Consider the following 72089-nt stretch of genomic DNA (forward strand, 5'->3'; position numbering starts at 1 on the left):
TAATACAGCAGAATTCTGTGCTGCTTTCCAGTTCAAGTCTTAACCTGCTACATGGCAAACAGCGGTAGTGACCAGTGCCTGTAAGTTATCAGTTGTTGCCACCTCTATACCCCTTAGTAGTAAACAAGTTCTTTGCTTCCTCATATGAACGTCTTTACAAGAAATACATAGAGCAGCAGAGGAAAGGAGACAGCAGGTAAGCATATGCAACACAGAATCATTCAATGAGAACAGGTAACAAAGACAGTCAGACTACCAACTATTTTGGTGCTTTGAGAAGCAGAGCCCTAATAGTAGGAAAAAAATGAATGAAAACAGGTGATCTTGCACAGATATCAGCTGCAGCCATTGTGAAAATCCAAGTGAACTGTCATAGGCCATTCTCTATGAACAAGACTGTGCACAAGTTAGTGTGTGTTACTTCAGATATATCACTTTGGAGTGAGAAAAAGAAATGAGATTGCTCCACACAGAAGCTGCCTGGAATACCAAATGCACAGCAAGGTTAGTAAAAGGTGGTGAGTGCTTCTATAGGGCTAGGAAAAAAAAAAAATCAGTAAATGGAGTAAAATGAGAAAGTGCCCTGTCTGAAATTTGCAAACAAGCAAGAGCACAGAAGTGCACAAGACAGAAATCACAGGAAGAGAGCTTGAGGGAGACAAGCACGCAAGGGAGAAAAGCCCGCGAGAGTGCTCAAGATACAAGTTGCATATGCCGAGAGACAGACACAAACACGACCAACCAAGAGAGCAAATGCACTCAAGAGGCAGCACAAGAGAGCATGCAGGTGCACAGGGGAGACCAGGAGAGCGCACACAGGGGATACAGAGGGAGTGAGAGACAGAGAGAACACAAGAATGAGAGTGCCAGAGAGAACTGGGAGGAGGGATTAAAGGAAGATGGGGAGATTGAAGAGAGACGGAAACATCCAGTGTCTTAAAATCATCTCTGGGTCTTGAAATACAACTTTCCAAAACCTCAGTCCTTGAAAAATGATTTAAATTGCTGACTTAGAGAAGGCAACAAATTATTCACAGCTAGAAAGTGTATTATGATTATTTGGAGTAAGTAAGTTTTCACACACAGACATGCATGTACTCTCTACCTATGTAAGTATGTCTACACTATGAGAACATAATTTCATGAGAGCTTGGGAAAAATTATTAATGAAGGACTAAAAGGGTAAATCAACTTGCATTATTCTTATCTCTGAAAGGGAAGAAATTATTTTTTCAGAGAAGAATCTCAGAGAAACAAGCAGCTACTACAATAGTCAAATGGTGTGCATTATTTTCAGTTGGATCAGGCAGTCATATGTTTGGGGCAGTCTGCTAATGTCCCAGAATTAGTTTGTACATAAATTCTGGCAAAATAAAAAAAAAAAATAAAAATGCAACAATCAAGACTGGTTTTGTGCTAAGACCCAAGTATTAGTTGGAAAAAGGTCATTTGCTTAAATCAGACTTTTAATATGCAAAGCAAAACTGTCAACACAAATCAGAAAACTTAATCTTCTTCCTCTTACTGAATGTAATTCTGCCCAGTTTCACTGCTAAATAATGTATTTCAGCTCTCAGAGAGATATGACTTTATAAAGGACATATAGACTGGAAATCCTTACTGAATTACTAGGAATAAACAAAGAACTGAGTTAAAGCACTGACTGAAACTCCAATTTTAACAAATCCTGGAATAAATGTCCCATGGAACACAAATATGGATGTGCAGTCTGACTTGCAGATGGGCCTCTCTCTGGACTTCAGCATTTGCAGAATCTTTCTCTTTGCACTGAAACATTACTATACACAATTTCCACAAAATCACTGCAGGTGCAGAATGAGGGAACAAGGCACTGCAGAAGCATCTCAAAGTGCTCAGTGACAGCACATTAAAATTCCACATGTAAGTGTATTTCACAACTTAAATGGAAGGCCCCTAGTACAGTAAAGATCATGCTGTACTTGCAGTCATTGTGGGGAGCTGCAAGGAAAAAAAGCCTCTCTCAAACACAATAAACTTTGTGGCACTGAGTTTTTTCCAGTTTTGTTTGCTGGCTATTGAGAATGAGGTAACATATGAAGGCACTCACGAGTAATGGATAAATTTCTCAATTCTTGTTTTTGAGAAAGAACCTGCTGTTGTAGGCTGGCTTTTAATGGAACAGAGCTGCATGAAGCAACCCAAAGCTTTTCATATACAGTTCAACAACAGACAGGTTAACTAGCACTTCAATTCTGAAGAGTATCCTAAAGCAACCAACATGTAGAGGTTTTCGGCTGCATAAACCTGGAATCCAGTATTTAAGCTTTGATCCTTCCAGAATACTGAGGAAACTGGGCATGAATACTTGTGCTCCACAAATTCCTACATAGATACAAAACCTAGTGAAAATTGAAAGCCAAAATAACTGCCTTCTGCTCATGCTCTGTACATATGAAAGTCTGTTTACATAAATTTATTTGTCAGAAACTATGACTTTGTCACTCCCCCCCACCCCCACCCCCCCGAGTCCCACAACCTTGTGAGATTTGTTACACTATTCCAAACTCAAGCTTCACTTCCAGCAGTCTCAGACTGCTCGCATGCCTAATTTCCAATTAGCTGAACCAATCATTTCATATCAGATGAATCTGCAAAGTGTTGCAAATCTTTAATTGGGCTCGGGACTTAAAAATATGTATATAATTGATTTCTTCAGGATACCATGGAGGGAGAAGTGAAGCAGAAAATGGATTGTTAACACTAGAATATCACCTGCTTAAGACACAACAGGAGGTAGGATTCAAACATAACTGGTGGTCCCAGAGCAAAACACAGATCATGTTCAGTAACTTGATGGCTTGTCCATGCAAGTACATTTGTGACAGGATTTTTAAGAATGTATATAAGCTGTAAAACTGAAATGCTGAGATTAAAAAAAGAAGCAGGATGTCAGTCATTTCTACTACTTCCTAAAAACAGTGTATTTCGAATTCAGCATTTACCGTAAGTCCTACAATATGTAAAAGCAGATGCAAAACTTGAAATCAAGAACAGCTAATTGTATTATGCCATTACTTATTCATTAAATGTCTTTTCAGACAGTTACAATAGAGTAACATTAACATTACAAAGTTCTGTCTTTCCTCATGCACAAATATTTCAGTCTTACATATCTACTCTACAACAGAATTAAAACTGAAATTTTAAGATACTTAAATGTGTGTAAAAATTAGAACAAAACATGGTGAACATTTAGCATAATTACTATGATGGGGGCTTTTTTCCTTCAAAAACATCCTTTTACTTACCATATCATACAGGTAGCAAATTCGGAATAGAATTATTTAGTTTCAGAGTACCTTACCTCTCTCAAGGTTTTTGTTAAATGTTTTCCCTACATATACACAGACACCTCTCTGCACATTCTAACAGAAAAAAAAAGGGAAGTTATAAATCAAAGTTATAAAACAAACGAGATAATAATGAACAAAGAACTGCTAATAATCACAAATAAGAATACTGACTTTATTCATTATTTTCAGATTTTTCCAAACATTGAGTTTTCAGTATATTTCAAAATATGTATTTTTCTTTATCTTTACTCATTTCCAGATTTTTCTGAACATCAAGAGGTTTATTTCAGCATATTTGTAAAAATGTGGGGTTTATCTTCGGCGCAGAAGTATTGATGATACTGAACTCTGATAAGCTAAAGCATTTGCCTTAGCTTGAGGGGTTTAGTGGTGGTGGTTTTGTGTTTAATAGTTAAATACTTTCCCATCCCTGCAGAATAAACTGATCTACGGTTTTTCAGTGAATAAACAGGACATTACCTAGCTATTACACATTTTTCCCTACCCTGCATTTTTTGGATAAGATTTCATCAAGACAGCTGATTTTAACTTTGTGCACGTCTGATTCAGGAGATTAAAAAAAAATGTAACGTGCATTACAAGTTGCCTGTATGCAGAACAAAAGTAATTCTACCTACTAATACATGATCAGTATCTGACTTGTAAGTACATTTCCCTTCAAAAGGTTAATTTCCCTTCAAAAGGAGATAAACAGCTTAAACCTAGAAAGAATAACTCCCATTTTACTCTTCTTCAGTGTGTTTAAAAGCCTTACAGTATTCAACTTTATTATACTTCTACAACTGTAATAGCATTAATACAAAGTAGTATTACTCCTTTTTCCACAAATACTTCAGAAGAGGCACAGCATGAGAAAGGCTCCTAAACGGTTTAAAATTTGAACTAAGAACAGAATAAGCAATGCTTTGACATTCAGTACACTAAATCTTTCCTCACCACACAAAACTCACTAGTTACCCTTGTTGCCACTGCTTCCCATTCTGATTTATAGTGGAAGGATGAGACAGGAAACAGTGACAGGATTTAACTTTTTATATTAATGTCCTTCCAAGCCACTACAAACAGAAATTGAAACCCATCAACTACTTATTTTAATTTCTCAAAACACTGTTTTATCTGTACAGTTTCTAATGCACTTACATTTACACTGAGATTCAGTTATCACACCTTAGCAAGTAAGTGCATGTAGTAGTATGCCAGATAGGCAGAAGAACAAATGCTTTTACCTAAACTTCCTTCCAACTGTTTGAATGTGTTGGAACACCTCGTAAATACAAGTTTTTGTTTTATTTAAACAAAAAAAAGGTTATTTTGTTTAAATAAAAACAAACATTTTTTGTTGCTAGACAGTCACTCACTAAGATATACAACTTGATCACTTGTCTAGATTCTTAATCTGAAACAGTATTAATCCATTTCAGCTCACTGTATCCTTATTACTATACATATATCGTTCTCAAGTACTCAATCACAAGCATCAGTTAGACATATAGCTGGGGGGGTGGGGAAGCCATCCTATTCTCAAGAAGCAAGTATATGACAATGAGAACAGTTTCAATGAAATAAAGACCATACCTAAATATCTAATGGATGAATGCAAATCAAAACATGACCGCTAAATAGGGAGAGAGGCACCAGGCAGGGGAAAAATAAAATAAAATTTTGATGAGGCTATCCATCACACAACTGCATTCTGTATTCAGTCACGTGTCAAAAGCACAATGGAACAGAAGTGCTTTAGGAAAGCAGAACTGGTTCTTTAATAGCAATTACAAGAAAATGGGAAGAAAAGCCAAAACAACTAAAAGGCCAGTTTGAAAAAAAACAACCAACTGTGATTACTAGCTTACACCACAAAGACTTCAGAAATGCATAGCTGCTATTAGTTTCCCACTGAAGTAAGCCAACCGCAGTAAAGAGGAATGATTCCAGAGTAGCAGTGTTAAAGACAATTGTTCAGATTATAAACACAGAAGCTTGTATCAATGGAAGATTACATTAAGTGCCCAACAATATTAATGAGTTGTTCATTGAAGACATTTTCCATTTACAAGTACCTCTTACAAAAAAAAAAAAAAAATCAGTAACAGACTAGGGAAGCATTCAGGAACACAGCAAACATCTGTTAAAATGATGACAAACGACAAGATTAAATTTAGATGTAGTTCCATTAAAAAGATGATTCCTCTGCTGTTGCAATAATCTTATAAAAACCCTTTCATTAAATCACTTTCATGCTGATTCCTTTTTAATGCAATTTAAACTCATTAAGTTAAATGAGCACTCTTATTTGCAATAAGATAAACATAAATAGTGTTTTTATGCTTGCCTACCAGGTTAATCACCCTTTCAAAAATATTGGAGTTCTATCTGTTACAGAGTACTTACACATTTAGAAGTTAAGAGTTGGTTACTCTCTTTACTTGGATAAGTCGGTCCCTGAAGCACACACAAATAAAAGTACAATGTTTAACTTCTGTATTTTTTTCCACTTATAAATGCTAATACTCTCTCTCAGATACATTTTCCTACTGCTTGGATAAATGATGCAATTACAAAAAAGACATTGTCCTGTCTTCAGTATGGAACACTAACAAAATCATTAAAAGCAGCTGTAAGAAATCCTAAGGCACTAAAAGAAAAATGTGTTGTAAGGCTTAGTGTCACAACTAGCTGTGTATTTTGGTTGTCAGATTTCAGCTGGTGCCTCCATTTTTCCTGTTTGTTTTCACAATTGTCTTCTATAGAGCAAGAATTTTTTATCACAGATTGGGACATGCAACTCATCCTACCACCTTTTGCACCAGGTACATGAAAAGGGATTAGCTGAAGATTCTATCAAAGCACATAGTTTTTTGGAACAAATGACATTTTCTTTCATGAAAAGGGCCAGTGCAGGTACCTATTATCAGCCTTTTTCTTTGTGGAGTTTCAGTGTATATCCTCACTTATACAAAGAAAAGAAGATGGGAGTTGAAGAAATGGAAGTTCCGAGTGAAGCCACATAGAACTTTCCAGGATTGATCACAGAAGTGGTAACTACTGAATTTGCTTCTGCTGTGCAAGTTAAAAGCAACTGTAAACTGAAATTAAAGCAGTGTACACATGGCATAATACTACAGCAAGTTTAGGCCTATCTAAAGAGGTAAAAATTAATCCTTAGTCTTTTTATCTTCAGAAAGGACAAGACTATGGTCCTGTTACTTCAGCAAAGATGTGCGAGAACAGCTCTACAACAGTTACGACCCTTCTGAAGATCTCGGAACCACTGTGTGTTTGGGTCTGCTGCATTTACACATTCCTGTTTCATGAACAGCAGAAATAAGTTAGCAACAACGTGAGGAAACTGTATCACTTCTTAGGTTGACAGTGCTGCTAAAGACTTACCTTCTCCCTCATTGAGTTAGTAAACTTCCAGGCTACTAGATTGGTGTACTGGGGGTAGGGACAACATGTTCTCTTGTTTCATTTCTAATGGCGACACCAGAACTTTCTATAAAACATTCAATTGTATAAAACAGTCAAATGCTTTAGAAATTGAAATTTCTTTTTAAAGAAAAGGAAGTACAACCAACCAACATTGGAAATGCAGCAAAAATTCAGCTAGAATGAGCAGGGACAGAACTTCTACAATTTTATGGCTGCTGAGTGCCCACTGACTGGCAGCTTCAAAGCAGATCAAAGAACATACTTGCACATCTCAAAGGATCAAGGCAGCCAGAATAATTCTACATCTTCATTTACAGGCTTAGCAGTGAGGGCAACTAAGAGAACTTTGGGACTGAGCCACCACTTACGTCTAACTTCAAGCAAAAGATAATCTTGCCTGGCCGCTTTTCTGTGCGGCAAAAATTTCAGCGCTTGTTGTTCTGGCACTCATCACACCCAGTCCACTTGATAAAACATTTATATTACTTCAAGGGATCCCAGTCACCATCAGCAGTGAATATAAAAGGAGACAAAATGCAGCCGATCATGCTTGTTACAGTGGCTAACCACCAAACCCAGAAATGTTTCCATTCCTTCATTAGGTAAGGTTATACAAGTTAAACTAGAACTGAATCAGCCTTGACTTTATTATCTTTGAAAGTTACATTAAGAAACAACCCTATCGCTATAGCACAGATCTCCTACCATATTTACTATACCACAAGTGCTTACACATAAACATTGCTTGCATTAATCAATTAATGTACTTAAAGAACAGAGAGCAGTTATTTTTAAGGAAATCACTATCATAATAAAGTCACAGAAGTCAACAATATAGTTGTGCTTTTTTCTTAAGAGTAATGTGAAACTACACAAATTTGCTGTAGTTTGTAACATGCTATGTGATGACACCGGTGTCCCAATATCATGTCATTTTATTATATTTTTTTATAGAGAGAGTAGAAGATTTGGTCCTAAAGTTACTTCAAGGAACCTGGAAGACCAGAGACATACACTCAATTTTTATATGAACACTTATTGTTAGATATACAGTCTCAGATATGTATTGTTTCCGAAACAACAGAACTACACCAGCTCAGCTGTGCTGGTAATTGGGACACTTATTCATAGGTCTATCAGACAGAAGGTTAGAACATGGGAAAACAGAACAAACAGGAGTTTAAACAAATTTCATAATAGAAATTATGATATTTTCCAGCAAATGCCTTAATTACCATATTGTTCAGGTCTGCAACTTCCCCATCTACCTTTTAAATCCTCTACTAGCATATATTTAAGTGAAGTATTTATGCATTTAACAAAACCTGTCAAAACCTTTTATTTACCAATAACATTAACAAATTGGAAGGAAACGGCACACATGCTGTTTTAATACTAGGCATAAAAGTCAATGTTCTCAAAAACAACGTAGCTTGCATAAGGTAAGATGTCTTCACAGTATGGCTCCCACAAGAGGCTATTTGTTAACCACAGTAAAGTAGTATCTATAAAGAAAGAGATTCCTAAAAATAATTTTAATATAACAGTACCAGAAACAGACTAACCATGTGATGTTCAACAGAAGAAAAAACTCTCATTTATATCAAAACATCTCTTCAATCTCTCCAATGCCAAATAAAGAAAAATTATACAATTGCACTAGTTACTGAAAAACTTGCAGAAACAGTCTTGCCCATTGGCATCAAATTTAAGCACAAAAAGTTTAGTGTGGGGTTTAGGTGTTGGTTGGTGGGGTTTTTTTAGAGCAAGGAAATCAGCGACCCAAGTCAGTCAGTAATTTGTTCCATACCAGTTATTTACCTTTTTGGTGCTTATATAAAGTACCAAATTGACTATAAAATACTCCTTGGTTTCTTCCAACCACACCAATTCAACACAGACTTTACCCTCTGAATCTGTATAGTCTATGGTATAGATATGACCCATGTAATCAAAAAGGCTGGATGCCTTGGAAGACAGTTCCATGCAGACTGGGGCACTGAAACACCAGAAGGGCCTTCCAATTTCATCCAAGAGAGTAACATCCATCACACAGCAGTCCTACAAACACAAGCAGAACAGATTCCTTCTGTATGCTATGGCACAGTAAGTAGATCTGTCCCTAATTTTAGGAGAAATATCAAGGGTTCAGAGAGCCATTTTTGGTATGAAGGTTAAAAACTCAAAATTCAATTGGTAGTGCTCCACTGACTACTACAAAGCAACAAATACTTACAACAAATACAGCTGGTTTCCTACAGACATCAAACACTGTTCTACAGAACATAGCACTACCAATCTAAATCAGGCATTGTTTCTTCAGTTTAAGCCTTTTACAGCTGTGTTTCTCTATTATTCCTGACCTTACCGTTCAAATTATGATAGTCCTTTCAATATGAGAGAAAGTTAAGTTTAAACTCCAGTGCTAAACCTGTATGAAAGCAGCAATGTTTGCGAAGATATTCAAAAAGACCACCCTCAAGGCAGTGTGCACACACAACAGTTACCCTTACATGCCAGCTGTGAATGAAAGTTGTACAGCACTTTTTGAATGGCTGCAAGCTTCAGTTTCCAAAAAGGTAATATTAATAGATCTTTCTACCTTCCAAATAATTCTTCCTTTTAAAAATTCCTGAAAAGATTTCTTTAGAACACTACACAATTACATCATTTTATAATGCTAAAGTTAGGATGCCAATTCTTGGGCACTTGCAAACTGGTGGTTTCATACAAGCCTTAAAAGCATATGGGCTGTTTGTTGTCATTAATATCAGCTGTTACCTATGCTCATGAGTTCTGAATCACTAAATGAATCATATTATCTTAATTATGCTGTATATGTGCATTACTTCCAGGAGTACACTATGCTCCAAAAGCATAAACAAACCAACATCACATATTTCATGCCAAAAAAATAATTTGAAATGCTTTATTTCACTGCACTACATAGTTGTACTTCTGTTGTTTTAACATTTCTTTCACTATTACTGTACTTCTGCCAAACAATGCAGAACAGATGGCACAAACATGAGGTAATGTGATACATAGAGTTTTCCTAAGTTTGTTACTGTAGTCTGTGATGAAAACACAAAATTCAAACCAAATCTGATTATCATTTAGTAACATATGAGCTATAAATTTACTTGAAACAAGAAAGAATTGCTATTCTCTGGTTTGACGTTTTGCATATCAAAGCCGAATTATGAAAAGTAAAGCAGGGTGGCCTAGAGTGTTGGGGTGCAGTTCCCATGTACTTCTAACTATCTGTACTTCAGCAATTAATTTTTTTTTAAAAAATACCCAGAAGTGCCAAAAAAAAGTTTTGGGTTGTTTTGGGTTTTTTTTTTTCCTTAGAGTATTGGACAAAATTCAAATAAAATCAAGGCAGTGGCATGTTCTACTGCTGTGGCTGATTTTATTTGGCCTTCACTTGCTTTAAGAGTTTGAGAGATTTATGTTAAAAGCCAAATTGAATTCTACCCAGAGCTATGTGTTGACATGTGCAATCTCTCACCACAAAACAAGGGTTTAAAAAAAAAATAAATAATTGACATTATTTATTTTTTCCTAGAAACAAATATTCACTATAACTTATGCTGTAAGCACATAGGACAGAGCTAAACTAAAGACTACAGCCATAGCTCTCTTCCCTCTGACAGTTAATTTCCCCGATTTTTTATTTGTTACTCATGATTATTTTCATGGAAGAAAAATCCTGCCAAGCAGCCATAAATCATACAGAATCATGGATTGGTTTGGACTGGAAGGGACCTTTAAAGATCATCTAGTCCATCCCTACCTTCCACTAGATTAGGTTGCTCACAGCTTCATCCAACCTGACCTTGAACATTTCCAGTGGTGGGGCATCCACAGCTTCTCTGGGCAACATGTTCCAGTGCCTCACCGCCCTCATGGTAAAAAACCAAAATTCTTCCTCATGTCCAATTTAAATGTACCCTCTTTCAGTTTGAAACTGTTGTGCCTTGTCTTGTCACTACAGGCCTTGGTAAAAAGTATCCCTCAGTCTTTCTTATAAACCCCCTTTATATATGGAAAGGCTGCAATAAGGTCTCCCTGGAGTCTTAATTTTCTGATAGCTGCCTAACTCAACAGCAAGATTTCCTACCTCCTATTGTATGCTTTTCACACAAATGAAGCATATTCTGTAATGATGTGCTAAGATCCCACTAACTTTAAGCATGCAAACAGTTCTAACAAAATTAATGGGATACACAATATAAGTCTAAAACTTTTCAGAAGCCTCAAAAAAGCAACTATTAGTCATTATGGTTCTCAATGGAACATTCATGGCAATTAATAAAAGACACCAAACAACTGCCTCAAAAACATTTTCTTGTTAGCTCTTATTCCTTATTACCCAACATATAATACTTTTATTAAAAGACATAGGGGAAGGATTTGTTGTTCTTTTGAAAACAAACACCCAACTCAAAAAAGCTTAGTACAAAAAAAAGAAAAGGCAATGAGCAAACTTGTCACTATGCAAACAAGGTATTTGAAGAAAAAAAATTGCTGTGAATGGAAACTATAATCCAAGCTCAAGCGTAGTTGATGTTTCCAAAAGAAACTAGTAGATTACTAAGTTTTAAGATATATTTTATATTTCTCATTGCATAGGAAAGCTGACTGACAGTGTAAACTATACAACAAGTACATGAATGTCTATGAGCAAAACAGTACGTTACCACTCTGTATTCCACTCCACACTTATGCAGGATTAGCAGAAAAAACTAGTTTCATTATTTATTTTTTCCAAAGTAAGTGCCAAAATTGAAATCAAGTGTTGAACCAGATCATTTTTCAGTAGTGCTTAAGTTACATTTATCAGAATTTTTGGTACCTCTGAAATATTCATGTAGCTGATGTACATTTAAAAATATGTGCCTTCACCCTATTGCAAAATCTACAGAACCACTCTCAAACTTTAAAATAATTATTTTAGGAGTTTTATATAAGAGAACAAGTGAGAATTCCTCTAAAACACAGTTAATCCAGCTGACCCATGTACATGACTCAAGTTAGGTGCTGATTGCATGAATGCAGACTGTAATTACTGCCTGTACCCATTGGCATTTTAATATTCTCCAAGAGTTTCTAACTTTCATTGCACACATATGCTACAACAAAACTGCACAGTATTTCCCCAGGAGTTCAAGACTTACTGTCTGTAGAAAATACAAAATCAAAAACCCCCACAAACAGCACATCTGCACCAAATTTTTTGCCCAGCATTTCCAAACACTGCTGGTTTGTCACAGCATCTTTGCTAAGTAGAAAGCACTAGAGTCATCACACATGCATAATGGCTCTATCATGCAATTTAGACTCTAAGACAGAAAGGACACAACTTTTTTTTCTCATAATTCACATCATATTTGCAACAAAAACATTTAAATTAGTATATTTAGGATGCATAAATATAATCCTATTTTGAGATAAGCATTTCTGGAAACAATATTTTGACTGACCTTTACATTGCCTTTAAATACATCTGTTTCCCAGGATAAGCCAAGTGTCCCAATAAGAGGCAAGTGCTTCGTATTATCCTTGAAACTTACGACTGTGAGCCTCAAATATCCATTTGCAACATCACCTGAAGATATTAATAATATATAACATTACTACAAATGAAACTAAGCCCAAGTACACTGTAAAGATGCTCCCTGCTTCTCTCCATGTCTTTAGTTTCCTTCCACTCTCCAATAAGGAACCTTGACAAAAGCTAGGTATCAAGCACATTATAGAAAATTTAAGTTGTAGTGCAGGACTTTGATTCTGTGATCCACAGTAGAAGCAGCAGCTAAAAAAAATTTGGTATATTTGAGTATAAAAATCTGAATTGCACCTAAAAGACTTAAGCAAGGATGCAGGAGTAAATTTCACATTCAATATTTCTGTTTCATGCCACCAGTGCCTCCATCACTGCCCATCCCCCAGAAGTCAAGCTCAGCACATAACACATGAAATAAATTATGAGATACCCACACACACCCCCACATTGAGGTAACTCAATCTTACACAACAGGGTACAGGGATAACTGTCAGTCCTCCCTGAAAAGGATATCGCAGCATTTAAACTGACAAGCATTATTCCTTGATTTGAATCAAGTTTTTACGTTATGGATTTGTTAATTTTATAAATAGTTTACCAAAGCTCACTTTCATTTTTTTGACAGAATTATTAAGGTGGGGGGTGGGGGGGTGGGGGTGGGGTGTTTTGGTTTGGGGTTTTGGGGGGGGGGGGGGGTTGGTGTGTGTGGGAGGTTTGGGGTTTTTTGTTTGGTTGGGGGTGGGGGGTATTTTATTATTACACACAACCCTATTTCTTTGGTATGTCTTCCTCTCCCCTCAGAAAAGATCAACATTTTTTAATTGTTCCTTTTAGTTGTTCCTTTTTCCCTTACTATCAGAAGGCTAAAGTTAACCAGGGAGTCCAAAAGTCTAATTGTTATAATATCCCCCAATTATAAACAGGATCTCTGACTACACACACAAAAAAAAAGAAGTGCACCACATTGTGACACAAGCAGATTTCTTACTAGGACTTCCCTTAAACAAATACCCTTGAACAAGGGATACTCTCTTAAAAAAGAAAAAAATCCCAAACAGAAGCACTAGAGACCTCAAAGAAAAGAAGAAAAAAAACCAAAACAAAAACGGCAAACAAACAAAAACACCCAGAACAGAATTAAGTATCTAGCACTTTCAAGAGACAGACCGGAAGGGAGACAAAGAATTCCCCGGAAAATACTGTCTGAATCCAGTAGCAGGGCCTGGATGGTAAGCTGGTAACTGAAGGGGCTTGTAAAGGTTTAAGATGCAAATGGCAAAAGTGAAAGAAGAGAAGTGTTTTGCCTGTGGTTCTTCAATCAATCCCAAGTAGCAGCATGAGACTGCAGACAGAAAAAGCAGCATGAGAAAGGCTAGCTTTAGGTTAAAAAGCTAAAGCTTGTGTGAAGGAGCAGCAAAAGCCTTTGCCTGGTGGCTGCTGAAAGCAGACAGCTGGAGGCAAAGTGACAGAAAGAGAGCCCACAGTCTACCAGAGAAGCCAGAAACCTCCAAATTGGTACCATGGGGCCAAGCAACTCTCAAGAGATGCCTGGCCATAAATCAATGCTGGAAAGACATCACTCACAAGCAGGGAGTGAAAGAATGCTTACTGTGTGGAGGAAGCAGCCCAACACATGACAGAGGACAGAAGCAGCAGGTTTTTCAGTACAGACACAATCTGGAACAGAAGTGCGAATACAGTGAAACCAACACAACTATGCCCAGGAAATACTTTATATGGTTGAAAGAAAATGCATCACTCCAGACAGTGACACCCACTGTCCTTCCAGTGAAGTCCCAGCGAACTCAGAGGAAAATGTAAGCAGAATTCAATTTCAGGATCCAGCTCAAACTGCAAAAAAAGGCTATTAAGTTGATACCTACCCGAACAGTTCAGTTACAAACCTCAGTAAATCTAAGCCAATTACAAGATTTCATTCAAAACAGAAGTATTTCAGATAAACAGTCAAGCTTTACTGAGTGAACACTGAAAGCCTGCATTTAAAGTTGAGCTTTTATACAAGAGACTTTAAACAACATCAAGTCAACAAGCATTTTTTCCAAAGGACCACTCAGTTACCTGCAATTCAGATTTGAATGGAAGGAGTTATTCCTTTCACTCATTCAAAAGAAATGGAATAATAACAGACTGAAAAAAGCATATTGGTAATAAATTACTGAAGCCCAGGACACCACTGGTATTGCATGGCATTAATAACATGAACTGGTGCACTACCAGATGGGTCACCTGGCTAAGGTATAAGTTATAAATCCCCTATGGCAGTTATTTCTTAACTTTAAGCCAGAATGGAAATAGGTGACACAGATCAGTAATCTCAAAGTTTATTATTCATGGGTTAGTTAATCCAGTCTTTATAATTTTTTTTTTAATATAAAAGCTCTGTTGCAGTACTCATATCCAGAAGAAAGAAGTATGCCTAGAAATTAGCAAGAAGCACAAAGTGCTAAATACTGAAATCTCATCTTCCTCATCCCAGTCACATGACAAAAGAAAATTAAAGGGCAGAGCACGCTATGTTAAACATACCAAGGGAACCACAGAGGGAGCAAACTGGACAGGGCTTTCTACAGTCTCATCTAGAATTTTTTCATTATTCCCTTATAGTATCTAGTCCAGAGTTTATGCACAACACGTATAGCAGCAAAGCAGCCTTTTAATCAGTATAGGTTACAGGGAACAAGTATTTCCAAATAAAGGGAGTACCAACATAGAGAACATATATCATTTAGACACATCTCAGAGGAAACAAACAAATAGCTTAATAGTTCAAAGGCACTTGTTTTAGCTAAAAGCCAAGCAAGTCTGCCTTGCTAACCAAGCCTTTGTTGCAAGTTGTAATTTGATTGTTATTTTGACAGGGAAGACTGTGCTTAACACTAATTCTGGTGGCAACAACTACCCTTAACATGCCAAAACAGTCATTTAAACTCACAAATTCATCATCAAGGTCAAGCAAAACCATGTCAAATACATGATGCCATGGTTTACAAACAAATCTTGAAAAAGTTCTAAACACACAAAAATGACCCTTAATATTTTGCCAGGCCAACACATCAGCAAGGAGTAACGCTGAAAAGTCAAAGCTTAGACCACCACATGGCTACAAAGCTATGCTTTAAAAAATTGATAACCTAGGTAAACATATTTCAAGAATGTTTATTAAAAAGCTAGATGTACTATTCATGGCTTCTATGAGTCATATGAAAAGCCTGTCACAACTTCCTGAAAACAAGAAAAGTTTTCTAATACTTTCAAATTTAATTTGAAAGTATTTAGTGTATTCACCCTACAGTATCTGTCAACAAGACCATATTACCAATTCTGTTTAAATGGAAGGAAGTATAAAATAAAATGCTAAAAAGCAACCAAAACAGAGTGGCAAAACAGTTAGATACTGCAGTGCAAGTATTATTAACAGGAAAAAAAAAAAAAAAAAGATCTGAAGCCATATATACTCCATCCACTTGGTTCAATGAACTGCAATGTAACGTCTGTAATTTAATGTTAAGAATTTTGCAGAAAGAATTAAAAATAAAGCAGCAAAATGAAAGACAACATTAATAAACACTAATAAAAGGAGACAACAATAAAAATAAATGTGAACAAATAATTTGGTTATTCTGCAGATTAACAAATGGGCATTGTTAACCTAGCAGTGTCTACAGCTTCCTAATGGAAACAAATATATAAAACCCCAGGATAACAGCAGACAACTGATCTGTGTCTCAGGTCGTGAAAAGCGTCATTGTCACGTCACATTCACAATTTAAAATAAATCTGGATCAGTAGAGAATTTTAACAAATAGCAAGAGTTCTTAACTATGCCTGATGCTTCAGAGCCCTCCCAGAAAAATGGGACAAACAGTATCATTAGAACAGAGCCTAAAACCAAAGTGCAAACCATTAAATACAACCAGCTTGGATAAACCTACACTTTTGGCCACATTCAGAAACATCATGTTTAGCAGCAAAAGCAGAGTGAACAACAAATTACCGCAAAGATATGTGACAGCAGACAGCCATAAGCTGTCTCACTACATCATTTTTGAACACCAATTATAGAAGAAATCAAGCATTTTCAGGAAGGAATTATTGTTCAAGTACATGGAAGAGACTAGATGACAAATGAGCTTATTGCCTGCACAACCATGGCTTCAGCTGGCTGATGTCCTGTGAGAGCAGAATCTAGCTGCTGTCATACTGCTAAAGGACATAAAACCAAAACATTTCAGAAAACACTCGTGACCATAAAACAGATTCTCTAACTAGCAAAGGGAGACGGCATCATGACTGTAGCTCCTGGACATTTGCTACAATTTGCATAAACATCAGCTTAATCTTTAACAGAAGTAGCTTCTAAGTGGCAAAAAGGGGTATCAACAAAGAAAGTGTGCCACATACTGCTTTCTCTTGTACAGCTGTATTGCTAGGAGCATACAATTACCATTTTAGAACACAAAGCAGGACATCCAACTGAAAAAAAAATTTTTTTCAAAAAAAACCCACCCAAAACCAAAACCCCAACCCTCTGGCCAATTTGCAGCGGGAAAAAAAAAAAAAGAGGCTATAAAGAGGACTTCTGTATTAAACAAATACCTCAGGAGAGTTTCTACACGGATAGAATTTCACTGAAGTTTTACCCTATTACTCTATTTAAAACTTGGAGCTTTTTGGGAATCTGGAAACATGCATGTTCCAAATTCAGAGGACTAAAACACTCTACACTGTGCACAAGGCTACAGTCCAAACGACAGTTCCTGAAGTCATCAAAGACAAATTTAAAAAAAAAAAAAAAAAATTGTCCTAGGGGAATTTGTTCTAACACTGTAAAAGCACTGAAGCCTGATAACAGTGCCCTCTACTGTCTTCAAAAACAGTATTTTCTGAAATCAACAGAAAGCTCATCAGTACTGTTACCAGAAAAATTCTGCAGTGTTTGATTTTAATTGTTTAATTTGAAGTTTAATGTTTTAAATCTGTCTCTGCTGACAGAAAGACAGCTGTGTAGCTGTAGGCCAGGTTGTGTGAAGTTAAGTCAAGAGAGATTGCCCATATATTTTGCAAAACTCTACTACAATTATGAAATTGGGCTGTACATGAACAGCAAGGACAGTCAATCATGTCTCATTAAAAGAAATGCTAAGAACTGAAAAAAAGTAGCAGTTAAAAACAGTCACCAAAATTTTTTATTACACAATGAAAGAATGTCAGAATAGGCAACCTTAAGTTAGCCTAAATATAAGCTATAAATCTTAAACTTCACAGTATCTTTTACAAGTATATTTAAATAATTAATATGCCAATGCACCTAAAGTATATTTGAGAAGAATTTTACTGGAAAAGGTCTCCAAACTTTATGAGGACAAAATCACTCTCTCTTATAGTATACAAGTGGAATGAGTATCAACCTGCACCAAAAACTGTGCCACTGCATTACTAACTCAGCACTGAGCTGAACAAAAATATCCTGACAATCTGCAGAATTTACCATCTCAGGCCTGACACTGTGTCAATGTAACAGCAGATAGACTTTCATATAGAGCAAGCTTATGACACCGTACAACACACCATGCTGATATTAAAAAAACCACACAACGAACAAAAAGATAGCTTACTCTTAAAAATCCATTTCAATTTCTCTCCTTAAAACAGAGATATTGGATATAATAGAGAAAACATAATAGCAGGGATCATTTTAAAAACAGACGTTACTGTTCTGTCAATTCTACCTCTTCTGCAGAAGAGGCTCCTGAATTTTTCACACAGGTAGGTGCAGCTCCCACCATGGATATCTAGATGCATATTGTAGCCATGCAGTCCATATTCTGGATCCACATCATCCAATACAGGTTCACTAGGTGGAGGGTCATATTGACTTAAAAAAAAACCAACAACAGAATTAAGCAAGTGGGAATTACTTAATAGAAAGAGATATGCTAAATAGCCTTACACTGAGACTATCATCTTAGGAGAGGTTGTAAGAAGGGGAAAAAAATTATTAGAAGATACAACTTCTCTTCTTTACTAATGTTTTTGAAAATCAAACATCTCTAGTTCATCATATTTCTTTTCAGCTGTCTAATACCTCTAATCAGCTAGCCAGCCTAGCCAAACGCAGAGAATATGGCAGTCAACTTTAAAAGGTACATCTGTTAAACTCAAAAATATGGACTTGTTTACACATACACGCATATACATACAAAAAAATAAATCTAAAAGCCAACTAGCTATGGACTTATCTGGAATAACAGTTAATGAATAATTGTGTCTGTGTTTAACGTAGAAGATAAACTACCGCACACAAATGAGCATAAGAGCCCAAACACCTGAGGCAACTGAGCAGCTTCTACATAGCATCCTATTTGGTAGCAAGAGAGACAGTGTTAAGCTTCACCTTCTGTGTGAAAAGAGCTATACTGAGTTATAGAAGGCACATAAGACTAGCAGTAGATACAACAGTATCTGAGCAGAAAGCTGAGGAGGTAAGCTGGAGGGAAAATAAATCCCCAGAATCATCCTCTAAAGCTAAAAAACTCTCTTTTAAAACAATTTACAGTGTATAAACAGATATTATATTATACACCGCAATATACACAGATACTTCACAGGAAATTCACCTAGTTTTTCAATAGGACTGAAAGATAAATGCAGGCACCTTAACAGTTGACTAGAATTTTTCTCTCCCCTCTTACACAGCTGAAGATTAGTTTCCTACTGCCTCAAATGTCTCCCTCTTTTCTAGGTCTTTCAGATAGGAAGAAGGAATTAAAAAGTACTTGTGAAAAGGAAGAACATATGGGCACTATACTTTGAACTTGCTCAATACATCAAGCACTAGTACACTTGTGACTAAATTGTCTCCTTAATATCATAACAATGGCAACATTTTAGTATGAAAATACTTCTACAACTTTGTATAAAGTTACTATTGTTTGTATTAAACAAAAATAATTACTGCCTAAATATAAACTTCTAACCAGAAGCCAATTTTAACTGTAAAACTCACAGACTTTATTCAAAAGGTTACCTTTATTAACCACAAAGGAGAAACCAACACTTACACAGTAGCAGAACCCAAAGTGCTTCTCTCAAGAAGTTGATGATAATGAAGACTCACCAGAACAAAAGCAATTTCATTTTTGTCCTGAAAATTTAATTAAAGTAGATGTGTTTTCATCTAGAATATTTTTTCCCCACAAGGTCTTCCTGAGCGTTAAAATTCATAGACAAATGCTGCTGCTTATTACTCTGGCAGTTACCGTAATAATGTTAATAATGGTTTACTTTAACACTTAAGACTCCTATAACTGCCACTGTCTTTTCACAAGAGTACAGAATGTTTGTAAAAGATCACGGCATCTCTATATTATGGGGAAAGGGAAAGGAAAATAGCTATGCCAGGGCAAAAGTTATCCGCCGCAATCCATGCTTCTCTAGCTTCTACCTACCACTTTAAAATGGACATCTACAAAGGGTCAGCTTACTCCCAGCAACTAAACACCTAAACAGCAAGCTTATGCTCATATTTAAGGAACTACCAGGAAAGAGGACTAACATCAGTGAGGAATACAGAGCTATTCAAAAGAAACACTCAATTTCAAAGTAAAACGCCAGATGTCTTCACCAGATCACGTACTGATAAGCCACTCTTTCTATAGGCCTATATAGCTCAAAGAAAATTTCAGAGCTCAGTGTGAGAATTAGACAGAGGTAACGGTATCTATTTACTTCAAGAAGACAAACTGCTAGGATTTGAGCTCCTCACCCCCCCAAGAAAAATGCATTTAAGTCCTACATTTGCAAACATGTAAGTCAACAGCAACATTACTCACTGCCAGCAGTTTATTACTGTCCTTAAAAGCGGGCAACTATTGTTTTCATCTCTCTGGGTTACCAAACAAAGTTGTAACCTCTACTTGATTTTTTATATTTTTCTTTTAGCTACGCCTGTACTTTTGTAGTGCAAAATTACAGCTATAAAAAATACAATGACAAAAATTTACGAAACACATACAGTCTTTCTCTATTCAAATACCAGAAGGCCCACATAATCTGTCCTTGGTTGTCAAAACTACTAGCATCAACAATTTCTGTTACACAGCTGAGCTATGTGTGAAAAAACAAGATGTGTAGCATCTGCAATATTACACCCATCTACAGATAACTGCCTAACATTACTCTGCCCACAGAGATGATAAGAACAGCTGTTCAGAAAAAATTAAGCAGGAAAAATACAGTAGACTGAGGCACACTATGCTTCAAAACTCTGTGAAATGTAGTTACAATTGAACCATTTCCAGGTGCTGAAAGAGTTTTCCTTCCAAGCATGGTAAGGGGTAATGTGCTAGCAAGACCAGATACACCAACACTGGAACACCAATCTACTGAACTTCTGAAGATAAAAATGAAATGGCTACTCACTTATTGGAGCTTTTCATAGACTGAGACAACCCATAATAGGCTCATGTAGGTCAGCCAGTCTCAAGATTTCTAGAAAATGGACCCTTTTAAGTAAAGGGTGAAACATATATCCCTTCTGTCGTTTAAACAATTCTGGTGATTGTGCACACTGAGGTAGCCAAAGTTTCCAGCTGAAAATGAGACGCAGCTTAGAGCAACTGTTCCCAGAGTCCCTGAGGGAAGTCCCTTGCCAGTGCCAAACAATGTAGGTCTATGTCATTAACATAGCTGGGGGAGGAAGAAAGGGCTGCCACCTCTGAATTCAGCCCAAAAGCAGAACATCTGAAGTAGACTTCTGCTCTAAAGGAATCTAGATCCTTGTACTTCAATACACACTGCGACCTTGGTGTCTGTCTGAAGTTGCATATGGTTAGGTGCTCTGGAAGCCTATTTCCAGTGTTCCACACTGCTCTTGAAAGACATTCATCACTACACACAGCATACAGAAGCTAGCCACTTCACTTAGACACTTAATACCAAGAACTGAATATCCCTGAAAGCGCCCCATTTACAGCATTCCTACAGCTGCAGCAGGATATGACTATCTAGTGATGTAAATTAAAGGAAACTACTAGCAAAGTTGCCTTGTGGGAATTCATCACTTCCAGCAATGGCGACCGGGCAAGGCATGAGTTGGGGGAAGAAGCACACCTCTCCTCAAACTGTTCTATTTAAAACGTCTTTAGGATATCAAACTTTGGCATGTGAAGACTGTAAAATAAATACAGCAGAACAAACAAAAAAGATCAGTACGGTATCTGTCACATAACTGTTCTTTTAAGTGGATTTTTTGAAAATTACAGACACTCCTGCCACAGCTCTTTAGAATATAATCATTCATCAACTAGCTGTCCCCACCTGGATTTTTCTGTTGTTAAGGTGAACAAGTTCTTTCAAAATCCAAAGACTAAATTAAGATGAAAAAAAAATCCCCAAAGCCCCAAACACTCCAAAAACTCCAAACTACAAGGCAAAAGAATCTGATTCTTCAAGTCATACTAAAGTACTGAAAGAAAATGTTATCTTACCTTCCAGACTCCTACTAGGAGTCCTGGATTCAGGCTGAAGAGCTGGACAAGTTTATCAGCACCAATTGCTACACTACTTTCAGTCAGGTTAGCAAGATGGTACTCAGCAACGAAGGAACGTCGACGAGGTCTTTGAAAAGAACATACGAAATACAGCAACAAGACTATGTCTCCTTATTTTTGTGAAAGTTCAGCCTAATTTCATCTTTAACTCTTTAGTCTGACCAACAACACATGATGAAAACTGCTTTGAAAGCATTCAGCACAGCACACACAGTCATAAACTTTACTTCCAAATACGGCATACTAGCAGGATCTCAACACCTAGCAAGAAAAGAAACAAAAGCCACCATAGAGTGGCTTGATATACCACTTAAAAGAAAAAATGAAATGCTTGTCCAATATTTCCAAATAGCCATAGAATTACTTTATAATTTGCTTTTAATACTATGTTGGTACTAGATTGAATCACTGAACATTTTTCAGTATGAAGCAAGCTATTAAGTAGGTAAATTCTTCCTCCACAGAAGCAAAATTCCAAGGAAAGGATCAAACTGTACATATAATAAATTAAAACCAGAAAGCTTCCTCTAACAGAAGCTTTCAGAAAATTATTTCTAGATTTTGCCTGTAATTAAAACAATTTAGCTACATAATACCCTTTAACAAAAAGTGCATAGTTCACAGGTATTCTTACTGGCTAACGATGCATAAAGAAGAGCAGAAAGCAGCGTCTGCGTTACCTTTTCAGAATGGAGAAATAATGCTTTCTAAAACCCTTTGCAGACTTTAAGCTCTTACTGTATTCAAAACTGTTCCTAGATACCCCAAAAGTATCACAGTAGTATCACCTACCATTATACACATCATATACAAGACAGCAACTGATGCATTACCTTGAACTGTAAGATTTGGGGCAGGGATGGGACATCAACCCTTTCCATCTTTAAGTAAATCAAGCTGGTATAAACAAAGGGACTTTCCCAAAGTCCCTCCACTAGCTCCTTATAGTCTTAACATTCTGGTATTAGTGAAATCATTACATTCATGTGTATTCACAAGCTCTAACAACTAACAGTTTGTGAAACAAATACACTAACTGCCTGCAAGTTTTCTTTTACTATTTTCTATATATGAATCATCATCTTGGTAAAACAACTACATTTCCCACGTAATTTAACTGCAAGATTTGTTCAGCTGACTTTACACAAAAGGCTTCTCTTGATTTCGGTTTTGGTTTGTTGGGGTTTTTTTAGGCAAATAATTCGCTTCTGCTTGAGGAACCACCATTTTGTAAGTGAAAAACAATTCTCTCTTTTCAGAGCTCTGCTGCAAGGGGTTTTGTGTAAGAAGCATGTAGGTGATACTGCATATACTAAAATGACTCATAGGACACAGGCATATGGAAAATCCCTTGACAGCAACAAAATACATACACACCTCAAACACACACTTCTAAATTAAACATCCTTTATCAGAATATAATGCCAGAAAAATATTGTATGTACTTAATTTACAGAACAACAGCTATCACACATTGTGCTGTGGACTAGTTTTTTTTTTTATATGCACATACTTATATTGTACACACAGTCACAAGTTCCCTAAATTCACATACACACCTATCAGACAGGAAAAAATAAACATTAGTAACATAGATTATTCAATTGCAGCCATCTAAACATTAACTGTTCCAATCTAAATGTCTCACATTAAATTGTGCTAGATTTACATGTTTGTTTTGTTTATTTGTATCTATGCCTCAGATTCAACTTTCCAAAGCAGGACCTATCAGTCTGTGTCTTGCATGCTAGAAGTGACATTAACTTATGAATTAACATCATAGCTTGCTGGATTATAACTATTTCTTGCTAAAAAATTCTACCAATGAAGAGAAGGACATATACTTCGGAAGAAACGCTACAGAGAGGCTTTCTAAGAAAGGAGAAACTTGTTAAGTCAAACCAAGGTTAGATAGCTCCTACAGCCACATAATCAACCAGTTGCACCAAAAAAACCTCAAAAATCCTCTGTAAAAAAAACTCACCCATTCTTCCTGGGAGCTCTGCTTTGGTCAGGAAGCAATGGCATAAGTCCGAATAGTTTTAGGGTTGACAGGATGTCTAAGCATGGCCAATTTGTACCATACCAAAGTATAGCAACAGATGTGTCTTTAAATGATAGGTCTGCCTTCTCCATTACATGTTCCTTTCCATTTTTGTCCTTTAGAACAATTATCCAACTCAAGCCAGAAGCTCTGTTATTTAGAAATTGAGAGGGGAGAGAAATGTTTAAAAAAAATTCTCCAAGTGACAAAACTTATATGCTTCCAACAGAATTTTTAAATTTCTACTAACTGCTATTTATGTTTCTCAGGCTAGGTCATTATAAACTATCATTGTTTCTTCTCATTATGATACACATTTCCATATCCCTCCCAGCATTTCCAAAGCTGTTCATACTCTGTACATTGTTCTCAAGTAAACATAATCTGTGACAAGGTATTTCTTACTTTATAGCTTCTTTGGCTTTACATGGAACACCTGTATAAGAATCTACAGGTTTAACAAGTTGCATTACTCTAGTTTTGACAGCAGCTATTTGTTTGAAGATGTATTCTTTCTTCCAGTACCCAGGTTTTCTATCATGTAGAACAGTACAGCCCAATGAAACAGTTTCTGTCTGTTCAGACTTCATTTCCCGAATTGTCCTTTTTGGTTGAAAACAACTTGAATAGATTTTCAGCCAGATTCCACTGAAAATAAATTTAAAGAGGAAAATTGTATAAATTGCAAGAATAGTTACTTAACTATATGCATGTTAATATTAATTATATTAAATATAAATATTTATTATAAATAAATATTAATTATATGCATGTCTCAGCTACCTGAGCATGTTAGCAGAAAAATAAAAAGTCCTAGATTATCTGCAAACTGGGCTCGATCTAAATCTAAGTTTATAGAAGACCAGAAATTATAGCCACCTAGGTACTAGTCCAAAAAATGCTGAGGTGCAGTTGTACACTTTCCCCATTTTGACCTTCCAACAAGTCATATGAGGTCAGTTTCCCTGGTGCAAACATGAAGGCTCAGGAACCAACAGATGCTAGATGCCAGCATTTCTCATGGGCTTACTAGGTTATCTCAAAGAATATGGAATCTCTGAACACATTTCTTGTTCTGGATTATACATACCAAATGAGATCCACTTAATGACTTCCTGCTTTACTACAGGAGGGGGAAAAAGTTATTCAGTCAGTTTTTACAATAGGTTGATAAGCATCTCAATTACATATACACAAAATGTTCGACTAGTGCTCCAAAAAGTAAGATATTGGGAACTTCCCACCGTTTTACACCTCTCAACAGCAGCCTAGAGTATGCACTTTTCAAAAAGCCCTCCTTCCCCATATGGTACTACTTCCTTCACAGACACTCACTGAAGCAGATTAAAACACAACAAAACAAAACAGTAGATATCTGAGAGAAAGCTATCGTGAGGAAACAAAGAAAAGGTAAGTCTTGCTTGTCTTCCTGAAAATACAGGATCCAGGTTGAAGCTCTGAGACAGCACAGCCATACTCAGTGACTTAAGTGAAAACTGCTTAAGGCTAAGCAGTGAGTTTTGAAAATTCCACCCCAAAGCAATGATGCATTCTCCTCACACTAAATCAGCTAGTGGAAAGTTCTTTAATACCTCTTACTCAACAGAGGCAAACTGGACTCCAAGTTTCTCACACAGATGCAGCTCAAAGCAGGGTGGAGGACAATTACCTATGTTTAGTGGTAGTACCACTGCCATATCAATCTCTTCTGCACTCTCTTTTGAAGAGCTTGAAGAAGACATGTCTTTTTGAAGACATCAAAGAAACACACAACAGGAATGATGGGTTCAACCCTTTCCTGTTAGGAAAAATATGAGGTCACCTTTCTGCCTCCCACACTCCAGTACCTCTAGGACAGTTCACGGAATACTGAGTACAAGAGGTTACAAGAATTCAAACAACAATCTGTAAATAAAGGTTTCCGGTATGTTTACCAATTTTAAAGTGCTAACCACATAGTCTACGTAACTGCGCTGAAGAAAATTAATAGCAACAGAAACAAATTCTCAAGAGAAATTCTCTACCATTTATCAACAAGATTACCTTTACCAGTCCTCACTCATCTCCAGGCAAACTTACGCTAACATGCTTTGTAATGCATTTTTCTCCCCCTTAAAGCATTAAAGCATTCAAGGACTGAATCCATCCCACACTGCCTCCTAGCCATGAAAAATACTCTTACTTCATCAGCTGCTGAGAATAAATCCCCACATATTGAGAGCCAAGCTCTTTGTTATGATAGAAACATACTCAGGAATTCTGCAAAAACCTTCCAGCCTGCTGCTCTGCAGATATATGTACAATCTCCCACTGATATTTTCTGAGTCAAAGCTGTTTAAAAACACACAGACCCATATGCCTCTATGACTAGTAAAGGGGGATTCATAGTCAACATGAGCTTCTGACTTTCCTTTCACCAAAATTGAGGGGGGGGGGGGGGGGGGCGGAACATGAAGAACAATCCCACAAGTAAAACAAAGACTTACAACACTTCAATTTTGAGACCAGAAAAGACAACCCAGTTATCAGATAGTATAGAACATTTCTGATGGAGGGAAGAATTTCTCATTTAACTCCAAAGCAGCTAAGAATTGCAGGATGATAAAAGCAGAGATGTCCTTGATACACCATCTTTAGGGGAAACTGAGTTGCGCATCATCCAACTGGTCCTATTCAGCCTAAAAAGTCCAGTAAGATGTCCTCCTATAACCCTCTCCTGTTAACTAGAAATCCCTTCCCAAGACAGACATCCTTTCTTTCAAGGGCAGGTACTCAGTCTCTGGCTGCAAGACGCTGAAAAGACAGGGGTTAGTAGTAGGCATTTCCTGCGTGTTGAAGGTACAGTCTCAGGCAATGCAAGCTGAATGAAGACAGACTTGCCACCAATACCCACCACCCTTTTCCTCATTCTGTTACATATTGCTTCTTCCTCTCCCAAAACAACATTAGGCAACCAGATGAGAAATCAGTTCCAGAAGCTCAAAAATTCAGTCAGGGCAGGGAGGCAGAGGAGAAAAACTAGGGTGACTTGGAATAACAAATATTTAGGGAGGTATCACTGCCCCTTCACCCTAAACTTTCAAAAAATTCAGGGCAGACAAATCAAAAAGGCATCCAACAGGGAACCATTTGCCCCTTCCATAGAATATGCGCCATTCATGCTTCAAAGCGTTAAGTATAATGTTAATCTCAAGGCCTATTAGATGTTGTTACAAGAAGCCAACCCAAGCTTTTACTGCTAACTCAAATGCCAGAATCACACAAGCACCACTGTCAATCATCACTTCACCACAACAGCAAAAACATCTGGGCCAGGCAAAAAGATCTTCCCCTGTGTTCTGGCTTCTCATTTCCTCCTATACAGGCATTTTCTGCTGGTGATCAAATACTCACGCTTTCAGACAGACCACCTATGCGAGCTTCCCCTACTGCATGACAGGAAGGCTGGAATAATACCACACACTGGGGCAAGGAGGGTGCAGAAAGGTGGGTCAGAAAAATTTCCCTGCCTTCAACAGTTACGTTGAAGACATCAGTGCCAAGGAATTGCTAAAGTGCAGACATTCTGTGAAGAGTCCAAAAACAAAGCACTGCATTAGACAGCACAGATATATCACAATGAAAGGCTGATGGCCCTGTTGCATCAAGGATAGCATCCTGTAAATCCAGAACAACAGAAATATCCCCAAAAAGACACTCTGCCTAACAAAGATCAGATTTGCCAGAGATACGCAGGGACTTCAGTTAAAACGTCTATTAATTCACTGCAAGATTCAGAGTCTCGAAAAGGTCCATGGAAATCCAGCAGGGAGCACTGACCTAGTCCCACTGAACCAGTCAATCTCCTAGATAAGGGAAAGTATCTCTTCTTCAAATCCCATTTGTGCACATACAGTAATCTCTGTTGAGATTAGAAAATGAAAACAGACATTGTTGAGACTGGGACAGACAAACCAGCTTCCCTTGAACAGCCACAATTTTATCCTACATTACTATCCTTAAGTGGAAAACACATATTAAGATATATAATTTGTGTCAACTACACAGTTTTTATTTACATGCACTTGCTAACAGCCTCAAAAAATAAAATTTTCTTTGTGGCCTTCCCTTTAAATTCATCAGTTCTAAAGGTGTCAATGCCAGTGTTAATTGATTCAGTGTACAAGCTCTGTCAAATAAATAAGAAATGGATGAATACCAGATGCAGCTACTTCCTACATAGGAAGACATTTTCTCATTTAAACAACACTAATGCAGTAGAATCCTAGGATAAAAGGGTACACAGACATCCTAGTTATTGCATACCAGCCAAGGTCTCTCCTCTTGATCCTTCCACAAAATTGTCATGATACTGGTAGGAGCAATTTGTGAACTCTGTATAAGCAATCACTTATAAAAAAACACATCAGTATTTATCTTTGCCCCTTTTGTTTCCATTTAGAAGCCACCAAAATCCGACAGAAAGAGCAGCAAATAAAACCCATTATTAAACCCCTTGACTAAATCAAGCGCTCTGCAAAAACCTGATGAAAGAGCTAAGCAAGCAGGACTTCAAAATTATGAAAGCTATGACAATTCTACAAAGCTATCAGCTACACACCACTAAGGATTGCCCAAACCAAAAAAGCTTGTGCAGGTGCATGTGAATACAAACTAATATATGCAAATTTTACAACAAAATAAATGCTAATAGCAACATTTCAAAACACACTATTGAGTTTTCACCTTGTAACCCCCATTAAACTTAACAGGGCTTGCACAGTTAGAATTCCATACAACACATCGCACTGTGAGCTATGCAGTACGCTTCCAACACAGTAACTGCCAGTAGGTGCATGCATCACTGCTCTGGCATCAGTGAAACTAAATTAGAAAGACTCATAACTCAGGTACACTGAACTGCTGCATGATTAAGACTAGTGCCCGTGCTTTCCTCTTCCTTACTTGTCATTGGCTAGATGATAGAAGTGCTTATTCACACAACCAACAGACAACAGGGACACAGCATCCAAATAGGAAAATATCTTCGTCAGCATTTCTGATGGCATGCTGGAAAACAAGAGAAAGAAATACTGTTAGACTTGCCTGAAAACTCCAGAAATGACAATGGCAAAGAATTTTTATTCCAAACCAGAGCAAAACAAAACTTTTCTCAGCTTGTAAATATGCAGTTTGGTTTCTGATTTGTGTCTCCATTAGAAGACATTAATTAAAGCAATTCACACCAAGCTATTCAAGTAGCACAGCACAATTACATGAAAAGTTACAGATTTGCATTTTCATTAAACTTTGTTAACTTTAACCCAGTTTGACATGAAACTACCTCATTCAACTTCAGTTTCTCACTGCTAGTACCATGACTAACTTTTAGTTCATAACCACCAGCATTCGCCAAAACCATGTATAGTCACTCTCCTGAGTGTAGTGTCAGGTCTCAGGATGCACCAGGACAGAAATGTCCTGGCAAAACATTGAGATCACACCCTACCTCATCAAAATCTTCAAACTATGTGTGTTTAGGGGTGTCATATGGTTTTCATTTACATCAACAGAAAGATGTAGTGAATTTCAAAATAAGGGCTAAGTGGCATCTTGAGAACATTAATGTTTCTGTGCATCTGTAAGGCTGCCTGAAATACAGGTGCTAGCCTAAGTACAACAAGCACAACATAACCTGGAGATAGGCCACCGTGATTTTTGTATTAACAGCCAGAAACCTCATACCCTTCCAGTAGGATCTGGTAAGTGCACAGAAATTAAAAAACATGCTTTTTATACACTAACATGTTGGAGCATGAGAGTATGGTAACATCAAAATCACCACTGAAAATATAAGGTGCTGTGAAAGTCAATACCTCAACTGTGCCTCTTGTCCATTTACTACTGTGTCATTTACAACACTTGCTGATTTACAATACTTTATTCCAGAAGCATATAGCTTTCAAGCTATATTGTTACAATGCCAGCACTCCCAGGTTTGTATTAAAACGCAGAAATTTAGTTGCACTAACATAGAAGCAACCATGCAAAAACTTGTATGGTTATTATGTAAAATAACTGAAACACGGTAAGCCCGAAGCAGTTAGTACATTTATTCCAGCAAGAATTTGGAAATTATCCCTTTATAATCTGCATATTAGCTAAAATTATATGCTTGATTCAGAATTCTCAACAGACCATATTCATTTTCCTTGAATGAAGCTGAAAGGACTTGTTTTTTCTTTTTTCTCTTGTCTTTCACAATAAACTAACAGTATTAGGTATTGAACTGGCCATCCAATGGAGAACAGAGAAACGATTACACAGGAAGCCACAAAATGTTGAAAACAAAGAAAATAAGTTAATCTTTCATGTAACATATTCTTAGATTTTTTTGTAGAAGCATTAACTAATTTTCAACAAGAAAACAACTCATGATTATATCAAAAGTACCCTTTCACTGCCAAATGGAAACATTTACCTCACAGCAAATATGCAGCAGCCACTTTATTCCAACCCCCTCATTCCACTCCACCATCCTAAGCCTCTCTATACAAAGCAACAAGCATGAAGAGAAACATCCAAAGCTTAATTCCAAACTGACTTTTATTGAAGTAATAGAATAAAAATTGTTATTCTCAACCCAGCCCATGATTTGCAAAGCAATTGTTGAAGGCTTCATATGACTTGTAAAACCTACATACTTCATATGAACTTAGGAGAGGAGGCAAGGGAGAACCATGCCAGAAAACATTAGGTCAACACAGAGTCACCAAGTAGGCCAGGAAAGCAAATTTTTCAACTCAGAACATCTGAAATTGAAACCTCCAAGGTACGAACACAGTAATTGTAAGCAGCCAAAAGATGGCTTATAGTCTTCAAGGGGTCTTCCACTCTTATTCCTAAACTAAAGACATACTCACCTCTCAATACACGTATTAGGTCTTGGTTTTATGGAAGGTGTCAAATACAGACTTTTAATTCCAGCATTTACTGTTCCAGAACATTTCCCAGGCCTGGCAGAAAAGCTCCTTGACCTATTTCTAAAAATAAAAAGCTGTTAGGAATCATATCATCACAAAATGAATAAATATGCATATTCGGCACACCGAGACACCATGTCTCAACTGAGCCAAGATTCAAGGAACACATCATATGGTAACTTACTATTATCAGTTCAAAAATTTGAACAATTGTCTCCAAGTTAAAATACCTGACATCAGGAAGTTATCAGATTTAAACTCACAGGTGTCTCTCCTAGAATTAATCTCTTGCAGTAGTCAGAAGGGAATAGTGTTGCATCACCACATCAGCTTGAATCCAACAGAGATCTATTAACCTTAGACAGCTGCACCACTGCAGCCACCATAATCAAGCTCCAGATCGGCCCCTGCAGTAAGTCAAACTCACTGACTAATCTCCTGTTTTGTAGCATCACTCCAGAGACATTTTTGATCCATCCGACTTTGCTAAGCTATTAAAAGATATCAAATAAAACAATACCTTGAAACTTCCTCAAAACTGACAAGGCTCAAAAAGAATTCCCTTAACTACACAACAGCATCATATTTGAAACAAATGTATAGTCTCATTTCAGATTTTCCCCTGCTAAATTTACTCATAAATCCACAAGTGTTAGTTCAACAGGCAAGATGGGCATCAATGTTTTTATTGCTCATTAACACATAACAATTTGGACCAAAATTACTTTTACTAAAGAAAGCAACTTTGCATATTTCTAACACAAAATCTTGCAATCCAACTGGCCACATTTTCCAAGTTTTCTGATAGTAAGAACTTTGTAAGATGTAATTACAAATACTATCATTAAACCACATAGAAATATTCACATGGAGTTTCAGTCTTAATCAAATCCTTATACTTCACATCCACTGATACCACCAAACAGGCAGAGCTCCCCATATACTCTATTAGTGAGAGTTTGTATTGCCAGCTGACTTTCCAACACCTGGCCAATCCAGCTCTGGGTTTCTAATCAACCAACCAACCCTGCTGAGGGAAAAAAAATAATAATATGATATTTAAGTACACGGGTACCATGCACATTTAACACACACTGCTCTTGATTTAACATTGATTTATACTCAAAAATAAAAATCAGAAGAAAATAACAACTCTGCCATACATTATCAACTGTGCTATGTAAAAAAAAAAAAAAAAAAATCCCTAAAGTTTTACTGGGAATTGTTATAAATGTAACACAAAAAGACATGCACGTTTCAGCTTGGGTACCAGTCACTGAAAGACTAATAAAATTAACAATCACAAAAAAAGTAACTGTATATCAAATACGTCCTGGAGGTCAAGCAAATGTTTTACTCTTATTAAGAAGCATACTTAGATGATTAGATGAGGCTGTAACAAACTGCATTTTCTAGAAGCTATTAAAGGGATTTAGAGGCACAAATCATATTCAACAGCAGCAGAACTACCACTTCTGTATCTTTCTGGGCACCACGTCCCAGGCTATTCTGTTCTGTACCTATGCTGAAAGCACAAAAAATACCTAGTTTGGCCATACCCTATGGTGTCATGACTACACAGATTCCAGGTACAGGAATAATTCAGATCAGGAACTGGATCCTGGAGTTTTAAAACACACTTCACCTGGTCCAAGCATAACCTGCATTGCCTGTATTCATTCCTTGCTCTCTTTTTTAACTGCTCCTTGCCCTCTTCATCCCGGGAAGGAATTTCTGAAGTGACACGTTGCCTACACACCCCTTGAAAACTTTGACTTAGTATCTATTGTAACCTATATAAGCTTCAATTCAAAAAAAGTACTAAGTTTTTGCATCTTCCAAAACAGAAATATTCTCAAGGTATAAAGAAACAGCAGCAAACCCATTGCATAAACTATTTTTCAGGTATTGTGTGTACTAAGACTTGAAATTAGTATTAACAATATGCTTTTACACCACCTTGACAAACCTTGCCTGGCTGAGTTAAAAATCAATGATGGCATTTACTCCCCTTTTTAGGCTTCTAGTAACAACTGAGATGCTCTTGCTTAGAAACGCAACCTCAAGTGCTATTTCATTAGCTTTCAACTTGCGGGACTGAGTTTTGTACCAGTATTTTCACCTTCATACCCTGTAGCACTCACAACGTGACTACTGTTTTTTTGCTGGTCAGGGAACAAATCAATTTCAAAGAATATAGAGAAAGTTTTAAGTAGTAACAAAACATGTCTACTCCTCCAAAAGTGAAAGCACAGCTGGGGGATAAACAGAAATGACAGTAACGTTTTGAAGTCTGTTTTTCTTTCCCTCTGCTAACAATTCCAAAATCTTTTTAAAAGGTGGGTATTATCCATGCCATTTACAAGCTAAAAAAACAGGGGGAATGAAACAGCTATGAAACTCAAGGTTGTACAAATGTGTTAGCAGGAAGAAAAAAAAAAAAATACTTCCTCAATTTTGTTTCCAAGACTGGTGCTTTACATTTTTGGAAACTGAACCTGTACTCTAGGAGCTAAGCTAATCACACCTTCCACAATGAAATCCTCCCATTCATTACAAAGGCCTAACTACCCTGAACATACATATACATTAGCCACTAAGCTAGCTAGTAATTTGTAGACAGGCTACTGCTTATTACACTAGCTCCTCTAAGCTCAAGCACATACCCAAGTTTAAGCCCCACTACCCAGACAGGAAACAGGGCATTTAACCTTCCCCACAGCAGGAAAGGCCCGCTCCCTGTCACAAGGCCTGTCACCGCTACAGGCAACCCCCCGCCACAGGGCCAGGGCCGAGAGCGCCGGGGCCATGAGGGACTGGGCCACTGCTGCGGCAAGGTTACAGCTGGAAAACGGAGCCGTCGGGGCGGGTGGAAGAGGTCTCCCAAAGGAACCTCGGGAGTTAAGGACAAACAATAAACCACCCACCACGGACAAGGCGAGAAAGGCCAGGCAGGCAGCTGCAGGGGGCAGAGCCCAGCTACCCGCCCGACGCCCGCCGTCGGCCTCTCCTCAAGCCGGGCAGGGAGACCATTACCTGGGCTCGGCAGCACGGCCGGGCCGAGGGGCGGCGGCGACAGCAGCAGGGGCAAAACGCCGCCACGGCCCGACCTCGGCGGCGCCAGGGAAAGCCCCGCCGCCGCCCGCCGCCATGGCCGGCCCTACCGCGGGACGGCGGCTTCGTGCCGGGCGGGGGGTACCCGGCCCGGGAAGGGCGGCCCGGGAAGGGCGGCGCGGGGGAGCCGCCGCCGCCGCCGCCCCCCCCCCGCCTTCCTCGTAGCTACGTCGCCGCCCGAGAGAAGAGCAACCTGCCGGGCTCTGTGTTCGCCCCGGGGAAGTTTATTTGTAGGTGAAGGGACAGCGCCTCCCCCGAGAGCTGCCAGCGGGGCGGGCGCGGGGCGGGGCAGGGCAGCCCTCAGGGGGCGAGCACCCCCCGGCCCTGCCCGCCGCCGCGGCGTTGCGCTCCCCAGCAGCCCCGGTGCGGGGCACACGGAAAGCGTTACTACCCGGGGGCACCGCAGCAGCTCCCGCCAGGAGCCCCGTCAGCTTTCCGCCCCTCCTCGCCCCACGGCGAGCTCCGCGCTGGTGCGCCGTCCCCGGGAAGCCGGGGCAGGGTCTTCTCAGGTGTTCTGGCCTCCATTCCCGGAAGCGTCACCTGCCTCGCTCTTGCGCACCTGTATGTGCCAGATCAATAAACAGCTTTAAAAAGGGTGACGGGGGCCGCCCGCCCCGCTCAACGGCCGGCGGGTCCTGCCCCCTGAGGGCGGGCTGCGGCGGCGCTCGGCATGGCGGGCGCTGTAGTGGCCTTTCGAGGAGCCGCTCCTAGCGGCGGGCGCAAGAGGGAGCCCGCCCAAACTACCGCTCCCAGGGCCGGCTGCCGCTCTCCTTCCCTCCGCCGCCAACGTTTCCGCCAGGGCAATGGCGGTCGGCGGGTAAAGGGTAGCGGGGGCCGCTGTCCTGGAGCGCCGGCCGCAGAGCCGCGCTGGGGGCGGGCGGCGGCCCTGACTCTTTCCCGAGGGGTCCCCCGGGAGAGCGGTGGCGAGCGGGACGAACTTTCCGTTTAGCTCGGCTGCCTCCGCCGCGTCTCCGCGAGGGAGCGCGGGCGCCGTGCGGCGGCATGCTGCCCGCCTCCCTGGTGCGGGCGGGGCTGCGGGGCTGCCTGGGCGGTTGGCTGCGGGCTCCCCCCGGCTGGGCGCCGCTGGGGCCGGGGCCCTGCCCCTGCCTGAGGTGGCGGCACCAGGCCCCCCGCAGCGAGCCCGCCCTGCTGCTGCGGGCCGCCCGGCGGAGCATCGGGGCGCAGGCGGGGGGGCTGAGAGCTGAGAAACCCGGCGGTAGCGGCAAACAGGTGTCCGTGCAGAGGGCTCGGAGGGAGGAACCGCTGCTGTCCGCCGCGCAGAGAGGTAAGGCGGGCCGCAGGGGCCCCGCAGCGGGAGCGCCGGGCTGCCCAGAGAGGCCGCCGCGGAGAAAGCTACCGCTGCAGCGGAGATTTTAGAGCCCCGAAACTCAGGAACTGAAAAACCAGCAAGCCCTTTCCCTTGCGCATCGTACCGTTTGCAGCGGTTGATAACGTTTCGTGTATGTATTGCACAAGCTGAACAGAAATTAGGCGGCTCCTTCCTGACAGCTTGTTTAGTGTTTAAGGCACATCAGGGATAAGATGTAGTAGGCTCTCATGTTTCTTTTCAAAAGAAAAACCTGTCACATGCGACCTGCCTTAATCCTGTCAAAACAAGGCTATCTCCAGCAAAACTGTCAAAGCTTAACATGTGGTACTAGTTTCTTCATAGGACGCTAGTCACTTTGGTTGGTCTCATTCACATCGGTTAAAAGTGGCTACTACATCATTAGCCTCAGAAATGCTAAGTGCTTTTGAAAAGGTTTCTGAAAAACACCTTCAACGGATTAAAAGATTGCAGGAAAAATGGTTATTAAAGTTTACTTCACCGAAAGGCACACCTTATCGCTTAAACAGATCAGTAGTCTCTCCAGCTTATCAAAAAATATGTTGTAACAGACAATCTTTCGAGTATATTTTTTTTGGAGTGTATACTGACACTTTTACTAGTGCTTTTGTTCAAAACAGATAAAAACTAATCAGATAAACTGCAGTTACCAATCTCAATAAATAAAACACCTATTTTGGTCTAATAACCCTCATTTTTATTGTTCACTTGATTGAAAATTCATAAAATCAGTTATTTTCAGTCTGTGTGCAATTTATAAGCTTATGCTTTTTATTTTTACTTCTCCCTTTCTCTGTGTAAGGACCGCAGTGATTGTGGGTTTACATGGTAGCTTGAATTACCGCAGTACTAAATACCTCATTAGTTCTTAAAAAAACTAAGTCTCGTACACAAAAAGTAGCAGTAAGTTCTAATCTGGGTCTTGAAAACATCTAGTAGGAAAACAGAAAATAATAAGGCTTAATACAGAGATACAAACATGCCCTGTACAGCATAAGATACATTCCATGTTCTGTCCCTTTTAGTGATGAGGCATTATGGAACCTGTTACTGGATTTTTTTCTTCTGCCAAAATGTTATTTGAGCTGCAGACTTAATAGAAGAGCATCTATTATAAGAAAGCTATGCAAGTCTTGCTGTCCAAGATTGTAACTCCTGTGTTGTTTTCTATTTTAGTGAAAGAAGCCGGAAGAGACTTTACCTATTTCATTGTGGTTCTTGTTGGAATTGGTGTTACAGGTTATTTTTAAAAATCATATTCTTTATCAGAATATGCTTTTCATTAATTCCATCTGTTTTGATTAGTTTTAATTCCTTTTGCTGCTGTTTCTATTACAGGTGGTTTGTTCTATGTGATTTTTAAAGAGCTCTTCTCTTCTTCTAGTCCAAGTAAGATCTACGGAGATGCCTTGGAGAAATGCAGATCTCACCCTGAGGTTGGTTGTGAAACTTAGTCATAAGTTTACGTTTCTCAGTAGTTACTGTCTCTCTTGGAGTCAAAAGTTTCCACAAGGAATCTTACAAACTACGCTACAGGAACACCCATGTGGTGCTTAGCACGTGAACACCAGCAGATCTGTCTATGCTCTTAGCTGGCCAGAGATAGGTCAGCTCCAAATTGGAGCCTACATTAGGAAGAAGTTAATTCAAGCACTGAGCCTGAATGAATTAGCCTGCTAAAAGCCAAGTTTAGTGAATGTACCACAGCACAACAACTCATGCACATACAGTGTTTGCCCTTCAGAGCATGTGCTTGTGTCCCCATACAGAAAGTCTTGTACCTGAGTATCTACTAAATGTAGTACTTAAGCAGTTCTGTGGGTCAGGGACGCAAGTTGTCCCACTTAAATTTTGTAGATCTAGCCAGCTGCCTTTCCTCACCACAGTTTCTGTTGTGACAGTTCACTAGGGTTCTGTCATTCTGTAAAGCACTGCGTATGTATCCAGGAATTTAAACTCTCCATTTGAAACCCAGTTGGCATTCCTGTGGCTAACAGGAAAAGAGACAAAGAACAGTCATATGATCACACAGTCACATAAGATAGCTAGATGCAAACAAAAATCAATCTAAAACTAGATTCTGAAAACCACTGCTTCGGGCAAAACAAAAAGTACATGGAACAGCTTTCAAACAAGGTTGCCACAGGTGCCACTGAATGTAACCTAAAAATGAAGTAACAAGTTGTCACTAGAATAAAAAATGAAGACTGCTTTGGAACACGTTTGTAGAATTAAAACTCATATCCAGTACTTACACAATGAAAATCACCTTTCCTTTATAACCACCTTTTAAGTTTAAAACTAGGTTAATTTGGTTTGGCTTTATAGATCTGGAAAAAAAGAAAAATTCAATTTCTTAAACTGTAGTGTTTGTTAGATAATGTGAAGGGGGAGTGCATTTGCATTTTAAGCTTTGAAGCATACTCTCTTGGAGGAGACATGAGCAAATCCTTTATGCTTTTTTTTTTCCTTTTTACACAAAATGTCAGTAAAGTATAAAATGGTAAGAAGAGGGATTAAAATGTCATAATCTCAGAAGACAATCCAAATGGAAGATATTAGTAGGATTTATTTTAGACATTTAATATGTGATGTAAAGAAAAGCACTCAAATACAGAGGAATCTTCCTTACGCTTTTCTTTCATAAGCTTTTCTAGTCTTGACACATCAGACTCAAAAGAGGCATTTTGTTGAAAGAAAATGCATTCACAGCAGGGTCGTGAGCTGATACTGGAATATCTGAATGTGATACCTTCTAACAACTCAAAACTCTTTCTCTTTTAGATAATCGGTGTTTTTGGTGAATCTATTAAAGGCTATGGGGAGGCAACAAGAAGAGGAAGACGACAGCTTGTCAGGTGCCCTTTGGTGTTTGCCCCATACAGATGCTAATTATTGCACAGCAAAAGACATTTTCGGTCACATCATAGGAAGTTAGATCTAGATTAATGAACTGTATGTGATGCAGCCTGTCACTTCTGAGTGAAAATGAAGGCAGGTTTTTGCAGTACCTCTTGTGTGGCACATACCACTAAATACAGTGCACATGCAATATAAAATGCCAATTCTCAGTGCCTCAAAACAAGCAGTGGTTGGCACAGTAAACATAAAAGTGGTCTCTAAAAAATAGAATGAGTGTGAAGAGAGTAGTGCAGAGGCCTGGGCATGCCTCTGGGGAGCAGGCATCTGACTGAAGTTTACAGTCTGAAACTCTCAAATAGAGTAAAATTTTCTTTGAAAAATAGTTCTTTGGGAGTTTTTTGAGGATTTTTTTTATCAGGTCAGAAAGAGCAGCAGGTACTAACTTTCAGGCTTTCAAGAATACAGCTTGCTCTATTTAAAGCTTGGCTGGGTCTGACTGTACAGGTTGCATTCGCTGCAGTGACTATTTTGCCCTGAGCTGGTAGGCAGTATTGACTGCCCATTTCTTGTATTGCCTTTTGGGTACTTGAGGCCACATCTTCACTGCGTTAACAGAACATCTGTTCACCTAAACCTTTCGTGAGTGTGTCTACTTATTATTCTTCTCTTGAGAGAAGCAACAGAACTAATTCCCACAAAATATAATCTTCCCTGCACTATAACCTAATAGGGGCTTTGTCTTTATTGGGTTCTTGGACATGAAATTTTTCAAGGAGGTTTCATACAGAATGGGACACAAGCCCAGATGCGCAACTTGAACCATTAAATCTGAGAATTATTTTTTTTTTTGGAGGAAGTTGATATTTACTGGTAGTAGTTTATCTTTTCACCAGACTCTGTGAAAAAGTATTTAAAGTGGAGCTGCCAAAAGAAGAGGTTCTGCAAAAATATTTTAAGCATCTGTCTGTAAAACAAACTATCTAAATAAGTAAATGTACTATCAGCTTTCCTAGTATTTAATTTCCATAATTTTGAAAGTCTAGTATTTTAAATAAATTTTTGAGCTGAGGACTTTGTAAGATTGTAGAGTTGTGTGTCTGCAGTATAAGGATGACCTTAAATGTCTCAAAAATGTACATTTTCCTGTGTGTGTGTATGAACACCTTGAATGTGAATTTACTGCAGTAAGGCTCTTCATTTATCTTAGTTTTCTGTAACCCATCATGTCACCTTAAATTGTATTGGAAGTTTAATTCATAGTGTGTATCTGGGCATAACTGGTGGAAATAAGAGCTTGGTAGTATGCAGCATTTAGTAATTTCAGTCAGAAACATGAACTGGCACCAGAACTCTAGCTTGACCACTAGTTTCTGGAACTGGTCACCTTGAAAGTGACATGACGTTTCTATTTATTTAATCCTTGAGCATAACCTAACTGCAGTCTAAATATCAGCATTTAGGTTGGAGATCTGCCATCAATGCCAAAGTTACACAACTTCAGTAGAAACAAAATTACTGCCAAAATAGATAAAGTATATAGTAAACTGTTCGCTTTCATATGATTTAATCAACCTGACAATTAAGTCGACAAAACATTCTTCGTGTGTTTTGGCTTGGTAACTTAGTTTAAGTGCCTTAAAAAAAAACCCTGGCATTCTTGGTGATGCGGGCATTCCTTTCTAGATGTCAGGTTCTGAATCTGGCAGTTCTTTAGAATAAATACAAGGAAATTCCAGAATCCTCAGCCATGGGATGGCTATTGAGTTTTGAGGGGAGAACTGGGATGAGGATGTTTAAGCACTTCATCTGTTAATCCTCAACTGCTAATTAGTTTAACTCCACTAGTCCTTCTACAGTCACAGTAAAGCCTGGGAACAGCAGTAGAAGAAGGAACACATAAGGGCTGCACTAGAACACACTTTCTCACAAAAATAGTTAAGCAGCTCCTCTAAATAAGAAGTTTGAATTTGAAGTTTAACTAGCATGTAATATGTATCCTGTCTGGGTGAATTGTGTTTTTATTTCGTTTTGCTGTTTTTAGTCACATTGAATACGTAAAGGATGGACTGAAACACATGCGTTTGAAGTTCTATATTGAGGGCTCTGAATCAGGGAAGCAGGGAACAGTCCATGTGGAAGTCAAAGAGGTATTTACAATTGCTTGATATAGCTGACAAGATTAGTCTTGAATTTAAACTACCGAAGAGAAAAAAACAGCTTGAAATGTTTTCCTTACAGAATCCTGAGAGAGGAAAATTTGAGGTCCGCTACATATTTGTGGATGTTGACACCTATCCTAGAAGAACCATTGTCATAGAAGACAACAGATAGCCAGTGATCAAAGTTGCTGCCTGATCTCATTGAGTATTGGATGATACTGGTGTAGCCAGTCTACACATGAATTGTTTGGTGTTCTCAACTGTATCTTGCAACTTTGGGGGTTGTGTTGCAGGAAGTAGCCTCTCAGGGCCTCTGATAAGGTCTTTCATAATTACAGATACAGGATCTGAAGTTAAGCAAATGAAATGTATTAGAGCCATCACTTTGGGCAAATACTTTCGTCACAGGAAAATAATGGCTCATTAAAAATATTTTAATGCTGGATGATACTTCTGCACACCTAAAAACTCAGTCTTCCAAGATGTTATGTTTGGGTGGGAATTTTTTTGTCTTCCTTTGGATTTCCCACTAGCCCTGCAATAAAGAAAGTGGTATTTTAAGTGTAGCCAAACTCACTGTTTTTATTCTGGATGCCTTTGTAGATAAGAAGGTAAAATAAGAATGTATGGTAGTGATGCAAAGGAGATCTAGCCCAAAGGCATGTAAGGATAGGAACTGGGGAGACACACATCCATGACAGATGGCTGAAGAGAAGGACTTCATTATTGTTTTCTTTAAATAAATTAACAGCAATACTGTCTACTCCTGTGAGCAATGCTGCTCTGCAGTGGTGTAGCTGCTCGGCGCTGCCCACAGAATTTGCATTAACTAATCTAAATCTTCTGGGAATCAGATTCATGTAGATTTACCCAAACTCAAAAGCTCAACTCCTGACCAGATTTCTCACCTGGGTTTCTTCCTTAGTGCAACAGGGCAGATAGCAAGCATAAGCCTGTGTATTAATAATAATCAGGCTCAGCCATGCTGATCTGTTGAGCAGCACCAACCAAAAAATCTCAAGCTTTAGCTTCTTACACTTAACCATTTTCTTAAAAACCAACTAATGCATTTTTCTGTAGTTACCTATCATATATTATGAGCTTTTTATATTAGTTTACTAGTGAATTATCCCTACTTTAAGCATACACTGATGTTCAGTTATCAAGCCTTAATTATGAGTTCATTTAAAGGTACATTTGGACTGTTCTAAAACTCATACAATATTCCCTCATAAAATGCCACAAATGCCATATGTAAGACCTTTAGTAACATCTTACTGGACTTTCGCCATCCTTTTCTGTATCCCAGTAATCTCATTTGCATAATCGTAACAACTACACATAGTATGTTGTTAGGCCTGGATAACTTTGCTCTGTGTTAACCACTACAACCTTGACTTCAGTCAGATTCTTCCATTGTTTGAAAGTATTTAATGAAGAGGAATCCCACATAACATCCCAGTTCTGTGAGCAGAGGACCCACCAATGTCAATCTGTGTCAAACTGCAAAGCATTACAATAAACCCAACTTCTACTGCGTAGGCCAAAGGGATTTTTACAAACTTCGAACATCAGTTGCGATTGACCAAAGTGGTATTATATCCATTAATTTCAGCAGTGATATAAATTTGTCTGCTCGCTTTCATCCCTGAATGGAGGCTTGTTAAGACTAACAAGGCCACAGTTTTACACATAGTCAAAAGCAATGGAGGTCTGTGTTAGTGGCTCCCTATTGTAAGTATGAGAAATTGTTGTAATACTTGATAGCACCATTAAGTAACTGATCAACTTTTACCTACAGTTACTGACATCATCAATGTCCATCTGAAAAGGTGTCTTTAAATACTGAAAGCAATTGACTCCCATTGTTCATATTGTTTTCTTGAAAGCAGTAGGAAATAACACATTTTGACTTAATGCTTATGACTTTTCCCAATTCCTAGTGTTACACTTGCCAAAACTTTTGTTTCAGAACAACTTTTCAAACCAACCTAATGGATTTTTACCTCAGTAAAATAAAAGAAGAAAGTATCTGAGGCCCTCATTGTTTCATTGCAACCTGCTGCAGTACTGACTGGTAGCATTACATACCACATTTACCTGCCACCGCTTATGTCCAGTTGCTGTAAGAATAGAATCACAGAGTCATTTAGTTTGGAAAAGACCTTCAAGACGATAAAGTCCAACTGTTCACCTAGCACCGCCAAGTCCACCACTAGTATGTGCCATACCATAGTGGTTACTGAAAACCACCCCTGCAAGAGTTCTGTCATGAGTGCAGGAGGGATCATGTTTGTCAGAGCACACCATAAACACGGCAAGCTCTGTAAGTTTATAATACTAACATTACCAGCCTTGAGCCCACACTATACCTTGATAACAAATGTAATCATTCTTCACCTTTTATAAAGCAAGAATATATAAAAATACACAGTTTAAACTAGAAAATAGTAATACTGGTTTTGCCCTTCCTTTAGGAATTTCTACCATATCAAGCTGCCTGAAAACCATTGTAAACCTCCATGTCAACAACAGAACTGACAGGCTAGGTTTTTTCCTGTAATTCTGCATCCCATCTTTGCTTTCTTAATCCAGCTGTGCCTTGTTTTCAGTGGGCTTCACTGCTGGAGAAAGGACTACTTCCTAAAGCAAGATGTAAAAAACATATGTTTATTTAAATGGTATAGGTACAGTAGTAAATGGTATTATAGACACAGCGGTAAATTATGTAGGCCAGCTGTTAGATTTGCTTTTGTCTTGTTTGCACTGAAGGAAGAAACTGTCAGGACTAGAAACTTTATGGGAAGGAGAAGATGATGACCTCACAATGATGTTTTTCCAGCAGTGCAGGTACATGAAATTCTACGTCAGGCTTGTGGTAAAACAGCAAGAATTGGCCATTGGGGTTTATGTGTGTGTTTGGCTCCAGTTTAAGAAGGCAGAGAATTTGATTACTTGCAACCAGATTTATTCACAGATTTTTTTCAGTAGCAAGGACTTCCCTAACATACACAGAAATATTATGTATTTCAAGGGTTGTGTGGAAGAACTGTCTCTTTGGAAGCTGGATTCCTGGTTGGTCAGTCCCTTTGAGACACCAGAGTAGAACACTTTGTAAAGCTGTCAGTACTGCAAGTTCTTGCACTAAGTGCCCATGTCACACTTTGGCATTTTTGTCAGGCATCACTGTCGTGCCCCCTAGCTGGAAATAAATGGTACAATTACAGGTGTCAGAAGAAGTCTTAGCAAAGTCAACATAATGAGTCTGTCTGGCCCTTTGGCAACCAGTCCAGACCCATATGAGAAAAATGGAGACAGACTAAAACTGGCAGTAAGGAAGAGACGCAAGTACAATTTGAAAAGCACGGATGGATGTGGTTGTCCACAATGCAACTGGCCTTCACAATTTCTCCATGATGCCATGACTGTCTAAAAGCAAAGTACAAACCTCTGGTTTATGCATTGCATTTCAAGAAACCAGAGAACCCAGAGAAACAACTCAGGGAGTTACTTTCAAGCTTGTATTTTGTCAGGGTAGCCCCAAATATGACAGGGTTATAAATAAAATGTTTCTCATTCTGTACTTACATGCACTGTTTGTCATTTTCAAAACTCATCTTTCTCCTGGGGAGTTGTAAGAAAGCAGGTGGGTGAGTGCACTTGCTCAAAGCAGCAGGGTAGCAGCCATCCTGGCATCCTCCATATGCTTTTAACAGCCCATCTCACAGGCTGGGAAGAAGCTGCAGTGGAGTGTATCACATGTAAATAATCTTTGTATATCATCCTGCTTTTTAAATAGCAGAATACTAGAGACACAGGATAATATTTTGCTTCTAAAAATTGGGAAAATAAAATTGCCATTATAAATGAAAAATAGTTCTCTCCAGGAACTGCAAACTGCGCTTTTCTAACTAAAGTTTCACCCACTTTTCCTTTGTTAGAGTCCAAGGAACATAGCAAGTGAGTCAGTCTCCCGCCTGGTGGGAGGGGGTACAGAGCCCTTTCAGGGTGCCTGCAGTCAACCCTCTGCTGAAGCTGCATTGCACATCCTATCATGGTTATATATATATATATATATATCATGGCTATAATACTTGCAGCCCTATATCTGACAATCTCCTTTCCTCTTGGCCACCTCCCTCAACCACATCACCCCCACGGGGAAAAGGAAGGAAGAGCTCAGTATCTGTAATTAGCTTCTGACATTCACCTATTTGTATCGGTGACGTGGGCTGTGCCCTTGGATGAAGTGTGTGGTCTCTTTACCATGCAGTGCTAGATACTGTCCATTGGCAAAAGGCCACATAAATGGAGGGGGGGGTTAATTCTAGAAAAGTTCTGTAATTTCATGAGAACATTAGGTATTTCCTTTAAAGCTGACTTTTCTGTGGAATAACTAAAATGCCCAGGAAGTAGTGTACTCCATCAGTATACTTTGTTTTCAAGCCCCAATACCAAAATCCTAGCTGAATGCAACAGTAAGAGAGATGGGCATACACATACAAAATGTTTACGTGCTAAATGGTAGTGATCTCTTCACTGATGTCTCTTTAAGAAAACTATCTAGCCTTAAGTATCGTTACCTTCAAAATGTTCTGACAAACACAATGTCTAGAAGCAGTGTTTATCAGGATGTGCCCTTAGTCCGTAAAGTGGTCGTCATGATTTTTTTTACAGCCTACATCACCTTGCTAGCTAAACAGTTACACAAGGATATTTTTCTTCATATTTCTCGAATAGGGAGACACAACTGTAAAGCAAATCACTTTGCCTGCTTTGTGAAAAAGCTGACAATATACTTGAAAAAATGAAGGCAAAATAAAATGTAGCAGAAGAAATCAACCTTTACGTGGGCTTAGGTACACTAGCGTTCCTGATCTGGACAAATGACAAATGCAAGGGTCACATGCTTTCAAATCTCTGGAGGAAAGCTTTTGTGAATCCTTTTTCTAGTAAAATCTCTTCAGTGAAGGGGAAAAAAGGAACTTCACAGCTTGATTCGTCATCCTCCTCCTGGTTAGATGCCTATCACCAGTGAGATTATTTAAACCACATGAGATTTCAAGGGTACTAGTTTTATATGTATGTAGTTTGGCTGCAGAAAAATAACTTAGACTCTTCCTAACGTAGAATACTTCTTCCCGTATTCCTTGCGAGGCTAATGTTTTGTTGGTCCCTATGGACCAAGCTGGGATCCATGTTTAAAAAAATTATTTTTTCAAATCCTGTTTAATATAAGCAAATATATGGGGATGCCTTCATTTGGTGAGCAAGATTAGTCCAGCAAGACATATGGTATAAAGCACATCTCCTGTAGTATCACTTTACCGGGTGGTAGTTTTGCACTGGAGGAGAACAGCAGCATTCACTGAGTTTAAACATAATGTTTTAGAACACCCCTGTGGTAATTTTGAAGATTGTTAGCCTAGGTTGTTCCTTAAAAAGCTGTCCCTGCTTCACTGGATTGTTATGCTACCAGTAAGCCATGCAGAGCTCCTTCTGCATGGCAAGCTGCTCAGAGTGCTCCATCCTCTCACTGGATGATGCTTGACTGGGGAGAAAGCAAAGTAGCTGGAAGGGTCAGCTTCGCTTTTTGGTAAACACAATCAGTAAACATTTCAGTGTTTCCTTTTTTAAAGCTCTTTCCTCTTTTTCTTTGGGAAAGCACAAAAATACAGCACATGCCAGTTACTTTCTAATGTAAAACTGTCATGTTATTAGAAAAGCTGTGCGAAAAAATCACTTCCAGGCAGTCAGAGCCAAAACAATGACATTTTCATGGAAACTAAACACATTTTCCAGAGATAAGTTTTGATTGTTGCAGAATTAATGAAAATACAAAACCCCCTTCTCCTTCAGGAAATGAAAATACATCAGTCACCAGTGAAGTGCTGTTTTTCCAGAAACCTTGTGTGGCAGACAACTCAAAATGTATTTGAGGTAGGTGAGCAACTTGGTCTTTACTTTCCCATCTCTGCCTTCATTTTTGTGTATGCCAAAAGTTGTGTATACAGTATAGGCAGCCAATATCCTTAGAGCTGGTTTGCAGGAATAATAATGTTACTCTGTCATCTGTGTGACCTCTATTTGAATCTAAGTCCTGTGTATACTTGCTGTATCATGACAAAAAGAAATACATCTTCAGGAAGTTAATTTTATGAAAGCTTTAAAATAGCAAAAAAATATCACTTTTTTACTAAGCTTCAGTAAACAGAAGGTCTTGCAAAGAAAATGGAATTTTAAACTGGGAAGGAAAAATGTTGTTGTGCATGACTGATTGAGTATAAAAATGACCTTGATACATAAATAATTCCAGCATGGAAATCAAGTTTGAACAACCGATTTAGGCAATGGAGTTATGATCTTAGGAATGGCTGCAAATAAATGCATGTCTGATACAAAGTCACTGAAAAAGCAGAGAAGACAGGAATGTGAATAAGACAATTATTGTATCACATGCCAACTGCAGAAATAAAAAGGTAAAGAAGATGTGCTAGGGGTTTTCACAATTAATTTCAATTCACTTTTTATTCTCAGCCTCATCTCACTATCACAAGGGATGCCATCCATCCTAATACTCATGGGATTATTCCAATGTGTAAATTATCAGCAACCTAATCTGTTAAAGATTAGGTCCAAAAATCATTAGGGGCACATTTTGAGTCAAAGCCCACTTTAAGGATTCATTGCAGCCTGTAAGCTGATGGAAATACATAAGGAAAGCACAAAGATTTTTTAAAAGTAGAAAAAATAATAAAGGATAAACATTTTCAAGGAGCAAGCTTAAAGATGACAGTAAGGGCTCATAACTAGCCTCTGTATATGGGGTTATGAAGTCTTCTTGAAGGGCTAGAATACGTGTGGCACTGGAAATACAGAGAAATTTGAAAGCAAAAAGATCTGCCCCCACCTCTTTTTTGGGGGGAAAAAAAAGGCTTAGTCCCTAGGGAGATGATCACTTGCTCAGAATAAAGAATAATAGTGCAAATTCTCCTTAGGCAGCTGGGAATGTATATCATTATAATATACCGAGAATTATGAAACAATGACTCCAAACTGCACTGTAAATTACTGAACAGCAGAAGTATTTGATAGTTTTTCTTAGGAAGTTGTCAGGGTTTCTTTATTCTGTATGTTTTATGTAAAATAATCTATAGAAATTATAGAAGAATGTGAATTAATACCATCCCGTATTCAAACTCAGTATATTTAAAAGTTGAAAATGTCACAGTAATGTTTTGCAAATAAAAGGAAAGAAAAAGAAAAAAAATTAAAAACCAAGTTTGTTTGGAAGTCTTGTGGTAGTCTTAGGTGGAATACGTGCGATTCCCTTCATCTCGTATAGGTCATCAGGAATATTTGTAACTTGACAAATAAAATAAATAAGTACAAGTACCTGTTTCAGTAAAGCAGTTCAGTCTGGAAAGCCTCTGTCTGCTTTTCAGTGTTGAGTATCTAACTATTGCATTTTGTTTAAAATGTCTACATAAGAAATAATACCAGTTATGGAAAAAATGTTGCAAGTAAGCTTATAGTTATCTACATAAAGGAGATGACACAGTATATCTAAAAGAAAGTATCAGGAATTTTAAACTAACAGAAAATGCCCATTTTATTTGTCATATATGGCAAGTACAAATATTCACTTGCCTGTGTAAAAGTTTGCTTTGGTACAGGCTTTTTGCCTGAGGTGGTGGCATGGGGAGAGCAGATGCACCCCTGTCCCTCTGGCTGGGGATGTGGTGCCCTTGCCTTCTCCATCCCAGCCCCATCCTGCAGCAGGTTAGCCTTGGCCAGCCCAGACTCCCACCTGGCTGCTTCTCCCACAGCAGGATGGGGGTGAGACTGGGAAACAGCAAAATCGAGAGATCTTGGGGCTTGGGATGAAGACAGGGAGATCCCTTGCCAATTACAGTCACAGGCAAAGCAGACTTCAAAATTAACTCGATTTATATTCCCTGTTATTGCCATTGTTGCCACACAGTGTGGCAGCGTGGGCAATCTGCCACAGTGGTGGAGCACCCAGTGGGGCTGATGGCAGTGGCATCTCGGCTTCCAGATCACATGCACACATCTCCCTCCCCATCTTAAAACTTCCTGGTACTGTGCTGGGAAATCTTTCCAGGATAACCATGTTTATCCAGCCTCCATTTAATTATAATTCCCCTTTATCTGAATCACAATTATGTTCTCTAGCATGAGTTGCCGCCTTGTATTACTCCCACAGTTAACTCTATTAACCTTCATTTATCCAAGCACTTTTTATAGGAATGGGGTTGTTTTGCAATTTCAATCCTAATTCTTTTTTTCCACTAAAAGCATAACAATCTCAGCCATAACAATATCTTATTACAGCTGTTTTATACACAGACTAAATACATGGCTATATTCCCTGATGTATGATTTGCTTCATTAGCGCTACAACATCCATAGAGGAGCTGGAAGTGAATTGCTTTTTTGCATTCTGTCTGGGGCCGTGCATTACCCTGTGTTTAATAACATGAAGCCAAATCCCAATGGCAAAGTGCAGATTTGCAGAATGCCACCAGTTGGGTTTTGGTGTTATACCTGGCAAGGTCCAAGTGCCCCTTCCTCCTCCATGTGGCCACAAAGCCACCATATTCAAGTATATGACACTGGTAAGTATAAAAGTGGTGGAGAAAAACAGCTGAGAAATCCCAAGATTTAAAAGAGCAAGTAGCTTTCTATCAACTATCTTGAACATAAAAGCCTCATAAGAAGCCACAACTATTTTTCCCTGAAAACATGTGAAAGATGTTCTACTTTACTAATTTTTTTTATGTTCTTCCCACTTCTTTTCCCTGATTTTCTCTTTTAACACTTTTTTGGGAGTCCTGCCAGCCTCTACATATATTTCTCTTTTCCTTCAAAATATTATGCTTAACTTCCGTGTCTGTATTTCTTTTTACTTATATTTAATTCAGCAGAATGAAAGCTGAGAAAGCAATATTACACCTTCAGTCTCCCAAGTTTCTACAGCTGGTAGCTTTTCTCCTGTGGCTTTTTCCAACTTCTCCATCATGCTGACTCGCTTAAAAGGTGGTATGAAGTCAATGTCTACAGTTTGTAATTCAGCATCATCTGAATGCTAAGTAATCTTATAGCTACCAAATATTTCAGCATATGTTAAAGTAAATAAAGTGAAACGGTTTCAGAGAAATCATTTTAATCTTACTGTGTGTCTGATTTCTACATGAAACAGTGTCACTATAACATTCAATGTATTGCCTATGAAAATCTGGGTTATATCAATATACCATATGATACACTATGGTTTATATCCAAAATAAAAGTCAAAGAATTCATCCCTGCCCCATTGAAAACTGAACATTTAATCACAAAGCACAATGTCATCCAAACCAGCCCTCTGCCACATTCTGCAACTATTTGTACTTTGATATGGCAAATGCCTCTACATAAATATGCATATATATATAATGTAGGGTGTAGATGTTATATAATGTATATTATGTATACGTAATAGAATTAGCTACCTAGCTACATATATATATATATATAGGTATACATATGTTCTTGACCTCCCCTTTTCATGTAAGCTTTTCATGTAATCTAAAAGTAAAGCAGCTTCTGAGACCATTCAAAACCAGACACCTACCATTACTGACCAAGTTATATGAGAGAGCAGGTCTCCAGTGATGTTTCTGAGATCCCTGTGATGTCTGTAAGCCACATGGAACTCACAAGTGGTGAATTCTGGATGGTGGCTCGGATTGATCTGTTCAATTTTTTAAGTAATGTCCAGCAACTCATCCAAACCTTCAATGGTTGACATCTACAAAAGCTCCAGACATCTCTTAGTGGCAAATACTGCAAAGGGGAATCAAAAAGAAGAAATCAGATAAGCACGAGGATGTGACTTATGCTAAGATTAGAGCCAGTCAACTTTAATCTTCTCTCCTGCACTGAGTGAATCATGATGGCAGTTTCTCCTTGATAATCCTTCATTCCATCCTGCATCTGATAAAGGCCAGGAAAACAGTGCTGCATTCACCGGTGGTTGTCAGCCTTTGGGAAGGAATACCAAAATGAAAGTATATGGATCTGGGTGTTGTGGTTTTGTAAAAACATGTGCTTTTCATCTTGAAACTATTCATTCTAAACCAACTGCTGATGTCACAGTCATCATCATTTGCCCACAGGCTGGCCATTGTGCCATACCACCCACAAGAGGGATGTGACATAGTGACTCCTTTTCATGGCCCTGCACTTCCTAAGCAAAGAGTTCCTACATGATGTCTCCAAAATAATTATCTACCACAACATAAATATCAACACATACACACTCAAGATCAAAGAAAAACACTCTAAAACTTTGAAACTGTCATTATGTCAGGAAAAAGAGTATTTATTCCATGGAGTGAAGTCTGTGTTCTTAGAATTAACACAGCTCTCTGAATATTGTCAGGCAAGGCTATAATCAAACTTGCTGTGTGAGAGCATTAAATACTTTTGCAGTGGGCCCAGTCTGATGTGGTTACATTGCTGTACCTTGCAATAGACTTCAGGAGCAACTGGCACATAGGCGTCCATGTTGAGGCCATTGTGATGACTTATAAAGGGGTTTGCTACTGTGCCCACCGGTGTCATACTTGTGGGAGTCTCCACCTTTAAAATGGCAGACATTTGATGGCTTTCTAAAAATTAGATGCTGTTCAGTCTTGGAGCCCCGGGGAAGGTTCCTCTCTCTAATTCAAGGGTCATTCATCTCTTCCCTGGGAATAAGAAGTGGTTTGCTGGAGGCCAGCTGCAAGCTGGTCTTTCAGACCGCTGTGTACCATGCACATTCCTCAGGCCATGCTTTCTGCAGTGACTCTGTGCAGATCTCACTGGGATTTTAAACTCAAGAAATAACGTGGATATTTTTGGAACTGCCTATACATCACTGCTGCAACATGCAGGGTTACACGAGAAGCACGCTTTCACACTAAAATAATTTACTTAGTAGAAATAAGCACTTGTCAGTAACGATACAGGTATTTTCTGCATCACATAAACCAGTAATGAGTGCTGGGCTGGGACTCAGGAAATACTGATTCTAAACCAAACTCTCTCACTTATCCCTTCTGTGAGCCTGGAGTGAGTGTTTCAGTCTTTCCCTCTGCTGTTAACAATCACCCGTTCCAAATGGGGGTTGCGAGAATCAGGTAAGGAACTGCAGCTGCGGAAAGCCTGGGCAGGTAGGCAGGAGCCCTCAGAGCACAGCAATGAGTTTGAGAAGCCCAGAGGGATGGGTTTCCAGAAACTCTAGAGCACATTTCTTAAACACATTTCAAGTGAGTTACTCAAAAGCATTTTTCCAGGAAGAAGCTGTCATCACTTCTGTGTATTAAAGTGATGAGTAAAGAAATTACTACATGATAAGTCATGACATTCAAAAAAAACCCATGTTATCAACTTTTTTCTTAGGCCATACCTCAAGAAATCCATGATTATACAGGAAGTTTCATGCGAAACTGATAATATTAGCACTGATAATGAAGGGCCAAAGTGTCTAGTAGCTTAAACCTGGTATTGCTGCACATCCCACATACCTACACTGCAGTTGATCTCTGGTTCTAGTGAAAAGCTCTTCAGACTTGAAAAAGACTGTGACAAGAAGCAAAAGATCACTTTTAAGTTCAGATTAAAAAACAGGAAACCAAAGAGGTTTACACATATCTGAAACCTGTCACTCAAGGACAGTATGAACCTCTTTATGCATATAAAGAATAAAATACATTTCTCTGAGCTGGATGCAGCTTTTTTCTGGTGCAAACTGGAGCCACAGCACTGTGTACCACGAGTGGGAGCACACATGTTGCCACACAATATAATGGGCTGCCTGACTAAAAGCCACAAAGCTGAAAGCAGGTCTGGATTCTTTGCACACAACAAAAGTAACAGATGCTGCAGAAAGGCCTGAGCTTTCCTAACATTGAACTAGGAACGTTGTTAGGAGAAGATACGTAATATTACCCTAAGCACATTCACCTTCCTTTTCAAGTCCCTGCAACATTCCTTCTACAGTCTTTCCAGATTTCAGGAAACATAACTACTGTCAGTAGGTCCTTTCTCTGCATAGAGCGCATGCTCCCTCAGCTTTTGCTATAATTTCTAGTTGAGCACCACCTTCCTAGACACCCAAGAATGGCAGCTTCTCACTGCCAGATCTTTTGGCTTGAAGCCTTTGTACAAAAAAGAAAGTGCAAAGAAGAGTGGTATTTCTCATTGTTTTCATGACTAGACATTTTTAATAATGAGATGGAGTTCTCCATCCTCAGCAATTTTAAGAGCTCATCAGTTTTTTAGAAACTATCCCACAGAGTAGTGCTCCCTGTAGCACTTCAGTTATGGCAGCATTATTGATAGCTGTGGATCTGCACTGTCACGGTTTCAGGGCTGCTTGTGTTTCCAAGCCATGACAACAGAAGTTTCTAATGTAAACTGCAGTTTATGCTGGATATAGGAGATTTTAGTATTAAAAAGGAGCATGTGGGTGCCTGATCTGAACATAGTATATTTGCTTAACATTCTAGGCAACGAGTTTCCACCTGCTTTCTGCACTTCATTATAAATAACCATAAAGGGAAGAGTTTCAATGATTCTTTGAAAAAAAAAAAGAACTGGGAATGGTAGCTGGCAGCTTCATAGTCCACAATATAAATACTTTCTTCCATAACCCAAGGAGATGATAAGAAAAGCAGTAAAGGTGACAGATGTAGGGGTAGCTGACCTGCCTTGGCGCCAAAGACAAGTCCATACCTCAAAGAAAATTCAAGTGAAGCACACAGATTATTATTTTTTTTAATGCATTCTTCAGTTTTCCCCTTCTGCATGTTCCCCAGCATGCCCTTACTTGCATGGGGCATGTCCAGGATCACCTAACCAAGAATAAGCTTAATCACAAAATTACCTTACAGTCACCCTCTTTAAAACCTCCTTCTAGGCTGAGCTCCTTATCTTGTGACCCAGAAACTGCATATACCCACCATGACGTGACCTGTTCTACAAAAGTCTCACATACTTATAGCTCAAAAAAAAAAAAATAAAAATCAAGAGGTCTGTGTACTTTTGCTTGGCTTGGTGCTTTCTATCACAGCGCTGTATCAGAGACTCACAGGAGGTACTCCCCAAGAGGTGGTCGCAAAATTATGAGTGACAAGTTGTGGCCATCCTGCCTGTGTTTCAGGACAGCTCAGTGGCTAAGCCACTCACTGCCATGTTGGATGCTGAAGCTGCATCCCCACTTAAACCTTTGCTTCCCTCTCTGGTTGTGAAATTATTCTCCACCTAGAAAACACCTTTAATGTGGGGCAAACCTCTCAGTCATTTTGTGTCTTAATTTCTTTGCCTATACAATTACTCAAGTGTAATCTTGCTGTGATTATAAAGCAACCCCTCATTTTGTCTCTTTGGGGGAAGAAAAAAAAAGTGATATTGCGTATTAGGCAACTATCACATTTCCCTTGCTAGGTCTCCACCCTTCTATCACATAATTTTCCAAGATCAGATCCCCAGTGGCAACCTGGCAGTGGTTTTAGTTATGGCAGTGAGCTAAGGAATAGACACGTGCTTATGTCTGCTGACTCTGGGCAACAACACAGAGAGAAGATGATAAATGAGAAGAGCTGTAGGTGTCAGCCTTTAAAATCCTCCCTGAACTCCACATGTGAATCAGGTATGGTTTCTGAAGGCAGCCTCAAGAAGATGCATGTGAATGAGTCTTTTAAGGTGGATTAGTTTAATTTCTTTACACTTTTGTGTGGATATTCAGAATTAAAAAATGTGAAGTGGCTTAATTTTTTTTTATTTATTCCAAGGAGTAATAAAGCAGATTGGATTACGGACAGTGTAATTCTGGCTAACAATGTCCACATAATACTGTGTAAAGCCTTTTCAATTCACGTCTTTAATTTGTTTGTTTGTGTCGTGGTTTAACCCCAGCTGGCAACTAAGTCCCACGCAGCCACTCAGTTGCTCCCCCCCACAGCAGGATGGGGGAGAGAATCAGAAGGGTAAAAGTGAGAAAACTTGTGGGTTGAGATAAAGACAGTTTCATAGGCAAAGCAGAAGCTGCACACGCGAGCAAAGCAAAACATGGAATTCATCCACCACTTCAGGTGTTCAGCCATCTCCAGGAGAGCAGGGCTCCATCACGCATAACAGTTACTTGGGAAGACAAATGCCATAATGCCAGATGTCTCTCCCCTCCTTCTTCTTCCCCCAGTTTACATCCTCAGCATGATGTCATATGGTATGGAATATCCGTTTGGCTAGTTTGGATCACCTCTCCTGGTTGTGTCCCCTGACAATTTCCTGTGCTCCGCCCCCCCCCCCCCCCCCCCCCCCCCCCCCCGCCCCCCAGCCCTCTTGCTAGCAGGGCTGGAGATACTGAGAAGTATATGAGAAGTATACTGAGAAGTCCTTGGCTTAGTATAAACATCACCCAGCAACAACTAAAATCATCCGTGTCCTATCAACCTTGTTCTCACACCAAATCCGAAACACAGCGCTGCACCAGCCACGAAGAAGACAATTAACTCAATCCCAGCTGAAACCAGGACAGTTTGGATGGCACTTGCAGTGTGTCGCTGAGAAGGCAACACCAAATGCATTACTGTTTGAACAATGTCATGATAGTGTGCGATGTTAAACAGATATATATTATTTTCTTGTCCCAATGAATGGAGCATATAAATATTTCCATAGACATTGCTACTCAATAGAGGCAACTGCATAAACCAATCTGCATGCTCATATGGCACATATTTTTGATGCTTCTGTTAAAATTTGAATTTAACTTTAATTGCACCTGGAGTTTGCATAGAAAATGTATTATATCAGAGAATTCCTTCAACACTATATGACATTTACACTTGCAGAAATTACTGGGTTTCATACAGATGTGTGCAGTTTAAACAGATTACTTAGCAAGGAAACTATTTTTAGGTGTCTGTACTTCTCTTGGCTCTCTAGCCCTTCTCAGACACCAACCGTTACCTCTAAAGCCCATTTCATATTCCTCAGTATCAGATCCAGACCAGCTAAGTGTGGGACAGTTAGGAAAGCCATGGGGAGGACTCAAGCTTCATGGCATTTTCCAGTCATAATGTTTACATCCCCAGTTCATTAAATGGATTTGGGCAGGCTCTGACTTCCCTTTGTAAAACATTACCCTGCAGATGAGCCAGCAGGTATCTCAGAGGTGTTTTAACACTGGATAGAGCAAGCCCTTTACATCTCTGGCCCATCAATAGCCAAGGTCCCAGAAAGCGCAGCCTGCTGAGCGGGCTCCAGTACCAGGCTGGTGGTGATTCTCCATCTTCCTTTCCATCACCCCCTGCACTGCTGAAAGCAGCAGAGACCATGGCCTGGCTGTCTGCACCAAGGGGAAAGCAGCACCGGGGGACTTTTGGGTCCTGTGAAAGAGGGGCCTGGAGAAGAGTCTGTGGGCTGCCCACAAGCCAGAGTTACAGACTCAACCACTTTGATTTAATGCTTTTCCTCACTGTAATCCATCTTCCCTCATGAATGACTAATAAGTAAACGTATTATAAGATATTTCTACTTTGAATGTACTGGCCTGGTGAAGACCTTTGTTTGCCAAGCTGTTTTCCATCTTTCAGGTAAGCAACTTCGCAATTATCTCCTGGAGCATGGTATTTGCATGAAAATGGTGCCGTTAAGGATGCTCTCCTTGTCTGCAGCTGCTGCTGCACTTCAAATTTGATGGCATTGCTGTGTTGTTAGAAACTTGAAGAGAATGAAGGGCATACAGAGAGAACAGAAGGCACACAGTATTAGCAATTATTGTTTGATGAATACAAAGTGAAGCACCAACTATAAAAGCTAGAAAAGTCCTGCTTACAGTTCTTGGAATTAAATTTTACTCAATGAGCATCTGGTATCAGTCAATTTTCCTTCACACTTTACCAGAAGCTTCAGCCAAAAAAAGTTTGCCTGTTTCTGGGGCCAAGGCTGAACAAAAAACATGTCTCCATTTCTCCTCTACCTGATGCAAGATACTAAGACCCTCTTCTGGCAGATCCAATAGCTTCCAATTTGAAGCAGGGATTTCAGATTTGCCTGCAGACAGCTTCTGGGGCAGAAATGAGGCCTTTTATTCCCATGAAAATCCAGGCAAGCTTTGCCAACACACAAAAAAGTGATAGTTACGCTTCCCTGCTTCCCACAGACCAAGGCCAATGCCCTCTGCCTGTGGTCACCCCTCAGTAACCGGGACCGGGCAGCCCTCCCTGGGTCATGGCACCATCAAATGCCTTGGGGCACCCAGGCCCTGGCATCCCGGCGTGACCATATCCCACCCTGCCATGGCTGCTGGGTCGTATCCATGTGGAGATCCCACTGGGCAGCAGGAAATTCCCCAAAGCCTTGCAAACCACCTTTTCCCAGGATCTCACTCTTTCCTACAGGACTTATGGCAAGCAGCAGGGAATAGCTTTCTTGAAAAACTTCATCATATTTTTAAAAGGTAACATCTTACTTATTCTTGACTGAAACTTTCCTGTGTGCTGACAAATCCTTGCATCTTTCATGCTCAGGAAGGTGAAGCCAGCAGAGCAGCTCGCCTCTGAATCAGAGCTGTATGGCTGCCCAATCCATTCGGCAGACCCAGTGCAGCTGTCAGGGACCTCTACCTGGGCACCCAAGGGATGGCTTCTTATTAAAGCAGAGCTGTGAGATTCTGCTATAGAGAAGAATATCAATAACTAAAAAAACTTATTTTAGAAAATTTCTGACATGGTTTTATTCTTTTTTATCCTCTTGTACACATTTAAAGCATCAGCCACTGATTCTCCATAATTGTAGCAGCGCCAGCAGACATCCCTGGCAGGGGCAGGGACTGGCAGATCTGGCTTAATTAACACATCCCACCTCACCCTGGGGACAGGTGGCTTCCTCAGCCACAATGTCTCAGTCACACTCAGTCATGTCCATAAGCCCTTAGGTTTTTCCTATTGCCATAGGAAAGGTAATAAACAGAGGCTGGAGCACAGGTCTGTAGCAATGGAAGAGGATGTTTTTCCCAAGGTATTTAGCAACGGGTGTTATCAAATGTTTGCAAACAACCATGCACTCTTAGCAATTGAAAAATTTGAAAAAATGACCAAATTGTCTTAGGTCACCTGTATAAACAGTTTAACCCGTACAAATTGTGCTCCGTGGGTATGCTGGGGAGGAGGCTGCCAGACAGCAGTGAAGACTCACTGGGCTCCATCATCTCTTCCCTTGATATACTTTGGTCAGGAGAGGATTTACTTCCATGGCCTAATGACTGAAACTCCTTAATTCTAAGCCCAGCTCAAACTTTAACAAGTGTCTTTTTCTACTGCAGATTTCCCAATGTGGGATTAATCGGTTACACAAAGCTTTGTGAAGGAAAGCCTTGGTAAAATATGTTCTTCACGTTTAGCCCTGTTCAGACCACAGATCCAAAAGTTGCAATATAAAGTTATTTAAGGGTCCTTATTCAGCAAAATACTTAAGAGCATGTTTAAAGCTAAGGATCTGGGTGAAGAACGCCACTAATTTCACTAATTAACTTTATTAATTTCTTACACAAAATGAGCAATTTTTTATGGTGGCATGTATGCCACATTTCAACATTTTATTTAAAGGTGTAAGGAAATTACATTTTTGTCAGACATCTGTAAATCCTACTGAAAATGTGTCTGAGTTATTTTGCATAAATAATTTGTGAATGTATATTGGAGAGTTTAAGCTTTTGGAGACAGATGCCTCTTCTACATCCCTGAAGAAAAATTGAGAATAGAAATGTCTTTAACTATTTAGAACAGATGGTAGAGCAATAAAAGTGCTGAACAGCTCTAAAGCAAGCACCAGGAAATTACATCCACCAGAGAGGAGCCAGCAGCAGTGAGATGCACAAGTACAGATATTAGAGAGGAGTTACTGAAGAGTAAAGGAGATTTTTTATCCCACGTGTCATATTCTGTCAAGCTCTATGTCTTTTTGGTCCTCCTGGTGCCAAGTCTGCAACTGAGCAATGAACAAAAATTACAGTTAATTGCTTTACTGGAAACAGGTCCAGCCATACTCAGCATTTATCCCTCATGAGCAGCAGCAGTTATATGCTGTGTCTATTACTGATTCCTTCTCCCACCAATGCTGAAAATAGTGAACATTTTTCTCTGTAAATTCGAAATATGCTACCACACACCCTGAGAAACTGGTTTTCCCACTTTTCTGTCTTCTGCTCCAACTTGCCCTGTTACCACTTGGATGCAGAACTGGAAGGAGCCCAGTTTCCCCACCTGCATACTCGATGGCAATATTCAGCACCTGATGAAACCACATGTGTGCTCATTAATGATTTCAGCGGTATAACTGTCTGCCTGCCTGCTATACCTGAACTCCTGTGGCCTATGACAACTTATTTTCAGACTTCTGTAAATAATATTCCTAACAGTTATTAAAATTATTAATCATTACATTATTATTTTTACAGTTATTATCTCTAGCACTCCAGAGCTTAGTGAAGAGATATGAGACGTAACACTTCTGAACTTCACTACTGTCTACCTACTCTGGAAGACCAGTAATTCAGCAGCCTGATTGAAAAAGTAAATGGTTTCAGGATCTCTCATTATCTGCTATCCTCAGACTCTGAAAGTACCAGTAGAATTCTCAGGTCCAGCCTCATCTGTTCCAAAAATCCATGTGTCTCTGTAGGTCATTCCATCTTATTTGGGGCCCTGATGTCTCTTTAAGTTCCTTATGATCCACATAAAGACTCTTCTTGTTTTCAGTCATTTCACTGAAAGTCTGAAAAAGAAGATTCTCCATAAGGAACAAATGTTATGTTTTAATGGACATTTATAGGTTTTGCAAGACCAGAGATCATGGTTTTGAAAAAACTACGTTTTTCAGAAAATGGAATTTTATCAACCTTAGCTTTTATGAAGTGATTGTTTTGATTTGGCACAACCAAACACTGCCTATTCACAAGTCATGAATTAAACCTCTTCAAAAACATTTTCTATTCTTATTTCTTATTTATCTCCCTAGGCTTTGAATTAGATTTTAATATGCTCCAATTTTCATCACAGTCATGGAGCCTACAAACTTGTAAACTGAATATCCTGGATAAATCACTTAACTCCAGAAAGAGAAGATTTCTGCACCTCTCTTCAGAATAGGAGTAGCACTGCAAGTCTAGTAGCATTGCAAGTAAAAGTCTACAAGCAAAAGGAAAGAAATGTTCATTTTTATTACCCAATTTTAATCAAATTCAAGTAGACGACAATAAAGTAGGAAAAGTAGATCAAATACTTTAAGTCTTTCCTTTTGATGTAAGAACACTTGGTACAAGATGAGGATTATTTACAACTGAAAGTATAATTTCTAATCTTCATTGTTTTGGTTCCAATAAGATGCTTAATCAGATGTGTGGGCCACGGAACATGGATGTCTTCGGGACTGCACAGAACAATGAAAATCACATGGCAATTCCTAAAGAAGTAGAGCTAGGCTGCTCCATTCTTACAGAAGTACAGAAAATTTCTAAGTTAATTTCTTCTCTAGAAATGGAAAAATCTCTTCACTTTGGTGGTTTCTTCAGAATTTATGACATGTAGAAGGCTTGAAGTTTATTGTGAGAAGGAGGGTTCACATCCACTGACTCTACATGGTGATGTCTGCTGCCTCAGATCTGCTGATGCTCTATTTTTCTGGAGGATTCATCACCACATAAAAATCAGACCTGTGAATTGTGCCTTTGCTCGAAACTCTTTTGTGGTTGTCTGATGCTTCACACTACATAGCAGTGTTGCAATGACAGACATTTTAGCCTGAACAAAAAACAGATGAAAGGTAGCTGGAAGTGTAGTTTGTTTGTTTTTTTCTGAACAAGACCAATATTTTTTCTCTGTTCATAACCTAACTTGTTCAGCTGATCTTTACAAAAAACAGGTATAGGATTTCACAGTGCTTTTTCTACATCATGCATCACTTTTTACATAGCTACAGTTACATACTATAAAAACGGAAAACAGCTTCCAAACAAGGCTGACAATTTTACAAACTTTTCCTGATGACCAGCAGACTTGGGTAGACCTTTAGCATTTTTCTTTCCGTGCTGTATGTCAACAAACTATGACTCATACCAAAGTCACATAACCCCTAAGAGGATAATATTAACTCTGTCTAAAGAAAGTTTTTGTGTGTGAACAGGAAACGCATTCAGCACAAATCCTGTTATAACTGAGATTAGCATAGCTACAAAGGGGCCACAGCAGGCAAAGGAATGAGCTGTTGAGTTGGATACTCCTAACCATTTCTGAGAACTAAAGAAATGTCTTTCAGAGATGATGGGCAGCACCTTAGAGTCAGTAAATCAATGGCATAACTCCTACTGACTTAGCTGAACTGCCTCTGACTGGGTGGATCTTCCCAGATATTTAACTACAGACTTGCCTGGAATTCATCCTGGCAGGTCAGCCTACAGGCACTGATCCTGAGTAGCACAGGAAGAAAGAATTTTAAATAGCTACACTGGCTATGCAGTACATGTTACGTACTACAAACATAATCAAAATGTGTTGCATCACACAATAACCATCAAGAACATACACATGAAGCCACAGTAAATATTGAGAGACAATAATTTTTAATCCTTCTCCACTGTGCTTCCATCAAAGCAGAAGTAGCCTATTAGTTCAAAACATGTACCTCTTTTCTAGTGTAGATGTAAAATATTTTAGCATATCATGGCAAAGTTTAAGAGAAAGTGCACACTAGTTTGAGTGTATACTGAATATACAACCTATGCAATATTTCTTAATGCAATTCTTAGTCAGCAAAGAGAAAACATTGACTATGAAATGAAATCACAGTAGCTTTTAGCACTTTTACAGTCCTCTTCAAATTTCCTTAAATGCAGTTATCCATTTTCTTCAACTAGTAAATACCTTATTAAAGCTAGAGTATTTTCAACCACACAATTCTGCAACTTTTAGTGTTATTGTTTACCATAATGAAGCCACACTGGCAGCAGCCGCTTGCCATTATCTGTGACGCTGTGTATCTGCACAGCTCAGAGAAGAGGGAGTTTGCACACAGGCGGGTGAAGCCCTGGGTCTCCCGCTGCTGTTCACACTGCCCCAGGCACGGGGGTCACTGGTGGCCAGACCTGGGAGTACAGCTCCATGCTCTGCCCTCTTTCATAAAGAAGAACAAAGGAAAAATACTCAAACTCCTCTTGTCCCTTGAGTCTTTGGCTCAGACCAGATATCACACTCTCTCAGCCCACAAACACTTTGTACTGTATAGACAAAAGCTCAGGTAAAATCAAAATGAAGTCATCAGTACCCGCAGAAACTATGCTCGACAGCTTTCCCTGCAGCTTTGCCAAAAAGCCCATGCAGACCCTGGTGGGATCTGTCACTTTTGTATGGGGCAGGGAGGACACCTAGCAGTGTTTTCTGAAGCCACAGGCCACACAACCTGCATGTCCACAATTTGGATCCCCCACAGGTACAACCTGTCTCTGTTTCATTGAAGACTTCGGCTGGACTCTGATGTTCTTACTGCTTTTGATCTTAATGCTTAGACCCCTATTTGCTAAACTCACCATTGTAGGTAAAGTACCCACAGGACACCACAAGGTCAGTGCAATCAGTCTCAGAACAATATATGCAGATCTACCCAGCACATCTTTGCACTCAGCAGGATGCGTCACTCCACAACAAAATCTGGAAACATATGCATCCTACCCATGCACACATCAAGTTACCCTATACTGCTTGGTGCCACAGGAAGGTAACAGTGATGCCCTTGCCCCTGCCTCCTCACTAACGCTTCCCCTCTGCTTTGCAGGCACCAGCCATGGTAGTTACTCAGCCTCTTCCAAGCAGCTGTTCTCAGCATCTATTTACCTTCACAAGTTGCCAAGAACTTAAAATCCAAAGACCTTTTGCTGTACTTGCACAACAATGTTTGTTGCAGAAAGCCAGTGCGTGCACACCCACAATTTCAGCTTTAACTGTGTCCTGAAATTGTAAGCTGTGTTTTTGGGTCTGAGAAGTCATGGAAGAGACAGACTATTCTTGTAAAAGTAATCTGAAGCTAACAATCCCACATCCACAGCCAGCACTCCCAATATCCAAACACATGGCAAATGGAAATAAATTAAATGCAAATGAAATTGAAAGTATGTTGTAACCAAAATATCTGCAGCATGTTTATCAACAACAGCTAGGGACTTCCCAGGTATGTAAACCAGGATCATCTTAGATCCTGAAGAAACTAACAAACAAGGGCAGATAAAGGCTAAGGGATCCTTATACAGCAGAAGGTCACCAGAAGTTATTTAATTAGAATTTAAAGAAGAATTAATTTTCATAAGCAGTGAGAAAGTGCTTAAACAACCACTGAATACTGGTGATTTATCTTTCATCTAAATTGCCCTTACAAAATTTTGCATCACATACCATAACTTTGAATAAATGGCTGAACAGTACTTTCACATTAAAAAAAAAAAAAAAAAAAGGCCATTTGGGATCGCAGGATAATTCCAGCTGGATGGGAGCTCAGGTCACCCCAGTCAAACCTGCTCGCAGCAGGGCCAGCTCTGAGGTCAGACCAGGTTGTGTAGGGTTTTATCCACTTCATCCACTTCGTACCACAATGGATTTTCTTCCCCTTTCAAATAAGTGAAAGAGAAAAAGATCAGGAGAAGCTGTACTAATTCAAACTGAGGAACCACCTAGGCCAGGATCTCATCTCCAGTGATGCTTCACCAGCTAGGTCATCAAAAGCTGCCTTTATTCATGTCCTTTGCGCATGGTGCCAGGCAGCTTCACCTGGTGCCCCAGTGTTGCACTGGAGGGTGGTCAGTCCCTCTCTCACCTAGTACCAACCCTGGGTTTATACTGCTAAGGAGCTACAACACCAGAACTTCCTCCTTCACTTTCCTGGATTCTTCCATTCCTTCTTTTGTTTAATTAAAAAATGTACAGTAATGAGCCTATAGACCAATGGTACCTGGTGTCTAAGCTTTTAGATTTCAAATATGACAGAAAGGACATAATCAAACATGACCAGATTAAAATTGCCTAACAGAAAATAACACAGGTCTAGCAAAATACAAACTCTAATATGACGTATGTAAGGAACATATCAAATAATTATTTCTTTTTCCAAATGATAAAATACTAGAAATGAATAAACATTCATACTACAGAAGCTTTACATGATTTTATACTAAATTTGGTCCTCCAGAAAAATGTTGACTACCGTGTTGAACAGGGAAAGGGGAACTTCTAGCTTAAAAATGCTACTAATTTAAAATTAATCAGTAGATCCTCAACTGCTATAACAAAGGCCCCTAGCAATGTTGTAAAATAATCACTTTTGAAGGCCACAAGAGAGAATTCCCCCAGAAACCCTCAGGGAACTGTACAACAACTGTGCTGTTCGGTACCTTCTCTAGGACATACACAGTGTGGAACAGACATCTCAGAATCTGCCTTGTGCAAACATCAGCAGGCTCACTCTGCTTGTCTTAACTTCATGCAAGATGCCAACTTCTGATGCAGTAAAAATGTTTAAAAAAAAAGCTTTTTATTTATGAAAATTAAGTCCCAAAATTTAGGGTAAATCATTCTGGCTGAAAAATCCATATATTTGTATTGCTGTTACCTCATATATTTTTCAGCTGCAGGTACAAACTTTTTTCCCTCCGGGTTTGAGAGAAAATGCTTTCTCAAAATCGCCATTAACTCATATTGATCAGCAGCTTATAGATGGGCCACTTGTGAGACTGAACTGCTGCCATACCTACTGCCATATTGTAAAGAAAGTTTGATAGCATTTTTCTCAGCTGTGTCCCTTGGAGGTGATGGGCTGCTTTGGTTCACTCCTGGCTCCCCCCAGGGCCCAGGATGGTAGTCTGCTACCTGCAAATAACGGGAGAATAAATCCCGAGGAAAAAGAATTGCTGGCCTGTTCTTATATGTGATTGATTTGATAGTTCAGGGCATAGAAACATACTATTCCTTTGTATGTTACTAGCAGAAAATTAATAGCCCCATTTTTTTGCCAGCAGTGGCAACAGTGATAGCTGCTTGCCTAATGGAATCTGTCCTGTTTCTCAGCTTATTTATCAGGAATGAATTTAGATGAGGACCATTTTGGATCCTATACTTCAGTTGAATAAATCATGATTAATTCTTCTGGGACATTTCAGCTCCGTTGTGTTTTACACCCTTCTCCAAAACATATGCAGGGACATGCCACTCATGTCTGAGAGCTGCTTATTTTTACAGTTTTGTACACTTTGCCTTATAGTACTCTGACACATGTAAATATCCACTGAAATGCATTAAACAGCTTTCTTCTCCTTGTATTTATCTAAAGCTTTTGTGATCTGTTCTTGTTCCCTGACACTGGAGTTATCGATGCATCAAGCAAAGCTGCTTTTGGCATCTTACTGCTAAAATGTAATGCACTTAGAAGTTGGTCTGACTTTGCTGATTTAAGGAATGCAACTGCATGCCTGAAGTCAAAATGGTTATAAGAGAATAATTCTTGCTTCAAAGAAACTGAAATCATACAGCATTACATAGATGCAGTTAAAGAAAGGTACCAACACACAGTAAGTGTTTTGGACACAATTCAGTAAAAGAAATTAATTTGGTCAAAATCTACTCAAATAAAACCTCTGATACATTTTTTCGATGAAGGTTTATATATACCTGAAGATCTAAGTTTGTTTTGAACAGACTGGTTTTAAGCAAGTGTGGGAATGAGGCTGCGTACCTGCACTGTCTCTCAGACGCATTCTGAATCTGCTGAGTTAACAAGGTCAAACTGTTCTTACATAGCCTTGCAAAGCCTGCCTGACAGCTGTCAGATTAGGGCTTTTTTCTTTTTTTTTTTCCTCCCCCATCTTCATTAGTTAAGGTCTCACAGGACAGAATGTTTCCATGCTCCATCCAGCAGAAGCAATAGTATCCTGCTCTTGGTTAAGCTATTTAAACTGCGCTGAGAACTGTGAAGTGGCTTGAGAGTTTTTGACCGGTTTCCTGATTGTAAATAACATTAATTCTGGTCCCAAGTGCACTTGCAGGAGAAAAATAATTTGATGTGAGCTCTTAGCTCATGGGTCTTGCCTACATTAGGAAGTTTTTACACAAAAATCCCCTGTTATTGCAAATAAAGCTCAGAAGATACACACTTAATGTGCTCCTGAAAAAAAATCAGGTGCCCTTATGTTTTGTATGGTAGTATATACAAAATTAACATTTGGAGATGTGATCTCATCAGAGGGGACAAAAAATTTCTAATTACAGATGGGTCTTTTTACATCAGTATTTGATGCTAACCACTCTAAAAAACAGAAATAATTTATTTTAATTTCTAAAATATGCATAATTGGCTTCACATACAGTCTGGATGCAAATTTACTGACACAGAAGACACCGTTCTTGTCATGTGCAAAAGAAGAATTGCTCTTTAAATATAATTAAAACCCTCAGAGAGACTAGTTTAAATATTTAAGGGTTTTCAGGTCTTCCTAAAGTGATGCTGATTATTTTTCAGATTCTGCACCCTTCCAGCTTTGGGAGATGTTTTTGCTGTGAGCGTTATGTGTTTGCACAAATATCTCATGACCACTGAGACTGAAATTTAAAATTGGTGGTGAGTTTTTTCCAAATTGTAATGACCACAGTGCACAGGATGGGCACAGTATCTGGCAACCATAATGTGCCTCCTTCTCCCACTTCCCCTTACTGAGTTTGCAGAAAATGCTGCTTTTTAAAATACATAAAATAAGTGGAAGCTCTTTAAATACTTGTTAACCTGTCTTTTTGCACATGCTCAGTATTCTGTGGATAAAACCACATTAAATAATAAGAGAATAATGTGTGGGGAGAGAGATGGGGACTGAAGGAGAGGCAGATCACTGACGGAACAAACTGGAAAGAAGAAACAAGATGATGTACCGTGGCTGCAGGTAGAGAGCAGATCCCTGGCCCGCACTGACACTATCTGTCTCAGCAGGACATGGAGAAACTGCTGGAGGTGACATGAGAAATTGCTAGAGGTTACAGGTGACAGTGGGAGAAACTGGCAAAAGTTAGGGGGAGTGCCTGGAGGGATGGCTGGATTTCACAGGGGGCTAAGGGGAAGGTGTGTGAGCAAGGGCCAAACGTGACAGCTGAAGGCTGTGCCAGGGACTTTTGGGTGCATTGTACCTTGCAAGACCAACAAGGCCTGGGGATCCGCTCCAGTAATGCCCTCCAAGGCTGAAGGCATCACAAAGGTGATGAGGTGGGATACTGCAAAACTGGGAGCAATGAGGGAAAAGTGATTAGGGGCAAGCTGTTTATCTGGGTGGAGATAGGGGGAGGCAGAGAAAGGGATAAAAAAGCCCAGCTAAAAAGATGATCAAGAAACAAAAATGGAAACAATAGGAAAAAGGAAGATAAGGTAAAGAAACTATGTGATCTGGGTGGTCTGAAGGTACTTGCAGAGCAGCACAGCACTTGGTCACTGGCTCGCAGGACCGTTCAGGCTGGAAGGGAGCTCAGGAGGTCTCAGCCCAACCTCCTGCTCACAGCTCTGAGGTCAGACCTGGTTGCTGAGGACTTTATCCAACTGGTCTTGAAAAGCTCCAAGGATTGCCAAAACCAGGATGCTTAAACAGCACCAGTTGTCTTGCCCACACTGCCTCTGGGCCCTGCTGCCACAGACCAGAGGCTCGAGGCAGTGGGACGCTTTCCCCCCTCAAGCAGCAGGTGGTCCCAGGTGACACATCAAACATGGACCTCCCTTACCAAAGCTGCACATGACAGCAATGCAAGCCTCCAAATCTGTGCTTGGTATGTCCCCCATGGCTGTCTGAAGGCTTGTTATCCCTTCTGCCCCATCTCGCATGCTCTCTCAGGTCGTCTAATGGACACGGGCAGGGTTTAGCCAGTGGTGAGTGACTGTGCAAGTCAGGGTCAACCAAAAATTTGTTCACAGCTAACCCCACGTTAGCACTTTGCATGAAGTCTTACCTACAGAACTAAGGATAGTAGATACACAAAAGTGGTTTTAATCAGGATACAAGCCATTTATGCAAATCAGGCTGCCTATCCAGTGTTTCAACATTTAGTAACTTGTGACTAATTCTTAACTCATTAAAGATTTTGGCACCTAATCATTTAATCACTTAGTTCACTGCACTAGTCAAATTAACCAGGACTAGAGAGGCCCCATTTCCTTATATTTCATTTTTGATTGACTATTCACATGCATCACTGTGGAACCACAATGCCAATACCTCTTCCTCAGGCAGCAGACATTATGATTTAACCACAGGAAAAATCATCATTCATGTAGCCATAAGGCAGTAAAAGACCACAAGAGGTCAGCTACTTCCCTGCTTCAAGGCCAGGGAAAATCACACCTAAAAATAAACTCTCTAACCTAAAGACCTTTGGCTGTGGCAGCTCCACAACCACTCGTGCAGCCTCTGCCATTGCTTCCTACCCTTGGTATGTTATTGCAGCATTGTTGGACTTGCAGTCCCCAAATGTCCTCTGCTCTCTCGTGCAGTGACAATACTCAGTGACTCCTGCCCAGCTGTACCATCCTTCTTTTACCACCATGATAAAAGAGATCCCTATCTCAAGTTTCTCAAAATTTTTGAATTCTACCATTGTCCTCCTGTGTTCGCACCTTGTATCAAAGAAAATCTGCACAAGAGACGCCTCAAGATAGGGGAAAATTACCTGCTCCCTAATCTGGCATGAGCCACAAGTGAAGGTGTGGCTGGGCACTCCCCATGTCAGCCTCCCACAGGCACTCTGTGTCCACACAGACTCTGCTTTTACACTGCTGTCCTTCAGGGCATGCATTTATGGCTTTTCCTTTGGCCACCTATTTTTACAAGTAGTGTCAAAACCTTTTTCCTGCTGCCAAAAGTATTTGACAGTAGCCAATAATTTCAAAGTTATTTAGGGGAAATAATACACACTTTTGATTCCAAAAGTTACAGTTGCTTAGAAAATCATAAGAGCAAAAGATGGGTTAATGCATTTTGCACTCATGTTAAGTAAATAATTTCTTCATTGGCTGAGCAAAATTAGATGAATCCACACCTGAATCTAACATTTTCAGCCCTGAAGCACCTATCTGTGCTATAATTCTAAAATCCTGGCATAGGATGACAATTCTTAAAATAGTGAGAGTCTCAGGCCTGGAGAAGATGCGATATTTTCTTAACACTGAGAAAAGAACTGATGAAAGAGTTACCTGTTTCACCAGAAAATACATTATGGTACTAATCATGCTTGAAGGGGTAGTGGTTTTTTATCCAGAATAACAAACCTGGTGTGAAGGTGTATTTAGTGCACAGCTTTGTTTCTGATTTGAAAAAGTTGCTTTTGTTTTGGTTTTTTATGGTAGAGAGTCCTGTTATTTGCACTTTGACTTCATTCAAGATCCAATAAACTTCTGATTCTCTTTTCTTACGCTCTCGAAGCGGCTGATTGAAAGGAAGGGAGGAACAACTACTCTTACTGTGCCAGTACTTTAGATATGTAGAATAACCTGTAATTGACATATTTCATCACTAGAGGGAAATCCATGAGAGTGCTCTTCTCAGTAGTGCTGGTAGGCACGCTATTCTCCAAAGCTGCAAAATTTGCAACAGGCTTAAATTTGGATGCAAAACTTGTAGCAACCAAGTTGAGAGGACTGTTTTTCCTTTTCTCAGAAGGGTGCCCAGGAGAATTGTCTCTAGTTTCATCACATTCCACCAGAAAATAAGAAAGGAGAGGCTGGAGCATAAGTGTTGCTGGGAAAGAGAAAACCCCAGACTGGGCCAGCCTCAGCAGTCCAGCCATCCTGCAGCAGAGTCTCCAAGCCAAAACCAGGATAGAAAGCTATCACCCCTGTGAGGACACTGGGAAGGAGACAGTGAAGCCTATTTGCACCACCAGCCTTCAAACCATGGATGTTTGGAAGGAACAGCAGCATTTTGAGACACTTGTAAAAACCCCCTCTAGCTGCTCTTTCCCTAGCTAGTCTCCATCTTACACCAGAGCCCATGTTGCTGTTGACCATCAAACAAGACATTGAAGACATCTTGTTCTGTCCAGTTTTAAAGGCCTTGAACCAAAAAGCCAGTTTTGTTAACTGTCATAAATCAAAACCATGGCAAGCAGAGAGCTGGGGTGTTGTGAAGGCAAATATATTGCATTCTGCCTCATAGCCTTGATGTCACCTGACGTATTCCTGTACTTGCTCCCTGTCTGCTACACGCACTGCAAGCTTTGGGGACATGAACACGCTGGCTGTGTACATCCTTGCCTCGCTGACCCTGAGCCTGCTGGCTGCCAGCACTGCTGCCTGGGGCAGCCACTCGCTCCAGCTTCTGCCGCACACCCCGGGGCACCCGGGGCCCCAGGGGCAGAGTCCCAGCTGTCACTTTTACTCACTGATTCAGCTAGAATGTCTTATGGCAAATTTCATACTGATGTTTTCAGGGAAAATTATATCCTTAGTGTGGAGCCAAGGAGTAACCCTCTTTCAGCACTGGTTTGCATACACATATATATACACATACAGAGAAACTCATAGAAAAACCTCTGTTGGAAGGATCGTCCTGATCTCATCTAGCCCGATCCCTGCTTAAAGCAGGGCCAGCCTTGAAGTTAAGACTCAATGTTAACATCAGATCAGATTGTTCAGGGTCACGTCTAGTCAAGTTCTGATTATCTCCAAGGATGGAGATACATGCTCTTTCCATAATAAACAAATGGCCTAGATCCAGAGCACAGGCAGTGCAAGGACTTAACCTTTTGGAGTTTGCAAAATGAATTAAGAACACTAATGGAGGGGATCAGGTGAAACCAAAGACGCTTCATCCCATTCACTAGACTCAAATCTGGGTTTGGATTATAATCTGATGTTTTGTGATTAATTTTGCTTTTCCAGTTCCAGTGTTTTACTTTCACCCTAATATCATAAAAAACATGGGTATTTTTTCCCTGAGGGAAAAAATTTAATTGTATTATATAAAGGTATGCAATTTAAGGCCTAAATTGTATCAAGATGTTTCCTTTTAGGTTCTCTCTCACGCACAAAAACTTCTTTTACTGATTAATAGACTTCTGGCAATCAAACAGTCCAAAGTTTTACTGGCAGGACTGAACTCTTTTGCTCTTTATCAATGATGAGCATTTTCAAAGAGCAGTAAAAGTAATTAGGCTTTTTAATAAATTACCGGGGTGGGGGGGGTGGGGGGGGAAATCCTTTTCACTAGCTGAGAGTTGTCAGTAAGTAAACTAATAAAATCAATTTGTGAAAATATAGGTTCATAAGTTTAAAAATGTTGTTGTGGCATTTGATGTGCTCCACATTTATTTTGAAAGACTATGCAAAATGTTGATATTTTGCATTATAAAGTATAATTACTTAAAAATAGGAATTGTTTTGGAAAAAGTAGCACAGGCAATGTTTTAAATACACAAAATAATTGAATAGCTACATTAAATTTTTCAGGTAAGTAGGACCCAGGTGAAATACAGGACCAGACTAGAAAACAAGGGCTGCCATAGCTTAAGCCAGATGTTTTTGACCCTGCTGAAGATCTGTCTTCACCGCTGAAGGTTGCTAAGCCCATCACTGTCTCCATTCTTCACCCATCAGAGTCATGGCTACTGCAAACTTCTCACTTATGAAGATGGGCTTGTACTAATATGCTGATTTGTAAATCAGCATATTAGTACAGAGCTGACACTTCCAGCAGAATGGGGCTAGATCCACCAGTACATGTCTGTCAGAGCTATTGGGCTCAGCAGCACACAACATAAGAGCATTTGTCCTTAAATAAGGAAGAAACTTCAGATTCCTTCTCCCTTTACCTGCCCCTCATCTCTTAGAAGAAAAGTTTAGCCCCACCTGTGTAGCATGCTAAGCCTCAGCCTCTCCATGTTCTCAAAGGATACCAAAGCCATTCCTCCCAGATCAAGCCCTCAGGACTTCAAGCAGGACATCTATTTTATGGTTCACATGATCAAATCATCAATTTTCTCAGCCTGGTTAATACTGGGACATCTCTGGATACACATACAGATGCTACCGTAGTCATTGGGGAAACTGAAGTTAGACAGAAAGATTCTTTTCCAGATATTAAGAGACTCCAGGGTTAAGCAACACCCAGGCATGGTTTTAAGGACCTTTAGTTTTGGACATTGGGCGACACTTTCACCCAGCTTCTGACAACATCAGCAACAGTACATCAACAATAGGAAATAAAACAGGGTCAAGGCACAGGTCCCCACTGCACAGGTAGCTCTACACAGCTAAGGGGTCATGGATGACACAACATGCAGCAGGCAGACGACCCACAAAGGATTAGCATGTCAGAGGAGGATGGTCCCTGCTTGCTGACACAACACCACTTCTCCCTGGAGCAGCAGGCACGTGAGACAGCATCATGCAGAGGTGACCACCAACCAGGAAAGTCACTTGTTATAACCCCAGCTGACTTCTCTCTGCTAGCCTGGGCCTCTTGTAAATTTAGATTGCCATCAGTTCCTCCTGTCCTCACTTCCAGGCAGAGTATCCAGCACATCAACCCATCAGTAGGTTGAGAAGCATGATCCTAAA

At 39.5% G+C, this 72089-nt stretch overlaps 2 protein-coding genes across 4 annotated transcripts; one reads left to right on the forward strand and one right to left on the reverse strand.

Annotated features, from left to right (window-relative positions):
• Positions 1-4092: 4092 nt before the first annotated feature.
• Positions 4093-34161, reverse strand: FBXO15 (F-box protein 15). 3 transcript variants are annotated; one of them, XM_037380757.1, is made up of 10 exons: positions 33972-34160; positions 30876-30995; positions 28918-29022; positions 24379-24621; positions 23914-24123; positions 21867-21996; positions 19440-19522; positions 18108-18253; positions 12275-12399; positions 4093-8846 (listed from the first exon to the last, which is right to left on the reverse strand). In XM_037380757.1, the coding sequence occupies exons 1-10, from the start codon at positions 34085-34087 to the stop codon at positions 8577-8579; spliced, it is 1548 nt and encodes a 515-aa protein (XP_037236654.1). In that variant the 5' UTR covers positions 34088-34160; the 3' UTR covers positions 4093-8576. The 3 variants fall into 3 exon arrangements, with proteins under 3 accessions (XP_037236654.1, XP_037236655.1, XP_037236656.1); XM_037380758.1 differs by lacking the exon at positions 33972-34160 and adding an exon at positions 31199-33958; XM_037380759.1 differs by lacking the exon at positions 24379-24621 and having other exon boundaries at positions 33972-34161.
• A 654-nt stretch (positions 34162-34815) lies between these two features.
• TIMM21 (translocase of inner mitochondrial membrane 21) lies at positions 34816-43269 on the forward strand. The gene is made up of 6 exons (XM_037379773.1): positions 34816-35334; positions 36574-36636; positions 36736-36833; positions 38182-38255; positions 40301-40406; positions 40498-43269. Exons 1-6 carry the CDS (start codon positions 35052-35054, stop codon positions 40588-40590), a joined length of 717 nt encoding a protein of 238 aa, XP_037235670.1. The 5' UTR covers positions 34816-35051; the 3' UTR covers positions 40591-43269.
• Positions 43270-72089: the final 28820 nt, after the last annotated feature.

Source organism: Falco rusticolus, chromosome 3 (genome assembly GCF_015220075.1).
Source record: "Falco rusticolus isolate bFalRus1 chromosome 3, bFalRus1.pri, whole genome shotgun sequence".
NCBI lineage: Eukaryota > Metazoa > Chordata > Aves > Falconiformes > Falconidae > Falco > Falco rusticolus.

Bases quoted from the DNA above. Each gene is read 5' to 3' on its own strand.
- FBXO15 (XM_037380757.1), bottom strand. From the start codon at position 34,087: ATGGCGGCGGGCGGCGGCGGGGCTTTCCCTGGCGCCGCCGAGGTCGGG. The intron at 29,023-30,875 runs GTGAGTATGTCT...CTTGTTTTCCAG, and splicing joins CCTAATACGTGTATTGAGAG to CATGCCATCAGAAATGCTGA. The intron at 24,622-28,917 runs GTAAGGAAGAGG...ATTTATTTTCAG, and splicing joins TATCATCTAGCCAATGACAA to TGGAATCTGGCTGAAAATCT.
- TIMM21 (XM_037379773.1), top strand. From the start codon at position 35,052: ATGCTGCCCGCCTCCCTGGTGCGGGCGGGGCTGCGGGGCTGCCTGGGC. The intron at 35,335-36,573 runs GTAAGGCGGGCC...TTTCTATTTTAG, and splicing joins GCTGTCCGCCGCGCAGAGAG to TGAAAGAAGCCGGAAGAGAC. The intron at 38,256-40,300 runs GTGCCCTTTGGT...TGCTGTTTTTAG, and splicing joins GGAAGACGACAGCTTGTCAG to TCACATTGAATACGTAAAGG.